The 72,089-nt window shown below is 40.7% G+C and overlaps 2 long non-coding RNA genes across 3 annotated transcripts; one reads left to right on the top strand and one right to left on the bottom strand.

The window, feature by feature from the left end:
- Nucleotides 1-3,448: 3,448 nt before the first annotated feature.
- On the top strand, nt 3,449-49,339 carry LOC146761724 (uncharacterized). Of its 2 annotated transcripts, none has more exons than XR_014942484.1 (3): nt 3,449-3,560; nt 9,592-9,681; nt 48,474-49,339. It is a non-coding gene; the product is annotated as an uncharacterized LOC146761724 (long non-coding RNA). The 2 variants fall into 2 exon arrangements; XR_014942485.1 differs by lacking the exon at nt 3,449-3,560 and adding an exon at nt 8,667-8,772.
- Nucleotides 49,340-54,584: 5,245 nt separating this feature from the next.
- On the bottom strand, nt 54,585-57,062 carry LOC146761725 (uncharacterized). Its single transcript, XR_014942486.1, has 2 exons — nt 56,157-57,062; nt 54,585-55,104 (listed from the first exon to the last, which is right to left on the bottom strand). It is a non-coding gene; the product is annotated as an uncharacterized LOC146761725 (long non-coding RNA).
- Nucleotides 57,063-72,089: the final 15,027 nt, after the last annotated feature.

Raw genomic sequence — 72,089 nt, forward strand, 5'->3', positions numbered from 1 at the left:
TTTGGCACTTAACTTCCCTGTTGGATGAAAGCCAGCCCATCTTTGTATTTTGTGCGTTATAGATTCTCCTGAGATGCTGCAAACTTCAGGTCAGGTTTTGTAATTTGTGCTAGCAGTGTAACTGAGAGTAAATCTATTAATTCATTTCAACATAGCAAATCTGCACCCTCTACTGCTACTGCTGAATCAGTAAACAGAAGTTAATAAATTGTGCCACTCTGTAGAATTTTTCTGCAGAAGGGAATCTGTAAAAAACGTACTAAAGAATTCAATGCATTTTTAAGTTTGCGGTCTTTCAGTGAGGAAGAAGACAGATACTACAGCTTTTCTAATTGCAATTCTGAAGCTGGTGACTTGAAGCCATTTTTTTTGAGTGACAAAGTTTTGTTGTGAGCACCAACAAGTAGCAAGTGCAGTTCAGGGTGTTTTTGTGAAAAACAAGTTTAGAAACCGCACAAGGGTTATATCTGCAAGACTTAAGAAAAATACTTCATCTACAGAGGACCAGAAGTGACGCATCACGGGGCTGAGAAAGACAATGAATAAGCCAGGTAGCTGGACTGAAGTAGATTTGTTCAGAGACATAGAGGTATGTTGCTGATGGGCTGAAAATCGTTTTGCTAAAGAAGGATATGGACAACAGACAATGAGTGACAGCACAGCATAGCAGACAGACTACTAGTGAGCAGGGTGTCAGTGGCAGGGTCAAAAGAATGAAGATAATTAGAACTATTTTACCAAAAACACTCCTGTCACCAAGCCAGATTTGGGAGATTTCAGCACAGGTCAGACAAGGTATTAGGTAAGAGATCTTGTCTTTCGCTAAGGGGAGCAATGCAGAATTTACCCATTTCTTGTTGTTTGAATGTAAACACCAAAAAAGTGACTCCAGTGATTTTTTATTTTTTTTTTTTTTTTTTGTCATTAGGTGGCACAGAATTTAAATCAGTGGCTCTGGTGCACACAATGTGTCTTGAGAAGTGTTTCATATATAAGAGAAGTGATGGGGCAAGCAATTGGCTACTATTTTACAATCAACCATTTTAGTATTAAAGTCAGGCTGATGTGACTGTCATCTTTATTTGACTGATGACATAATCTGAGTGTTGCAGTACATTTTGCCTCAGAGAGCAGAAAAGGAAGCAGAAGTTAAATACAATAAAAAATTACAGGGGGAGGATCATAAACAATTAAAAATGTGGCTCCTGTATTTTTACTCCAATGTAAAGCAAATGAAATGTCATTCTGGTTTTTGGAAGGGTTTCAGAGACTTCCAAAAGTTACAGAAAGACAGGGTTTTGATTAAGGAAATGGGATTCATTATGGTGTGATTGTTGGGAAGCAATGCTGACTTTGCTCAAGTGCAGAATGGATTGAGAGGATGAATGTAAGACCATAAACAGATCAGTATTCAAGAAGTGATGTAGGAAGGGTATTTGGCTATCAAAATTTGTTAGGATCATCCAGATTTTCCAAGTGCTACCTGTCATGAAAGGGGAAGCATGGAGGGAAAATGTTTTACAGCCAGAGTTCTATACAGATGCCAGACTCTTGTGAATAATATCACTGAAACTAGAAGCATATGTTTGGATTAGAAACTATGTTTGGAATGACAGAGATGTGTTTTGTTAAGACAGCAGCTAGAAGATGGAATTAGTGGGTCAGTGGGTTAGGAGGAGGAAAGGCAAAACAGAGGGAAGGAAATGCTCTACATCAATACGGTTGGACAAAGTCGCATTAGAGTTACGAAAATATCAGAATAAAAAGCACAGGGTGCATTCTAGTCTTGGTTTATTTCAGAATTTTAAAACCACATTTTGGTCTCTTCTTTGAGCTACTGTTTTACTTTTCTTAATTCCAGTCTAAAGAAAAGGAAAGAGGAATGCCTCACCCATCTAAAGCTGAATGCAACTGCAACAGCCAGCTTGAATACAGCTGAAAAGGGGATTTTGTTGTGAAAGAGCATCATTTATATTTATTTATTTGCTGTTGATAATTAAAGTACATGACAAGGCATTACTAGCAAAATCACTGAGAGAATCAGAAGATGATGGATCAGTTTCTGTGCACAGATCTCCCTTGTTAACTGTTACCATGTTTTCAGACAGTTTAGACACAGTGGAAGCCTTTTTGTTCCCAAACATTCCGTGACCTGGAAAGAAAAGTGGAGACAGAAAAGCCAAATGATTTTACACGTTAGTTTTGTGCTCCAGATCTCAGTGTCACAATGTCTTGTCTAGGGGAAAGCACCTGTGCACTTGGCCTGAGCCACAGGCTGCAGGTTGGGCTGATTATGGAGAAAAGCAGGTGCAGGTGAAGTGGAGAACATGGATAAGTTCAGGAAACTGCATGATGGGACAAAAGAAGCTTAAATTTCATGCTGAAAGTGTAATGATAGTGAACAAATATGGAGCGCTAGATACTCTGAAGACAGCTAGTGTCCTTCTGATTAGAAAAGCAACTTCTTATGAAATATTCTCACTTTAGAATAGCTGCTTATTAGTTGCGGAGTGTGCAGATTGAGAAGTACACTGAAAGAATTACTTTGCTATCTTATAAGCTTGTTCTCTTAGTGTTCATTAACCTGTTGTCATCATTACAAGTTCCAACCTGTCATTAATCACCACGAGAGAACTTTATAGCTCTCACACCAGGGGACAGCGCCAGGTTTTTAGTTCTGAACTGTCTTCTTTTGTTCTTAAATGTTTTTGTGGGGAGAAACAAAATTATCCTTCTGCTCCCCTGTCCTTGGCCAAACATGTCACTTACATCACCATCAGTGATTGTGTTCCAATCTAAACAGGCACAGAGACCGCAAGGATTGTGCTATTCAGATTTCATCTGTAAACAGAGAATAATACATGTACAAAACAAGACAAGTACAAACATGATAGAAAAGTCTTCAGAGAGAGTGAAAATGTAACTTGCAGGGCTGCGTAGATTCTGCTCTCAGCTGCTATGTAAAGGAAGAGGAAACTTGCTTCAGATTAATCTTGATTTTCACCACTGCACCGAAGAACAAAATCTAGCCCATTTTACAAATCACTTCCCTTCCTCTTGATAGCAAAATTGGAAAAGAAATATGGCTTTGTTTTCAGATCCTAGAAAATCCTCATCATGCAGAACTCTGCATATAGAGCTTGGAGCTTAGCGCATGACAGGCGCAGATTTATGTGTCTAATAATATTGGGATCTTAGACTAAGTTTTCCTTGGTGATTAAACTATTTAATAATGTTAAAAGATCGCATCATTAGCTGTATATTTTTCCTTTATTTTGTTAAGATAATGCTGTTAAAATAATTCTGTTAAAATGAGATGAACCTACCTAGTGTTTCAAAGCAACACTTTACAAATGTATTTAAGTAAAGCTTGTGTATAAACAGAGTAGAAAATAAAATCTGCAATTTTAATGAAAATTCTGCTTTATTATTAATTTTTTTTAATCTCAGATCTGAACCTTTCCCTGAAAGCCATTTCCAAAAATAGTGATGTTCTATGAGAGATTCCATGTTGAGAGATCAGTCCTTCCAATTGCCTGACTGTTCCTCCAAAAACTTTGGTAAGTTTCACAGTGATTTCAAGATGACTTTCTATTGAAATCTAATCCTTTTTGTCATGTCTTTTGCCCAGAGACTGAGGACTGGGGCATCCATTCCCCAGGGCAGGGCAGCAGAAAACATACACGTTGACTGTAAGTGGAAGTGAATGACCAGCAACTGCCCCGGCATGGGGTGGGTCGAAGGGCTCAGTGTCAGCCCCAGGCATGCTTGGAGCACTTTCTTGTTGTTCCCTGAAGTCCTCTTATGTGTCCTCTCCTCTTGTCCCTGTTTTCCTCTCCCTAATGGGAAGGAGCAAGGGCAGGGAAAGGCAGCGTGACCAGAGGCAAGGGCTGACATCACACTGTCTGCTCTTTCCTACTGGCAATTTGAGAGGGAACAAAATCCTTGCCTTGCCTCTACTTAGGAGTTGGGATGCTTTTGGGTACACCCTTGTGCACGCTGATGTGGAGAAAGATATGCTTACATACAAAGATGCCAGAGAGCACTTCTGACGTCGTCCCCCAGTCCTGTGAACGCTGCACAACCAGCAGCAATTTGTCTGCTCTCCAGGCATTGATTTATTGAGTCGAGAGTTAGACTGAGTGCTTGCAGGACAGTAAAGTAGAGAAATTAATAGGTGACTGGAGAATTAATAATGTGATATGGAACCATTCCTTATTTAGTTACCAGAAGAATTGTGGCTCAATCAAAGAGCCATAAAACTGTCCAATGGATGGCTGGCCTCTGAGAAAGGAATTTGTGTGAAATCCAGTTTTGAGTGAACAGATAAAATTCCCATTAAGATAATTTACCTAATTAGTGCTGACTGTTGTCCCTCTCAAAAGCAAACCACTGACTGAATTGCACCAAAGACCTTTCTCTGCAGGCATCACCTCACTTTTTCAGTTTCTGGGCCTACCTGAAAATTCTTGCAGATGCTTAATTTTTTAATACTGCAGGTCTATTCTGTTAATGAGGGATGGGGCATTGCTGTTGTACAGCATGTGTTTGTGTGTTAGCTAGAGACACTGGTACCACTCGTGTCAATGTAGTATAGAAAACATCTCAAGTTGGTGGAATGAAATGACCTTGGGAAGGTGCAAAGAAGACAAGGGGCAGTGGGGACAAGCTGGAGCACAGGGGCTCCCTCTGAGCACCAGGCAGCAATGATGTGCTCAGAGGTGCCAGAGCACTGGCACAGGTTGCCCAGAGGCTGTGGGGTCTCCACCTTGAGGAAGTTCAGAAGCCGCCTGGCCATGGGCCTGGGCCCCCTGCTCTGGGTGTCCCTGCTAGGGCAGAGGTGGGCCAGATGGACCCAGAAGACTCTGACAGCTTCTGCCATCCTGGGATAATGGTATTCTATGGTCTAGTGCTGTACACTGCCAATTGTGTGTGTGTGTGACTGAAGAGGGGAAGTGAAACAGAGGCAGCAGCTGCAGCTGTGCTGTTGTCACTGCTCAGTCTTTCACCTTGCACATGCTTACCTTACTGTAAAGGCAGTTGTAAAATAATCACATTTTTTTGCTCTCTCTTTCTTCCCCTGTGAAATACTGAGTGACGAAGCAGCACTTGAAGAACAAGCATTTTTGTAGTTGATGGAGAAGAAAGGAAAGTAAGAGCAGGGAGAACTCTGATGAAGGGGCATTATCCTTATTTCACCTCAGTGTTAACAAAAGCACTAACAAGCCTGGAGCGTGAGTGCGAAAAAATGTGCTGGCAAGCATGTGGCCATCCACTGCACACCTGCTGCTGATGCAGCTGGGCAGGAAGGCAGGAGCCATGTGAGGAGATGTGGGTGCAACACCAATTTACATTATGCTCCCCACCCTGCATCCCAGTGCATGCACACAGCTCCAGACTCCTCCACCATGGCTGTGTGTGAGCCTGGGATAAACCTCCCACTGGTTGTGAGATGGACAGCAGTGGGAAGAACTAATTACTGCAGTATTTATTTATTTATTTATTTATTTATTTATGGCTTTGTTAATGAGGAAATGGAATTGGGAAGCGGAGATACTGTATATGAAACACTGTGACAGTTTAAAAACTGTAAACCACATCTAGTGAGACTGCTTCATTTTTAGTACTAATAGCAAGGCCGTGCCCAGCACAGCGGTTCTCCAAGCATCAGTGGTACTCTGGGAATAAAGCTGCTGTTTGGAACAATATTACTTCTCTTCTTCTTTCCTTATTTATTTATTTATTATTATTTTATATAAAGCCTCATCATCTCCCATTTATCATGGCACTTGCTGTGTATCATAAGAATACAGGAGTGAAATAAAGTAAATAAAGATCTCTAAGATAATCCAGTCCAGCCACCCACCTACCACCAATATTGCACAGTAAACCATGTTTCTCAGTACTACATCTGCATGTTTCTTGAACACCTCCAGGGAGGGTAACTCCACACCTACTGTCTCCTTTTTCTTCCTCTGGGATAAAAAAAAATGTGTTACATGAAGTATTGTGTATGTAAGTAACCACAGAAGAAGAAAACAGAACTTTCTGTTCTCTCACATTTTCCTGCTACAACTGTTTGTCTTAAAGGGTGCTGTACTGAATGGTTTCCTCTATAACTAGGAACATTTGCACCTGCTCCACCGTGGACCGAGTTCAGAGAAGGTGTTAACTCTAGTTTGTCTGTCAGGTTATGGAAGAAGGTGATGTGATGCTTTGCTGGGAGCAGTGGATTTGCTTCTGGGTTGGAAATGTACAGTGAAAGTGATATCTCCTGGGCTGTGTATTCTGCAAGAGGTCTGAATGTGACCCAGTGTCCAAACATGATTTTCACAGTTTTGGAATGGAAAGTGAAATACTGGATTGCTGCATGCAGTCCTCTGTTCTCAGATGAATGCAGGTTATCCAGTATCTTTATCAAGCTCCTGCTTACGCAGTTGATGTGGGTTGTTTGGTTTCTTTTTTTTTTGCCCAGCTGTAATGCTTTTCAAGAACCTGCTTTTCTAAAGGCTCAAAACCTTCTAAATCCATTCTTACACATTCAGGAACAATTAATGCCTATTTGTTCCCTCGTCAGCATTTTCCTTTAGCTTAAATAGCTCTTTCCTCTCCATGTGTTTACCTCCCCCCCCAACATATTTATAGAGAGCAATCATAACCTCCATTGTTTATCACATCTCTGTTTACTATTTTAATTAGAAATAGCAGCCCTGATTTCTTTTTTCTTTTCTTTATGAAATAAAAGATTGATTATCAGATATTTGATGCTGCCAATTTTTTATTTTATTTTTTTCTTCTGGTTCTAATTTTAAATGGCATCAATTTATTTAGCTTGCTGTTCATATTGAAAAAGAATGTTATGCCTAATTGGCTGCATTTTTGTAGCTACACAAAGGGGACACTGCATAAAGGCAAAGCAATTGGATTCTCTGTCGAAACAAATTAGAAAGTATATTTTTGCTTCTTCTTAGGGTAACAGAAATCCTTGATTCCTCTGCACCCTGCATAATCATTTGACCTATTTATGATCTCAGGTGCACTCGATTCACCTCCAAAGACCAAATGAAGTGATAACTGTAGCCAGTCAATAATCCAGGACTTAGCTGGCCCAGGAGACATTAGTATTAGTGTCCTATGGGTGATGTCTAAATTAGATGGCAGTCAGGTACGTGTGCACTAGAGTGGTCATTAGAGTGGGCAGATGTGCTCAACTAATGGCTTACAGTGGGGATTGCTGCAGGGGGAATTCCTTGGGAAAAAAAAATATATAAGTGAATTAACATGAGACAATGGGCCATACAAAAGGGTGCTTTTCCATCAGCTGTGATAAATATTTTCAACAGTCTCATTGCAGTTACTTGATGGACAAAATATGTGACTTATTAATTTAATATGAAAAATGAAGCTAACATGGGTGTGTAAATGCTGGCCAGTAAAACCTTTCGAAGCCAGGTCTTTGTACTAAATACGTAAAAACACCAGGCTAGCAGAGGAATGCAATATAGAGTCCTATGCACAACAAAATAAAGCTCCACATATGTAAGCAAAAAGTGTCTGTGATCTGATTACACCACTGAGAGCTAACCAACATTACTCCCAAATCGCAGAGAAAACTAAGTGCACAAGTGACCTATGTACCAGCATCTATGCAAATCTCAGGCAGATGCAGAGATTTATACACACTTTACACACCCCTGAGGAAATACCCATTTTATACCACTGATGGAGCAGATGTATTTTCCTCTGTGAAATGTGCACGGAATCTAATCAGAACAAAGTGTTTAATGTATTCACAACAAGCGCACACCATCCTGTAACTTTGCTAGTAAACTGGTATGGAGAGCACTGTCATATCTGAACTAATTAGAGGTTTTATTGTATGCCACGAATATACATTTGCATGAGTGCATTAGCAGAATCTTGTGCCATTCCAACTGCGCTTCAAATCCTTATCCAGACAGAAATGAACTTTTTTTTTCTCTGATTGTAATTGGAAGTGTGATGAAAAAAAGCTGCCAGTGTGAGATGTCACAATCCCTCGAACATTTTGATGTAGGTTTCCAGTATTACCTTCTGCCCTCCCCAAACCTTTTAACATTATGAACCCAAAAGAAAGAAAATCAAGAAAGCTCTGGGAAAAAAAAGTCTATCTCAAACAGAGCTCTTGTGAGCAAGGCCTGCGTCTGTATGTTTTACAGTGGAAAAGTGATTATTATGCTGCAGAATTTGAACTCATGTATGTGTTTTGATGTCATAATGTTGGAATAAAAGAGCACAGTGCAGTTAATGTCCATGTAATCCTGAACAATATAAAATGAGACATATATTTGAAGCTTTGAGGCATTTGATTGTACCCTGTGGCACGGTCATGGACAATTATGTAAGGATCCATAAATAAAACATTGCTAGTGCATAAACAAAATAGAAACATAAGAAAAAAAAGAACAAAATATGCAATAACTTATCAAGAAGGAAATTCATCCTTTAATCTTTTTCTGACTTTGGATCATAGCATTCCAAATGAAGCAGAATTACTCATAGTGATGTCCAGAGAAATACATAATTTACAACCTATGCATTGCAAAGATTTTAATCCTCAGGGTTTTTTTTTTGTTTTTTTGTTTTTGTTTTTGTTTTTTTTTGTGTGTGTGTGTGTGAGCTCTGCAGATGGAGAAATTATTGTTAGCCTTCCTAAGCCTTTGATACTTCAGTGAGAAGATCCAAGAAGGGGTGCATTAGTGTCCGTCAATTTAAACATGGGATTAGCAAGATGTAAGTGTTGAATCCAGGACAATGAAAGCCAATCTCGCAAAGCAAACAAATCACTCATCCTGCTGCTGGCATCAGCTGGCAATAACGTTGCAAGGCAGACCGCTTGTTCCTTGGAACTTGTAGCTCACGTAGTGACACAGATATTTGTCAGTATAATGAAAGCCTAGGAGAATGGAAGATATAATTTGGAAATGATTTAGGTAGCTGAGTTATTGAGGGGTTAAGTATAATACAATTATTTCAACATGCCAGATGACATGGTAGCCAATTTTCAGATGTGACGTTATAATGATAAATGAGTTCCTAAGATTACTCAGGATGTTACTGCTGAATGCTAGTGAGACAGGTTTTGGTGTGCATTAGTGAAAACCCAAGCTCTGTCAGAAGCAGGGTGCTGAAGAGATCATTCATACTGACTGAAATGTAAATATATAAAAATGAAGTGTTCTGGTTCTAGCATTGATTCTTATTAATGTCATTTTGCAACAAGTGAAATGATATGAGGAATATTCGAAGTAGAAAACAGTCAGGACTTTCTCAAAGTATGGATTTCTCTGTGAATTAAAAATTAAGCATTATTTGCTGATCAGGCTTTATTTCAGTGATGACGAAGGAGCTCTGATCGTTTAAGACAGTAATTAGCAGTGAGATTTTCCACTGGTTCATAGATTGGCATCTGTCCAGTGAGTGAGCAGAGCTACAGCTGAGAGTCCTCATCCAAATCCGCATCTGAGAGAATTTAAAGGCTTTTAAAGTTTAAATGTCTCAAGCTTTTTTTTTTTTTTCTTTTAATTTTTATTTTTATTTTTTTTCCCCCAGGGATTTAATGCAGCCTTGTGAAATGTAACTCCCTGGACAAAGCACTGGTTTACTGCTGTGGAATCGTGATTGATGATCAAGAGAGTAAAGGTCAGTTGATCAGATTTGTTGAGGGGATTTGCCATCTCCAAGAAATTCCAGGGTATGGGAAAATTACCAAGTTACTTTTGGAAGTACAAAGACAGAAACTGTGTGTTTCCCGCTGAGGGGAAATCCTGAAGGGCTTTGTTGAAAAAAGAACAGAAATATTTCATTAAATAGTAATAATGAAAAATAATGGAAATTGGGGTGATCTTAAAGGTGATCTGGTTTCAACCCTCTGCCATGGGCAGGGACACCTCCCACCAGCTCATGCTGCCCAGAGCCCCATCCAACTTGGCTTTGATCAGGCTGGTTGTCGATATATGAGGGGTGATGGTGGTTCTGGTGGGATGGCTTCTTGCAGCACAGAGGAAACATCACATACATGAAGGGAAAACAGATAAATGAAAAGAGCACAGTAGGAAGCACATGGGAGCACACAAATGGAGGCAGAGCCTCCTGGCGAAGCTGGAGTTGAGAGGCACTGTCAGCAGCTTGGTCATATCTGGCCTGTAAGACCTCTGCAAATAAAAGGAGCCTTCTGTAATGTGCTGGATGTAACAGAAACTTTTCAAAGTTGTTTTCTGGTACAAATGAGGCAGACCCACGTATGTGCCTGTAGAAGCACAAACCTGCCTAGTGGAAGCCCACCTCTGTCTGCCCACAGTGCTGGGCTCCTGGCCCCCAGCCTTGGCCACTGCTGCTCCTGTGCTGGTTCACGGAGGATTTCACACTTGTGAATATCCAGCTTCCTTTAATGATATTGAAACTTCCTCAGTGAGACAGGCTGTCAGTCCCCAGGGCACTCCTGGGGCATGAAAAATTCAGCTTTATGACACTTTAAAGTGCTTCTCTTTCTTCTGAGTCAGGCACAGCATGTCTAGAAGACAGGTCTTGTGCAAACCTAGGTGTTCTGGTGATAAGCTCAGAAACGACATCTTTTTTCTCAGTTTGACCAGAAATTATATTCTGCTGCTGAGATGGCCTTGCTGGCACAAATTTTGCTGGCACACAGATAAGATCCTAGAAAAGTTATTATGTAGGTAAAGCAGTGGTTTGCTTTTTTTTTTTCATCTGCTTCGTCAGAAATCTTTCAAATAAACTCTATTTTTATTAAGCATTATTTGAAGGCTGGAGATCTCTTCCAACCTCAACTGCAACCTAAGCCAAACTCTCAACTGAAACTGAAACCAAAACTGAAACCTAAGCCAAACACATTCTGTGATAGCATAGCAATGCCTCTGTATTGGAGGTTTATGAGAAATTGTTGCAGATTCAAATGTGAAGTGATAAGACTGGATCCAAAGCCTGTTAGTCATGAGAGCTTTCCCCCCAGCCAGTCTTCTCCTTGGTGGATTGTGCAGTGTACTCATGCAGCACTAGCTTGGTGGGAACCCAGAAACTCCCAGTTGCTTTTTGAAATCTCCTTCCCACAACACACATAACTTGCTTGAAATGAGTCAATTAAATTAGTGGTTTATCTCAGCTAACTGCCTTTTAAACTCTCCAACTGTCTTTACAGTCCCTGGGGCAGCTCCGTAGATGCTGATCACAGTGGACAGCAGGCAGTGAAGCTGGGGTGATGGGCAGCCCATGCCAGAACACAGCACCTAGCTCCACTTGTCAGCATTTTCAGCCCTGAGGATGAGTATTATTGCTGCAAGCATAGCAGCTCCTGTGAGAAGAGTTTTCTTCTCACGTTATACACTGGAGGCTCTTTTAAAATTAAAATTCATTCTCCAGAGAGACTATAACAACCCAGAAGGATACTGGGGAGGAGAGAGACTATAAATAAGTGCAATTGCCCTGGGAGGAACTGTATTACTAATGCAAACTCCCCTTTCAGTTCTGTGCCCAGCTCAGCTGCTGCAGCCTGAGCTTTCAGTGCTGGTACCAGAGGATGCTGAATGTGGTGTTGCGTGGTCTGGAGCTCACATGGGCCACGTGGGGCTCAGCCAGTTGGCAGAAGCTCAGCAAACACCAGCCCTACAGCTGGCTTGCCATACAGTGGAGATTTCAGCCTCTCCGGGCACTGCAGCATGCTTTAATACCAAGCTAGATGCAAAGAGAGTATGTGGAGTGCAACCGTGATTTATAACCTGCTTAGCCCCATCTTTGCATGAGGAATAGGAACGAAGGTGTTAAGCATTCTGACCTGGGCTTGAATTCCTGATCTAAGACCAACTTCTCCTCTGTTTCTCATGTAATTAGTCTCACTGAGATGTGCTGGAACATTTGAGAAGTCTTTGAGTGGATAATAGCTTGCATATTCCTTTTGCCCACAGCATGAGCAGAAAAATCTTCATGCTGGTATTCCTGGAAATGTTATCTGAATAATTCTTTTATTCATGTTTGGATGATCTTTTGAAGGTTAGCATATGTGAGGCTATTGCTAGTTGCTTTATTTAGGGGCCATAGACAAATAAAGACTCTGTAACTAAAGACAGGACTGGAGCCAAGCGCATCTCTGGGAACTCCGGCAGCACCTTTTTGCTGGGGACCTTGTCCCACTGTGGTGCTGCAGCTCTTATCTTCTCTCAGTAACATTACGCTGGATTGGCAGGGACTTGGAAAATTTCCCTTCAGGCTTGATTTTGGGAGCCCTCTGATTATGGAATTGATTTCTGCCTTTTCAGAATTCTTGCTGATTATCCCATTACTGGTGGAGAACACAAAACTCAAAGCTACAGAAAGCTAAGGGAGTCATGTTTATTTACATGCTTCAAACATAAAACTGAGAATACTGTTTTGATCAATGATTCCACACCAATTTCATTAGACATGGAAAACAATTTGTTTTCTTAGCAGTGTCTGGAATACAGGTACTATCCACTGGGAACTGTGATAACTCAGCTCACTTTTTCATAGGGCATTTGACACGCATATGAACAGTAGTATCTTTCAGGATCAGTACCAGCCCCAAGTGGAAAAGTTGTGATAAAAGGTGCCATCACCTTTTTCATCCTGCCTTTGCCTCATGAGGAGGAATGAAGGAGCAAATATTCAGATCTCTGAATTCGACATACCCCAGAAATGTCCTGTCTTCCCCTTATGGAGGGGCTGCAAATATAATTTACCAAGACAATTTACTGAACAATTTACCAAGACAAAAGGGTATTAGGTGTAAATATATTTTCATCCTGAGTTTAATCACAAACCTGTTTCTTTGGACATGATGATTGAGTGATTCCCTTGCTTACTTCCTGTGGTGTTATTTGAGATTCTTAGCAGATGTATGTTTTTATTTGAACTACAAGTTATTTCTTGCCAATTATGCTGATGAAGTGTGAAGCTCATTCACAATTCCTTTTTCAGATTCCAGTTCAGTGCACAATAATGTTTAAACTACCTACGGCTGGATTGTCAAGGTAGAAGTAGGTTATTTGCTGCTGACATGATTTGACCTACATTAGAAGGTGGAAAGAATAATCTCTTCCCTCTTTGTGGCTTCTATAATCTGTATTTACAAAAATGTGTGAAGTCAAACTTCAAGTAGAGAATTTGGCACCCAGGCCCAACAGTATGTTGTCATAACTCTGGTTAAGAGACACTGAAGTGACTTCAGAGCAGATTTAAGGGGAAATAATTTAGCTTTAATTTTAAATTTGAGTATGCACATGTGTCCTGCAGAGCAGCTAATTGAAAGAAAAAAAAGGGGGGGGAAAGGATGAGTATCCTTGAGGATAGGAATTCCTTTGGGAGTGGTTGGAACCATGGTTTGAACACTGCATATAGGAAAAAAGATTCAAGTACAAAGCTCTTGCTATTCAAACAAATGCTTTAACCATACCTGAGGTCTGAATTATGGCAGTGCTTAGATTGTCCATGCTTGGGGATCTTGGTAGAGTTCAGAAAGTTTTTTTTTATGGTGTGGTCAGGGTTAGAGAGCACTGGAAAGCAGATCTTTTAATCACCCTTCCAGGCTTATGGCTGCCTGGAACTCAAGATTAGCTGAGATTTTTTGTCCACTGTATCTCTATTCTATGACTCAGTGTTATTATACTTGGTTGATGCAGTTGTGGTTTTGGATTGCATTGTATTTCCTTCATGACCTGTCCGAGAATAACCCTCTGATAAACCTCTCTTACTACCACCAAAGGTACTCTGGATGGACATTGGTGTGACTGATGTCAAAATTCACACCGCAGGAACTTAATATCAGACTTGTTTTGTAGGGAAAGTCTAAGTTGTTGAGCATTCAGGAAATTCTGCAGCTGATACAAAGTGTGTGCTTTCCAATCAGATTTTGTGGCTGGTACCCAGCTAGTTACCCAGCCAGCCTTAGCACTAATAAAGCCATCTGAATTTGTTTTTGTTAAAGTTCAGGTTACACTCCTCTTACTTTGAATAGTGTTTAACTCCAAAGACAGGCCCACTGCATGCAGTCAGGCTGTGTGCAGGATAAGGCACTCCTCAGCATCAGTGTGAGAAATATGACCTACACTCACACATTCAGCATAACTTGGAGACAAGAGTTCAAGAAAAAGAAAGGGAAAGGGAAAGGGAAAGGGAAAGGGAAAGGGAAAGGGAAAGGGAAAGGGAAAGGGAAAGGGAAAGGGAAAGGGAAAGGAAGAGACACAACTCCTAAAATAACAGTGCCACTTTCTCAGTCCCCTGACTGCACCTTGTATGTTTTTTGTGGGATTTCACCTGGCAAATGGAGCTACATGATCTGCTAAGGGGTTAATCAGCTCGGTTTACTTAAAAATTCTTAGCCACAATGAAAACATTTTAGCACCTAAGAGGAGAGATTGTGGGTGAAAAACTGAAGATACATGATTTATCACTCCCCTCACAAATAAAATTTATTCATTGCATCCACCAGCCATCACACAGATGGTCAGAAAATTGGCTTTGTGTAGGGATGTGGATTCAGGCATGAATATTAATATGAGACAGATGTAAACGCATATTAATATGCATTTGCTTTGCATGGACTGACATTACAATATTTTCATTAAAGAAACCGCATTTGAAATGGAAAGTATAGGTCACCTTTTAAAAACATAAAATAGTAGGGTATGGTGTATTTACACTTTCCTGAAACAATAGAAACAACTGCAGAAATGTATTTAATAAAAACGGTTGTGTGTGACGTTTCTTGTAGCAAAATGCGCTGGGTGCTACATAACAATCAATAAATCAGGAAGAGATATCTCACTTGGTGCTTAAAACCCATTTCCTGCTTTTTGCCCATCTTGTTACACTGGCGGGAACACACGCTATAACACACAGGTGAAACAAGCTGGGTTTCAGGTAGATGTATGATGAAGTAAAGCTCTACTAGGTAGACTTACTAACTCCACCTCGAAACACATCATTCAATATGTTGTTGTTTATTTTCCAGTGGCAGCAATGCATAAAGCTGCAAGATTTATGAAGTTGTGGTATTTCATGTTTTATTTTTTTGTGGGGGACAGCATTTATGTTCACAGCAACGTTCACATCTGTGCATTGCCAGTGTTTGCTCATGCTAACATTTGCGTTTGCCCAAAGTGAAAGAGTGTCGTTATATGTGGCACATTATAAAAGACTGTTTCATAGATATCAGTTAAGCATTTTTTAAAAAAGGCTCCGTAACACAAATATAATTTCAAGGTGGAAATTGTGTCAGTTTTATTTTCATATAAAACATTCTGGTGTTTTCTGGGTAGTAGCTTATAGCACTCGAGTTTTTAAGCAGATTTATAAATACACACCAAGGGGAGATGGCTGAAGTTAAGATAAAAAGTGTCAGCAGCCTGTCCAGAGTCTTGTCAGATCTTTTGCATCTTTTCATAGACTGGTGAGACTCACAGAAGAGTTTGGAAGGGACCTTACAGACCATCCAGCTCCAACCCCCTGCCATGGATGGGGCTGCCCCCACCAGCTTGGGCTGCCCAGGGCCCCATCCAACCTGGCCTTCAATGTTTCCAGGGATGGGGCACCCATGGCTTCTCTGGGCAGCTGTGCCAGGGCCTCACTGCCCATGCAGTGAAAATTTTCATCTTTTTATCCCATCTAAATCTACCACTTCAGGTTTAAAACTATTGTCCCTTGTCCTGTCAGTATGCGGCCTTTCTCATATAAGCCCCTTCTGTGTATTTAAAGGCCATGATGAGGTCTGCTTGGAGCCTACTCTTCTCCAGGTTGTACAACCCCAAATCTTTCAACCTTTCTGCATGGGCGAAAATGAATATGAATGTGGGCTCTCAGCAGAACTGGCTTCTGCTTGCTCTGAAGTCAGGAGCAAAGCAGCCCTGTGCATCCGGCATGAGCAGAGATGAGCCCAACAACCTGGTTCACTCCTCTGCAATGTTTGTCTTAAAGATGGCACAGATGCTGATGTAAGCAAGACATAACATTCTGTGGGTGTTAGAGTCTTGTGGCCAGTAATGAAAACCCTATTTACACAGTGGAAATAATTATTATGCCAACTGCTGTGTGCTGCTCTGAGTGACAGGGATCACTGTATGGCAAAGGCCAGAGCCATGCTGCTTTCTGCTAAGTGCTGGCCAAGGTGCTGTAGAACCGTGATGTCTTTGTGTCACCCATGAGTTAACTCTCCATGGAGAGAATTCTTGTCTTACTCTTACAGCAACTGTGATAGCAGGGCAGTTTCTAGCACACCAGTGTATTTTGAAAGCAAAACAGTAACTCAATAGCTCTTCAATCTGTGATGGTGTCAGATGCCAAAGGAGCCTATTTTATGTCTTGCAGCAGATGCTGGGTAAAAACACGTGGACTTTGTGACCTTTGCTCCAGCCCTCCCAGGTGCTTGAAGGACTCTGAGACACCTGCATGCATGGGTGTGTGTATCAGTTTAATGATGGAAGGGGAGAAGGAGAGTTCAGAGTTGCTTTACTTCTTTGTATTTCCTTTTCTGCTTCCTAAGTTTGAGAAAGTTTCACACAGAAGACTGCACTGCAGCTCTCAGGAGCATTCTGCCCTTGTTTTCCCGGTGGCTGATGAGCTCCAGCTCAGCTGTCAATCACATGGAGCAGCTACTGCAAGGCAATGCAGAGGGGACCTGGCGCTGGGCTCATTATACACTTCTGTCAATAGAACAGAAGAGATCTCATTCACATAACATATTTTGTATCACAGGTAACTTCCTTGAATTCCCAGTCATAAATCTTGCTAATTCAATATTCTGTGGTCTGATTCATCTGGCAAGCCAGCAGAGGATTCAGCAAATCTGGCAGCTCCCTGCAAAGCTTTTCTTTCTCCCTCCTCTCTCTCTCTTGGGTTTTCTTCCCACAGAATCCCATAGAACAAGGATCCTGATTCAGCAAGTTTCTTCAGAAATTATTTTCAGTGGAAAAACATAGATTAAAAAAGATATGGATATAGATACTAGCTAAATTAAAGTATGGGTTTGTTGAACAGTCTGTCTTATTTCTGGCTTGAATCACCTCTGCATTCAGTTGTATCTCCCTGGGACAGTTGGTGAAGCTTCAGTAAGGGAGTCCAGATGGCCACATGAACTGCCACCAAGTGAGGGCAATATTACTTGTGGGCATTGTTTGCCCTCTGAAAATGTTCATTATTCACTTTTCTCATCCAGATTCTGAATCAAGAAATACAATGGAGAGTGAGGCATAGGCATGAATAAAGACTTGTTCCAAAGGAAGAGCTCGATCTCTCATTCTTAGGGGACATGAGGTTTTGATAAGAAGTGAGGCTGCTGTTACCACTGTGAATCCCTAGATGCTTGAAGGGGGAGGGAGGAAGGATATTTATATTATGTTTTTGTTTGTTTGTCTGTTGGTTGGTTGGTTGGTTTGGGATTTGGGGATTATGGAACAACATCATTAACCTCTATCCAGGCCCTTCAGGCTCTGCTGTTGTCTCTGTCTGTACTTTCTACTGGCTGTTTGTTTCCTGCTCATATGCAGTTCTTTGGAACATTATTTAAGAGGCCAAACTCTCCTTCCCTTTCTAGAAAATAGAGGTTTTTAAGAACAGTATCACTGTGAAGTGTCCTGGAGATCTTCTGGGTTTTAAAGATTCCCAAAGCCTCTACCCTCTTGGTAGACGGGTGTCTCCCAAGCCCCGTCAGCTCTTCAGTAGAGTCAGGGTGAATTGTCTTCACCCCGAGACTAATGTCTTTCTCAGAAGACAGACAGGCCAGTCAACCGTTTTTCCTGGTGAAAGCAGACAGTGTTTCCCTTCTTAAGAGATGTCAAGACATCATTCCCATTGCTTGCTACCACTTCCTGATTCAGCAAGGATATAGCTTTCCTCCTTTGCTCTTCTGCACCCTCTATTGAGCGCTGATAGACTAAAACTTCTACTCAGCCTTACATTTTAACCCAATCTGTAGTTTTCCAGCCATGATTTTCCAAATGTCTTAAGAGGATACAGCCATTTCATGCTGAAACAGCCTTGGGATGTTGGACCCCAACGCGTTTCTCTTTTTGATGGGGACTGAAATAACTGCATATATCTGGTTGAAGTCAGTCAGAACCATTTTGTGTCTGCATTGGATTTGCAGAGACAGATGGTTTCCAACATCTAGTGCTCAATCCAAGTTAAAACTGGAGGGGAAAGTTGTTTGATTCTTTGCAGGAATTACTGTCTAAACAAAACCTGACTTCAACAGATTTCTATGCAAAACCCTTTGATTCCTATTTTCCATCTGTGAGAAATTTGAGATGTTATTGTTGGATTTGTAGCTTTCCTTTGATAAACATATTAAAACATGTTCAAAATAGATTTTAATCATTTTAAAAGATGTAATGCAAATGAAATCCCCTCAGACTCCTGCTGATTTGGAAGCAGTTTTCCTGCTTTTGTTACACTCACACCAGGTTTCTGTCATTCGTTGCTTGTGGCTCTGCTCGCGTTGCTGGTGTAGTTCAGTTTGGCTAAGGAAGCAGCCGTAAAACAGATTTTGGTACCCGAACATATTCATATTTCCCTTTCTGTGACATTTCCCCTATTTTTTGCCTTTGATTTCTATCTCCACCAGGAGTGAAATTCAGCATCTTGGCAGGCAGCTGCTGGGAGGGTTGCTGAATACCACACTTCTGAGGTCAGGCTTGAGTGCATTTTCAAGATCTCTTTGCTGTCTCAGCGTAGGACTTAGCTCCTGACAGAGCTTGCACCCTTTAATCTTCTTTATTTGTGTATTCTCTTGTCTAGCCACCTGTAGCGGCAAAAGAGACATCATCACAGCTGTCAAGATCTTGCTCTCTGTATAGTGATGGTCCATCAAAGTATTAAAGTTGCATATTTTTTTTCCTAGAATGGGTTGCTTGTCCTAAGATGGTGACAGACAAAATAAGGATTCATTCAGACTTTAGCTCTGGTCATCTCTTCCCTCTTCTTTCCCTGTGAAACTGTCTCACTTTTTAACCTTTTAATTACTGATATTACTACCAGTGAAGTGTTTCTTTATCATCTGATCATGGTGTCCAGAGGTCTTTTCTCCTCTGAAAGTGTCTACTTGTCACGGGAGTTCATTAGCCATGTTTTCCTATGGTCCCGTGTCTGTCAGTTTAAGGAAAAATGGAAGGACCGATTTGAGACCCAGATTCAAACTGAGCTCAATCTTGCTAAGCTTTTGGTCAGTTTTGACATACTGTGTGCTTTTTGCTTTGGATAATAGGTTATTTCTCTTGCACAGGGAGGATTAATTGTACCGGGCTTATTTTACAGCCAGCATGTCATGGATATTAATCAATCTTAGTCTGGAACAAGATGAGTATTGATCTGTGATACTTGAGAGAAGCACATAGCCACATTTTTGCCTGAGCTCCATTATGAAATAAAGCAGCAGTTCTTCCACTAAAATAATTAGATTGTGCAAATCCACAATGAAAATTCAGTCACTGAAAGAGCTAATTAAAATAATTACCTGTTACTATTTTAACACTGATTCACTTTTCAGCTACTCATATTGCCACATGCCTTGCTGCCATTGCTGTAGGCCTGTGCAATGGGGTAGTGCAGGTGGTATTGCAAGAGAACCCAACTTGGGGGTGTCAGAGAGTATCCAAGTAATGTAAAACTGTATCCTCCATGCACAGTCCATCTCCATAGCCCATGGTTCCCTCTTCTCACTGCCATCAGACAGCAAATCCATCTCCCAGGTCTGGAGGCATCTCATGATTGCAGACTCCTGGGCATCCCCAGATCCCAGATATGGATGGCTACATGGGATACAGGGCACTGTGCATTCCCACTGGGACTCTCCTTGACTGTCTTGCCAAAGAGAGGCAAACTCTGGGAAATGCAGACCAAAAATGTGTGTGAGGCCACCAACTGATCTCACTAAGAGAACAGCTATGAGCTTTTGAGAGCAGATCTTGGTCAGCGCCAATCTGGACTGAATTTAAAAAGAAATCAGACTCGGTGGCTTCTCTCCCTCCCTTTACATTCCTTTCTTTATAAAAAAATAAAAAATAAAAAATAAAAATAAAAATAAAAATAAAAATCAGCAAACAAAATTAAACACCAAAACAGCCCCAAAACAGCCTTAAATACTTTGGAGATGGTTTTCTGGTCCTTGGTTTTAGGCAGATAAACAGCAGGGTTTTATAAGCTGATTGTGTTCAGATGTACATCTGCAGCAATAATTGGGGTGCACAGGGAATGGTATCACTATAGCATTTCACAATAGATGTTAGAATGAAACCATAAATAGGAACCACGTTCCATTGTTAATTGTTCGATTTAAACCCACAAAAACCCAAAAACAATTCACAGTAAAACTCAAAAGATGTAAGAACAAAATAACAGCATGGTGCTGGTAAAAGGCATGTGGATCTAGGGATGAAATTCTTGTCCCCAGGTTTACATCAGGTAGCACACGGGTCTTGTGAAGCAGGTTGGGACACAAAGCCTTTCCTTTCACCTGTGGGTAGGCCAGAGCAGAGCAGCAAAGCAATCAGCAGCCTACATGTCTATGGGCTTTGAGGAAGGATGGCTGTCACACCAGCTTCCTGCAGGGCCATCCCTGCAGGGAACACCTGAATATTTCACAAGAATTGGGAATTTCTAACCTTTACTTTCCCCTTTCTTTCCCCCTGTGTCCTCTTCTATGCCATTTTTTTTTGCCTCCAGGCACCTCCTGTTACCCCTGGAAATGGCACATCCTCTTTGGCCATGCACCAATGATGGGCACTGCCCATCCCAGGGCACTGCTACTGCTTGGCATGGGCAGATATGCTGTGCAGTGCTGACTGAATGGTACCAACATAAAGTATAATTAACACAGACGGACAGTTATTGCCAACAATAGTAGGTAATAGTTTTATTCCCTTACTTACTGCCAGCTCGTGCAGGTTAAAGAGCCATTTGATCAGGACATTGTCAGGATGCAGAAAGTTCAGTGCATGCTTCTAGCATCAGTAAAAAAAAGTAATATACATGTATGTAAAAGTAAAAAGGAAGAATAGATTGATGACACTTTTGCTGTTGTGGGCTTTTTATGGGAAATGTATTTGTGTGAATTGTAGCAGGTGGTTTTCCATACACTTTCATATCACTCACATTTTGTTCACAAGTGAGCATTTTCTAGTGAGAAATCAGTGAGAGAAATTAGTGAGTTACACCACGGCAAAATGTACTGAGAACATGATGAGTTTGTCTTCCTGTATTCAAGGAACAAAATGAATATGAAAATAAATAGTAAGTCAGAAAGAAAACTATTTAAGTGACTTTCTCCTTCTCCTTAAATCTTACTTCATAGGGGGAAAATATTATTTTAAGCGTACTGTCGGCTGCCAGGAAAGATTGCTGTGTAAAAACGAGGCAACTCTGCACAGGGGCTTTTTGAGATGTGAAAAAATACCCAGATATATGCACATAGAATAACATCTAAACCCTTTCTGCTGAACTACTGTTACATTTCCAGGTTTGACACTGATGTTCGGTGAACTGCCCCAGCAGTCTCATTGAGAAGAATTTCTTTTCTTGATGCTTAGTTCAGGGTGTTCGATGCCACACAGGCTTAGTTTTACTTCCATGATGTTACCTTGCGTATGTCTGAGTTCCTCCCTATGCTTTTATCAGGGTGCCACTGACCCCAGACAGCAACACAGTGGGATCCCCCACTTGGGTTCTTCCCACTTGTCACTTTGCAGAACCTGCACGACAATATTGAAAATTAAACCCAGTTAATAGAAAAAAAATGTTAAATCAATGGCCATAAAATTTAATGGGTTTATAGCAGTCTTAACACAGTAGGACTGAATTATCATGTTAATTTAATTTCCATTTCTAAATGAACCAGAAGGCACAATAAAGGTCAATTACCCACTACCTTCCCCGTCTTCTTTTTTTCTTTTACTGCCAGATCTAAATTACAGTCACCCCCAAAGCAGTCAAACCTTCTTCTGGAAGTTCATTACTTTCTTTTAGAGACTCACTGTAAACAGAATGCAAGCTAACAACCTTCATTGTACTCAATCACTCTGATAGCTTTACCTTTCTATGTCTGTATCTGTTGTTTCATCCAAGGTAAATAAAGACTGCAGAGTTTTGTCTGCTGCTATTCCTTGCTACGTCATTGTTTTGATAAGCCACAGGACAGATTGAACAGAAGGCAAAATCACAGTAATGTTGAAGTTAATGGGAATTCTGCTGTTAATTTTAACAGGGACAAGGTTGCACTGGAGACATTTAAGTTTCCAAGAGCTCACAGCCTCCTAGTGATAAAGCTGGGATTTGGTGGGATGTCCATACTTGCTACAACGCAAGTGTTCCTCACATCTGAGGAGTTAAGTCTGTGCATCTCATACATTTCGAACAAAGAACTTGTGGATGCCCCATCCCTGGAGTCGTTCAAGACTGGGTTGGTTGAGGACCTGGGCAGCCTGATCTGGTGGGTGGCAGCCCCGCCCAAGGCAGGAGGTTGGAACTCGGTGGTCTTTGAAGGAACTTTGTGCAACCCACATATTTAGCAAATCTGCCCCAAATCTTGCTAAGGAATACAGGTTCCACTGGGCTTTAGAGGGAGGTGGCAAGGTGAATAAGGTTCTGCACAAACCTAAAATTCAGCATAGTTTCTTGAAAGTTCAAACACTTTCTTGCTTTGGGAAATGAAGTAAATGATGTCTGGTGGATTTCTTAAAGCAAAATTCAGGCTGCTGTAATGGCAGTGTAAAAGGAGAGTAAAAATAAAGATTGTGAACCAAAGTTGAAAGAGATTTCTGTAACTGTCAGTTTCAAATGCAGGAGGCCCTCAGGCAAGTGTCAGGCGAGGCTGGTAGGAAACCAAGAATAGTCTAGAAATAACTCCAAACTGCCACAGAAAAATAGAAGGAAGGAATCAATTATATGGAGCTCTTCAAACCATCCATTAGAGAAAAATAGTTCTCTGCTAAATTCCATAGAATGAGGGAAAAGATCTGCAGAAGTAACTTTATTCCTATTAAACCTTCTCATGTCTTCCATAAAGGCAGCTATGCTATCTGTTGGTCTGCTTGAAATCTTCACAATGTGTTTCCATATGGTTATTTCACTGAAATGCTTCAAACCTGTCCTGGCAGCTTTCTGCATAAGCTCATAGTAGTGAATTTTTTGCCTTTTTGGTTTTCAGTGTGTCAGGTCCGGGTACACCAATCATCACATTTGTTTGTGTGAAGGCTCATGCTGGGAATGTCTTTGTGGCTATCTTGACATCTCTTGGATTTCAATTTGTAAAGGCTTGTCGGACATCTGGAAATGATAGCTGTGGTCCGACAAGAACAATCTTGTGCTGAGCCTATCAGCCAGCAGCCAGCTAGGCAAAGGGAATAGCTTGGGGGCTGAACTCTTTGCACAAAGCATTTTTAGCTTGTCAGACAGTTTGGAATAATAATCCTATGAATTTCAAACCTGTCCTGCAATTTCCTGAGCAGAAGAAAAACATTGGGGAAGCTATTTGATATCCATAGTTTTAAGTTTTGATGCCAAGGAAGTGATGGTAAAATTGGACTAGCTGAACACTTCCAGTATGTTGGAGAAAGAGGAAAAAATGCTTCATAACAAAATGCACACAGAGAAAGTCTTCATCATAGGAGATGGCGATTAGTGTGTACCACCATTGTCTCCCATGGGTAACTGTTAATTCCAAACAAGAGTCAGCGCAGTCACTTTTAGGAATTTGTGCATTAGATAGCCCACATGCTGCAGGTCTGGATTTTCAAAGTGATTTTGGAGGTGCTAGTTTTGAGACCTTTGCTATGTTTTATTTGTCTTAAAAGCATCTTATTCTCTTGAATTGCACAGAAGAGGTGCTGACCGCCCACTTGCTTTCCCTGGCAAAGGCTTTTTCATGGAATTGCTGCTTCCCTTCTAAAATCCAAGGACTTGAGAGGAAACGCCCAAATAAAAGCCACAAGGAAGTGAACCTTGCAATCAAAAGTCAAGGCAAATTCCCCTTTGCAAGACTTTCTATTAGACCAAAATAGCTGCTGTCAGTGGAGGTCTCTGCCTAGGGCACTGCAGTGGGTCTGGGCTGGTGGTTAGAATGATTCTGCACATGTTAGGATATTTAAAATTACTTTCCTTCCATTTTGAGTTTTTCACAGTTCTGCTTCAGATGACAAGGAATTGCTTCCTTTGCTGAATTCTTTGAGTCATAACAGTTAAAAGAAAGAAGGAAATCAGATTCTTAATTCACCTGCCATTCTTCAGTCTAACTTTCAGCTTGATTTCACTGTTTTGTTGTTATTAAATTACACAGAAAAGCATATGAGTAACAGCTTTTAATTATCTTTTATTTAGTAAAAGTAGATCCTTTGATAAAAGAAGAATAGAAAGAGTTTTTCAATTTCTTTTTCTGGTTTCTTTTTATCATGCTTAGCACAAAAAAATTTTATCTTAGTTTTCTGAATAACCTATTTTCACATTTTTGTGTGAGGTAGGATCTTGTTTTGAAAAACGGACTAAAGGTTCTTGTTCTGTACTTAAGAATAAACAACTTTCAGGTTATTTTTTCCATCTTTTACGGACTCTTGGTAATTTATTCATAGGAATAAAATGACTCACTATGACCAATTAAATCTCTGTTACAGGATATGCAGTGTGAAAGCTGTATCAGTTTTTCCTGTTCTTCAGTCTGAGATAGTCATTGCAGTGAAGTGGTAGTTACTTGCGGTGCCTTTTTGGTGTGTTTCAGCCAATTAAAGGAGATATTGAATGTGGTGAGAAAATCATTGGCCACTGAAATGAAGCTGCCGGTAACGTGGTTTCTCTGGGAGGAGTGTAACCTATGTGTGCATATGTATTTGTTTTCAGCTGTGTCTGCCAGGAAAGCTGGAGAAAGATGTTACTCATTACCTACTTGGAAACATCTGTCCATTTTCAGAGCGTAGCTTTTACAAGGCATGATATTAAACATTGCATTTACACATCCTGAAAAGATTTACAAGGGGAACAAAACTGTTACAAACAGTGAAGGGAATGTGGCTAGGCTTAGCAGACAGAAATGACAGAGCATGTGTTCGTGAAGGAACGCCCTGTGAGGCTGTGCAGGGAGGGCCTGGCTGGGCCCAGCATAGCCACAAGATGCTGTCTTGCGCCATGGCTCCCTTCCTCCCTCTTTCTAACCAAATTAAATGAGCCTGTGCTGCCTACAAGGCACAGGTTGGCAGCCCAAGGCTGCTATTTTGTGCACGCAAGCTTATTTCTGCCTCAGTTTAGTGTCTGGAGCCTGGTGGGTTAACCGCTTAGAACACCAGAACTGGACCAGTCCACTAGAAGCTCCAAGAAGAGAATGATGAATAGACCCGAAATTCAGCTACCACATTTATCAAGTGCTCTCAGTATTCCTTTAATAGTTACATACTCTGGTGTTTTCTGCTCTCTGAGTCATGAAAATTAAGCTAGAATACTAACTCAGTGTCCATCTTATAAACCAGTGTTGGAAGATGCTGAGGAGGAAGCTGCCATACTATTGCCTGAAAAACAGATGGTATCATATCATAATATACTTTTGTGCAGAGAGGTGAGACAGTTCAACACATTCCTCCCTTGCCTCTCATCCCCTGCACAGACATATAGAGGAGGGACACAGATGACATCTCTGGGCCTAATGGCCCTTCTTCTATTTTTATTTCTCAGCTGGGGGTTGACTGCTTACATTTTTATAGTCACTTGTCCTTTTCAACTCATACAAGCGCTTCTTTTTCTTCTTTTCTATTTGTTCTTCTATTTTTTCTTTCCATCCTAGCTGTCTTTCCCCATAACGCTTCTCTTTTCAGAAAATCTTTAGCAGATCTGCACGCATTGTCTCTGTTGATAATGCTGCTTTTAGCACTGCACCACTGCGCTTGTCTAAAGATGTTTATTAAATGCAGATACACATGACTCAAGTATAAGTTCCATGCTATAATTTTGACCATAGCATCCTGCAATCCACAAGGGCATGATTTGGTAGAGAAATTATGACTGCTTTATGAACTTGATAAGTCCACATGTGTTACTCGGTGCATAGCTCCAATCTCCAGAGACCTCCCACAGGTTTACACAATGCCAGAATCAGATGTCTTTTTTTTTAGATATAAATTAGGCTTTAAAACAGTGAGAGCCTTTAAAATTATCCACAGCAAAAATATTTGTAAGTCTGCAAGTCTGTACATATGCAGCTTTTAGAACAGTAAGTTACAGGAAGCAATTTCTAGGGCTTTTTCCTTAATGCATCCAAATACTATGTGAGAGCATGAAATAGATGGCAGTAGTATTTACAGTTTGTAAGCTAACAGTCTTACTGCAATGTAGATTTATCATGCTTTTTGAATTACAAATTCAGTCTTTATTATAATCGGTATTAGACAAATTTAGACAAAATTGGTCTTAAAATCTCTATTAAGTTGTTGAGAAATGTAGGCATTTAATGTAGCTGATTTAAATTAATAAAATGGCACAAAGCAGTCAAATATCTTGAATGTTTGGTTTTTTTTTTACTTAAAATAATTTCTATTTGTATTCAGATCAAGATTTATTCTATAAAAATGAAATTAAAATGGCAGTGTGCTTTGGAAATGACTTATGATAAGATGGTTAACTGGGTATCTGTATCAGAGTGATGGGAAAAAACTGCTAATTGACTTTACTGTTTACTTATCACTCAATGTGGAGAATATAGCACAGGCCTTTATTGCAATCTAATCAAATCATTTATAAATTTTTGGCTCCTGTAACACCAATCATTCTAGTAAGCAAATGCTTATTACTATAGAGCTCCACAGGGCCCTGAAATAAAATCAGGCTCTCACCGAAGTTGTAAAATAATATGCTGAAATTTTTGTTTGTAGTGGGTACCAAACATCCTTGGAGCTTCAACTCAACATCTACACCTGAGTTCATACGTACATCTCAGTGTGCAGAGATTTTTGAGATTAATGGCATGTACTCAGGAGATCAGATCGTCAGAGGCGAGCTGCCCAATAGTTCCATGCCCACTTGTGTACTGTGTGTTTTGTATTTTGGATATGAATCTATTTTTTCTTTTTAGGTTCAGCTTTTGCCTAAGAGAATCTCTGCTTTACCACTGAAAGTAAAAGCTCAGCACTGCAGACAGTTAATGAAGACACAGGCTTTTAAAATTTTTTTTCAGTATTGTTGTTACCATTTGAAATGGATTCAAGTATGTGGCAAAAACCTAGATGACAAGATTGTTTCTTTTTCAGATTTCCATGCTGTTTGGTGTTTACCAGAGCTTGCTATGCACCGTGGTATCATGTATAGATATCTATGTGCACTGAAATTCAATATGAGGCCAAAAATATAACAAGCAGTCTGGTTCCTGTCTTCTTCACCTGTCAACAAACAGAATCCACCCAATGAGAAATGTACAGTTGGGAAAGTCATATTTAAGAGATCTCACTCTGCAACTCAAAGCTAGGCAGATATGGAGCTTGTGAGGTGTCAATATAAGCTTGTTCTAAAGATAAGCCTGTTAAATGTCCTCCCTGATTTCACATCCCATACATTCGTGTCTGTGAGTGAGTAAAAGAAACATATCAGTGTATTCTAACTAATGCACTGAAACAAGGAAATGCCTGGATATTAGGTGACCTAGAAATAGCTAAGCTGGACAGATGAAGTAAAAATGTGTGAGGAAAGGTGGTTTCCAAGATGCTTTCTTATGTGGTGGTCAGTATCCAAAGAGATTTTCACCCCAAAGGATCTGAGGATGCTTTACGGATGATGTACTGTCTTGAAAATCCATGCGTCTTTGTTTGTGGAGCGCACTGACTCTGGGGTGGGGCCTGGGAATGGTTTCCTTCCTCATGCTGCATTTGCACTGACATTTCTTTAGTAAAACAGAGTAAATGCCTGTCTGATCACCAACAGGCTCTGAATACCCTGCCAACCTCTGTAGACTTCACAAAGGGCCAGTTCAGGGCCAGTGGTCCAGAGCAGAAGATGGCCAGGGTCCCTCTGCTCACTTGCTGTCCCTGGACCTTGGCCAGTAACAAGCAAGAAAGGGCAAGTGCAGTTGTGTGGACTTCATGTGTGGACTGAATTGCTACTGCTTTTAACTGAGTGCAGTGTACGAGCATGTGATGGCCCCTTTTGTATGCAGCCAGTCTCTGATGAGCAGTACCCCTGGGAAATGGGATGGGCTCTGGTGTGATGAATCCAGTTGAAGTTTAAAGAATTGTAATCACCAGTCAAAGTGAATTATCCTGTTTTAGAGAAGAGACGTTACAAAAGTAGCAATTTGATTTGCAAGGTTCTACACTGACCATGTACACTAAGCTCAGAAGATTTTGAAAGGCCTATTCCCTGTTAAGCCAACAGGATTTTCATACTGCTGGGCAGTGTTCCACTCAGTCAGTCAGCTGGGAGTCTGATGAGAAATTCTCCTGTAGTATGTTGTAACAAAAAGAATGTATATTTTTTACTGGGCATGCTCTAGTCCCATCCTGTGTAGTTACGCTGGTTCTATCACTGCACACCACTGAGCAAATAAAATAATTTTCCTCTGGCAAGGTGCTGTATAAACTAAAGTTGTTAAATGGAAACAGCCATGTTAATTTTACCTTTGCAGGAAACAGAAAGGAAAAAAGAAAAATCAATGTTTGCCAAATGAAAAAGAACAAAATGGATAGGAAGAAAAATAATGTTTTCCAGAAACCGTAACAGAGTGTTGCAAAAAAAAAATAAAATAAATAAAAATGGATGGGAAATGGCCCCAGAGCAATTGTATGGCAGAACAGAAAAGCACAGACAAAATATTGTTTCTCCTCTGAAACAATGGGGTATTTTAAACATTGCAAATGCTCTCCTCTAATCTAAGATGATAATGATTTAAAAGATCTTGGATATATTAACACTGAGTGGTGTGAAACACACCTTGCTCCTTATGGAAGAAGTTGTATTCTTTTTTTATCTACTGCAAATTGCATCATAAGACAGTTAATGTTAGGCACTGCATCTGGGTAATGACTTGATAAATTACTTGACTCAGTGGCTGCTGACCCCAAATTTATAATGTGATTTCATAAAAAACTTTGTAAAAACTTAATGGAGATAGACATAGACTTTTCTAGATATAGCAGCAGACTAGACAATGGTAAAATAGGTATTTAAATTAGCAGAGACCCTGAGCTTTTCACTGCCTAGTTGTGAGAAGTTTCAGTATAGGCTTAAACGTTTAACGTCTAATTTATATTTGTGGTAACTCACATACATAGCTTAATACAAAAGGAATAGAAAACTCCATTCACAGTTTTCTGGTTCCCGTTAATGTGGGCATTTCCTGCCACTTGAGGTAATACTTTGGAGGCTTCCTTTAACTTGGCCACTCTTGCAGTGAAGCCACCTGTCTACTTTATAGAGCTTTATGAGGCTTTCTGAGCACTAGATGGGAAAGGAGAGATGTGCAGTCAGATCTGCAAGCATGGCCTGGACTTAGAAAACCCACAAGTGCGGTGGGCTCCTTGTGGAACAGTCATCCAACTTGCTGCCAAAAACAGAGTTCTTACAAAGGCAAGAGCCTTCAAGGGATATACTGTAACAGTGCAGAAATGTCAAAGTTTAATTGTGATCTCTTTTAAACTTTGTATGTTTCATCTCTAATTATAATAATTTCTAAATCCATCTCCTCATCTTTTTCATCTCAGTTTTTCAAGTATTGGGTATGTTCTTACATCACGAAAGCAGGTCAGATCTTGACATATTCATGGATATGAAGTATGAGTCTTCCTTCCATCATTAAAGTTGGCATCGAGTCTGTAGGAAGGCTGTGGATATTTGCAGAGAAAAGTCTAGCCCGTGTCCCAATGATTGGCGAAGAGGGACTTCAGTTCTGCAGTTTCTGGTGGTTTTAAAAAGAACTTGAAACACTGATGAAGTCTGAAAGTAACACCTACTGTCAAAACCCAGACCCTCTTCCATCCCTGCTGGATGCACAACAGCTATTGTACTCTGCTAACAAATTAGTGGTGAAACCAGAAGCAACTATGAGAAAACCCTTTTGAAAAACTGAATAATTTTCTATAACATAAAGACTACTTTTCATTACTGAAGTCCAATCTTTTACTGGCTTAGTTCTGACGTTGTCTCTCTTAAAGAAATAAAAATAGCTGTTCTGGTGCTGAAAATCAATTCTACTTAATAATTATTTTTTAATTACTGATGGACATTGCAGTGACATTTTTATACAGCCGTTTTTCACAGGCTTGGCACAGTGGACTTGCTCGAATGAACTCAGAACGCATGTGTTGCCTGTGCTGTCAGCTGCTTTAAACCTTCTCAGCCTTTCAAGTGCAACTACACTAAATAACAAAATTTAGTATATTTGGTTCTTTGTGGAGGGGAGAAGAAGCATTTTCTATTGGTATGGGCCCTTGGCAGAGCGACTAGTGCATTTTCACATCAGAGCACATCTGGGGGCTTGGACTGCTCCAGCATTCTGCTGAGCGAGGCCTCAAGTTCGAGTTACGAGCGGGATCTGCACCACTTTTGGAAGCTCCTTAGCAAACTTTAAACTTGATTGGGTCTTGCAGTCACCTCTCTGCAGTACCTCAATCAGTCACAAAGCCAATTAGCTTTGGCTTTCAGTCTTCCCTGGCTGTAGACTGAGGGAGGGAGCTGCAGTCCATTTTGAGCTCCACAATGCCACCTGAGTCCTGCAGCCAGCTTATGGATGTGCTCCAAGGGCGAACGCAACACAGTGCCCTTCCATTCACTTCACAGTTCCTTTTTTTCCTCGAAAACAACTGATCTGTGGGCAGGAAAACCATTAACTCAAAAATAAAGAGTAAAATGTTTTCCCTCTTCGATAATGTTCCCCATTCTTTCAGTAGGTATTATGTTCTGTAATGTGCTGTGTGCACCCATTTTGTCATCGCTTTGGGTCATCCTTGCTCACAATTGGTTATTTACTCAGGGGCTTTTGAAATTATTGAGTTGACACATCTGTCAGGCGGCGAAAGTAGAAATGCTAAAAGGTCACTTGGAGAGAAACCAGCTGCTTCAGACAAACCTTTCTGCCTTCAAATAGCACAATCATTACGGTGTAACAGATGGGGCCTCTGCTTTCATTTCTGTTTTTCTCCTTCACTTCAGGTATTTAGATACACTACCTCATTGCCAGGTCAACACAGACCTTCTTGTAATTACCCACACAATAGGCAGCTCGCTGCTTAAGAAAAAACAGCTCAATTTTCTGTAAATGGGGAACCTGTTTCCTCACAGATATGAGTTACAGAATGCTTGCCTCAAACTTTCCTATTAACAGATTAATTTTGACAGCGGTAAGTATGTTTTTATTACTCCTGCTTCAGCCATTACGCTACGAAACATGTATTTAGTACAGATCTAACGATTCAGAGAGCCTGGAGGCTTTTGGCAAAGATGGTGATAAGTAGAAGTGAGTGAATAATTCTTAACAAATAATTTATTCAACACATTTGGACTCCCTCCCTGTTTGGTGAACATTAACCAGGCAATTGTGATTTCCTCTGATTTATTCCATATCCATATTTTTGGAAGAGTGTCCATCCGGATGATTTATATCACAGACTGTGAGTAATTGCAATTCCGAGCTGAGGTGTTTGGCCACTGTGAGTCATAAATCACATGATATTACCTCTGTTCTGCGATTGGGCAAAGAGGAATTGCTTTTGACATAATTGCTCTCTTGTTTCAAAGTTCTCTTTGCGGGAAGAACTGTCAAAAACTCGACTGCACATCTGTATGTGGAAAAAGAACAATGAAGGGTTGCAGGAGTGTTCAGATGAATGGAAAAGAAACACACTCACTGAGCGCCTTTTGTTACAGACTTACTGCTCTTCAGAAACGTCGCGTGCATCTGCACTAGGTCTTGAAGGACAAAAAGCTCATTGTCAAAAGGAAGAGAACAAGAAATGCAAAAACATTACAATTAGTCATAGTTTCAAATAATCCAATTTAATTTCAAGTGAGATTGGTGCCCAAGATGAGAGGTATGTATGCTTACAGAGAGTTGAATGCTTAAACTGCTTGAAAATCCTTCATTTTTAATACTCATACTGTAGCATACTGTTTAATAAAATTCTTGCTCTGTGGACGCTAACAGAAAATTCTACTTTAGTTAGTTCATTGCTCTGTAAATTAAGTAGGTTTGTAAGTGATACATTCAAATTAAACATGCACACGTTAAGCATCTCGTCTCAAGTGGAAACCAGCAAACCAAAATTGAAAAATAATGGAATGAAACCTGCTGTAAAACTGATTTATTTATTTTTTTTAATACAGTGTGAGATGGAAGAAGATCTTTACTCTATAGCACTGATAAGCTGGCATAAAGGAAAGAACAATTCAGAAAGTATCTGTTTGTTGTGCTGGTATGTGGTTTCAGTACACTGGATTGGCTTAGTCATTTTAGGTTGGAGAGGCTAAGCTTCAAGCTGTGCTTTATAAACTTGAGGAATACCGCAAGTTGTGTGAAAATTTATTACAAGAAGAAAATGCTTTAATCAGAAGGATCAAATTGTAATGAAACCACTCATAAAAGTCTCCACAATGTGAAATCTCAAATACCAGTTATGCATGTTTAAAAAGATAACTCTCTGATGAGAAGAAACGCCAGGATTGCAGCCTATGTCAAAACATCTAGGGAACTGTGCGATATCTAGATTTTCTCTTGACTGAACATTTAAATTTGCCAAAAAGAAAGCCCTCAGTCTAGACTGAAGCTCTGAAAAGAGAAGATGCTGCTTCCAGACATGCTGAGTAATACTGAATGCTGCAAAAAACGGCATTTCATTTAGGAGGACCTGTGAAACTCAAAACTTGAGTCAAGAGAAATGTCCATGGAACTGCTGTGCATGAAGTTACAGCTAACCCAAATGTGAACAATCTCTGATGCCAAAGAGCAGTGATGCATTTTCATCCTTTTTCAAGAGTTTCTAAGAGCTGGCTGACATGACAGCATAGTGTACAACACAGTAAAGCAATACACCCTGCACAGATGGATTTCTTCTAACAAGAGTGGACACTGCTCAGTGGTAATATCTGCATTGGGAAAAGTCCATACGAGTGTGTGATAACAGCAAATTGAAATGTGCCTTACTCACCAGGTAACAACAAGTTGTAGATGTCTTAGAAAAATAAATTAGAAACAAATATCAACATTCCTTTGCTGTGAACAGGATTCAGTGTTGTTACTTCATTGTATAGTCAAAATCACTGACATGGCTTATATATAGAACACGCACTGAAACTCCATATGGTCAAAGAGAGAAGTTCTATGGGACACCAGTCTTTGGTGAAACTTGACCATGTGTCACTTACCATGGTATCTTTGCCAAAGTAGATAACGTGATGGTGAAAGAATGATTATTTCACTGAAATCTTCTGAGCAGCAAGAAAATGCAGTGGAATAATATGCTCTTGGGACTACCTGCCACCACTACAGAAGACACAGGTCCAGAGTATGTATCCTAAGCTTGGTCAGATACAGATGAAGTTTTAAGAGAGGCTGGATGATTTCTGGGGGAAGCAAAGATTGCCAGCACAGGATGGTCAAGATCCCCAGCTCCGATCTCTTGTTTCACAAGTCAAAGATTGCCTAGATCAAGTGCCAGAATGAACAAATGGTACTGAAAGTATGTTTGCATGAATATAGAAAAGTTATCTGGGGACTGAAAGGTACAAGAAAGGGCCAGTACTTGTCCCAAATGAATAGTGACACCAAGAAAGTTGTCAAGTCTTGGAACCTCTGCCAAAAACACAGGCCAAGTCAAGCAAGAGAGTCTATGTTGGCACAAGAAAACTGTTCTCCTGGAGCAAAGCATGCATAGAATTGTTTAGAATGACTGGAAAACATTATGCGCTTGTCCTAGACTATTATTCTCATGTCAGTAATATAGTTTTACTAGAAGATACTGGAGCTAAGCTGTGATTATGCTTGTCAAATGTGTTTACATTAGACATGGAATGCCTGGCATAGAAGTGCTTGGCAAAGCAGCGCAGCTTGGTAGGCATGAGTGCTGGCTGCGAGTGGCACATTTGGTGTTTGGGTCGGCAGTTCCCCATCCTTTACTTACACCAGTCCAATGAGCAAGTTGCAAACTGCTGGTGTAATTAATCTCCTTTTAAAAAGAGATTGTGCTTGCATGGTAAGGAGGCGAGGTAAGGGCATTATGTAGGTAATACTTACAGGGGTCTGATTAGGAAAACAAGTGGATATTGTGCTGTCAGACACAAGCCAGCTGCATGAAGGCTGCTGCTCACAGGTCTGTGATTCATGGCAGCCCAAGGACTGCACTTCTGAGCCCTCTTACCCCCATGGCAGCTCTGATGAAGGGTGAACTGCTGTGTACACCAGAGCAGGTAAGAGCACCTAAATTAATGTGCCACGGTGTTTCTTGTGTGAGTATCTTTAGGGCTCAGAGATACTGAGGCCTGTAATGTCTTTTGTGTTCAAGTTATTGACTTGAGTGAGGTTTATGCATGCCACTAAAAGTCATTACCAGCCTAAGGTGATTCTGTGTCTAAAGTGAAATGAATTGGTTGTGCTTGACAGCTGAGAGAGAGCTTCTTCTTAGATGCAGAGCATATTGCCATCAGGTTTTTTCACAGTATGCAGCAGAGATTCTCCCTTTTTCACCTCCCCTTCTTGCCATCAAATATTCTGAGAGGCTTGCTGGGAGCTGGATTGGCAGTGTGCAGACAGGAGACTGTTCCCTGCCCAGAGCTTCTGGTCAGGAGCAAGCCTGTGAGGTCTGATAAAAGCAGGCCACAAGCTGAGATGCTTTGAGGAGCTGTGGCAGCCTGAAATCACTAAAATGTGGAGGTTAAGGAAATTTCACTGAAGGGAGCATGGTGTACTTTGGGTTAACATTATTTCAGTAGTATCAACTGCCTCTTTTTAAAAATATCTTACATAAAAAATGCTTAAAATTTATACCACCTAGCTTGAATTCTAGGTGTTTCGTGATGTGAAGAGGTAACATTATTATCATCCATCGTTAAATCCACTGAGTGTCAAACTTATCACCTTGACACTTTAATGATCCTTAAGATGTCCTTGTAAAAGCTTGGTGCCATGGCAACCACTCAAACACAGGGCCTCGGCACTGCTGAACTTCTCTTAATAAATCAGGCATAATTGGCATCTATGTATTATAATAAATTAAAACTTATTCAACTGGAATGATTTTATATTGTACAATATTAAGTCATTAAATTTGCTGTTCTGATCTCTCCTTTGTGATATAATTCCTGCGTCTGCTTTTTAACACAGAGAACTGTATCTCTTCCTCTTGTGAGGTGCAACTGGGGGAACCATGGGTGCACAAATTAGCATACAGTCTGTCACCCTGGCTGTGTGAGTTCAGCTTCTGGTTAAACCAGGATCCCGCTGAAAGGATTTATACCAGAGGAACAAAGTAATTAAATTAAGCAGATGAAAATTACCCACTCGTGTACACAAGGCACCATGTCATCCTGCTGAGGTGATCTGTCCTTCTCTTCCCCCTGTCCTTTGCCATGTCCTCCTGTGCATTTGCAGGCCAGGGCTGTAGTGGCTTTCCCAGGGTAATGCCCAGTTCCGCTGTCCACCCCATCCTACTCATTTCTGCTCTGTCTGCTCCTGGTCACCCACTTGCATTACAAATTCCAAAAGTCTTGGGAATTACAAATCCTCAAAGGCAGGAGCCTGCTGCTGTTGGAAAGCAGAGAGCTCTGCACATGCAAAGAAAATTGCTGTATACCCAAGTTATTCCCGTCTATTCTGTCTTCTCTGGCAACACCAGCTGCAGACAACAGGATTTGAATTCATTGCCTTTGTGCTGCAAAAGGTCACCACTGCACTATCTACGTGGTGCTTTCTGGGAACAGGCTGTCTGAACAGAATATCAAATATTGGGTGCAAAACTTGCAAAGCATATTAAAAATGTTCCCATGGCACTATGATTAGGGATAATTTTGAAACATGATCTCCTTTCTTTCCTTAAGGATCTTTTTAATTTCATCGATTTTCTGAATGGTTTCTTCACAACACTGAGCTGTTGAGGTATTTCAAATATTAATTGTAGCAATAGGATGTCTGAAGTGAAATTTTCATTCATTTTCTTCATATTTGGATTGTTAAATGTCGAGATTTTAGAGTATAAACCCACTCTAATAATAAGACTGTGAAATAGAAAAACAGTTTTTGTTGTTGTACTTCATCATAGAATCATAGAATCACAGAACCACGAAGGTTGGAAAAGACCTAAAAGATTGATCATCCAGTCCAACCGTTCACCTCTTACCAATAGCTCCCACTCAACCATGTCACTCAACACAATATGAAATCATTCCTTCAATACCCCCAGGATCGATGACTCCAGCCCCTCCCTGGGCAGTCCATTCCAGTGCCTGACCACCCTTTCTGAGAAGTAATACTTATTAATGTCCAGCTTGAATCTCCCCTACCGCAGCCTGAAACCATTCCCTCTGGTCCTATCACTAATGACATGAGAGAAGAAGCCGACCATGCTTTTTAGTAGGTCTGATTTTTCACTTGATGTTGTGGTGGTGGCTTTGTGATCTTCTTCCTATTTGATACTGCAAATTAATGAAGTCAGAATAAATATAAATTTTTGGAGAACACAAACTCTTTCTGTGGATGTGAGATCTCTTTGTATACATTAACTGTGGTAGCACAGTGGACAATAACACATTTCTGGATAGGCCTGTGTTAGGCATGCCTAATAAGTTCTCAAAACAGCAGAGTATTTGTGCATATACTTAATTTGAAGCCTGTTTCAATAATCCATTGACTGAAAAAATCCTGCAAATACTTTTCCAGGTGTTTATCTGATCTGCTGAGCTGTTTAAGACTGGTCATCTAGAAAGTGAAGTTAAGCCAAAACATAAACATTTACCTGTGTCACTGTGATTTTAAATGTTGCCCTTCACATCCAGTTGTTTCTTAGACTTTTAAGTTTTGTTTATAAACTATCTATGCAAAGTGGGTGTCTCAGTTTTGGTTAACAGTTTTAGCACACAATGCTCAAAAAGAATATGAATCATCAAAGAGGTGTTATTATAGTCCCCTTCTTTCTCCTCTACAATGCAGTTATATTAGACGCCGCATTCAGGAAGTGAGTGAGGGGAAATAAGAACATATCATTGAGAACAATAATATTCTAAATGCACAGATCAGAACTTTAATGCTAAAACTTCTCAATGGTATCAACATTTTTTTATTTTTAATAGCTAAAATTAAGTTCATATAGAAGCAAAACCTAAAAGAAGTTGCATTTCATTGCTGAAATTTCAATTTAAAACTGAAAGCCTTGCTTTACCTAATAAGAAAAAGACCTCAGCTCTTCCTCAAAACATTGAATTTCCTTCCTGACTTCAGAAAGTCATAGAATTTCAAACATAACATTTACATGCAAACATTTCCCTAATTTAATACAAAATTCTGCTAAAGATGCTGATATTTTTTAAATAACCTCCTCTAAGTTGTTGCTTGCAATCACTTCATCATGATTTTTGGACATGCTGTTACAGTCCACTACTTTCACAATTCCTTTCTCTATTTGTGAACATTTCTGTGCACTTTAAAAAATTCTGTGCACTATTAAGAAAAAAAAAAAAGGCACGATAGGATGGTGATGGAGAAAGACCAAAGAGACCAAAGGAGAATCAAGACCTGCACAAAACAGGCACATTTAAAGCTTAAGTGATGGCTGGGAGCTGTAACAGTGCCACTTCAATTACTGACACTTTGACTATTAGGTGATCTCTGTTGAACCACATAGTTCTGCAAAGAAAATTCTTAATTATGGGCGTATTCATAGAATCATGGAATCCTTTGAGTTGGAAGGGACCTTTAAAGGTCATCTATTCTAACTCCCTTGCAATGAATTGGGACATGCACAGCTAAATCAGGTTGGCTGGGGCTTGATCCAGCCTTGCCTCAAAATATAATTATATTAATGTAATTGTTATAAGATCTGAGGTACCTTAGTTGGACTTGAACTGTCTCTGCTATCTTAGCAAGAGTTTCAATTAATTATCTTTTTAAAAGGTTTTTATTTTTTACTCTAAAGAGAAGCTGCTTCTTTGGGTGTGCCAGGAATTCTTATGTTTATTGATTTCCCTTGATATCTACATGAAAATGTTCAGATTGATCTAATGTATCTAATGGAAGAATGAATATCACATTGCTACATGAGATAATTTATAAGAAGTGAGTACTTTCCTGCCGTAACCATCAGTTGAGAACCCTGGCCAAGGGTTACCTGTAGGTACTTTCCACCTTGCTTTTTCCTTGCCACCGTTTTGGTTCTTTAATGTGTTGTAGACTTTGAGTTCTGAGCTGTTGCTTCCTCTCATATTTCTGTTCATAATTTCCGCTGCAAACAACATTTTCCTTTTTCTTAAAAAAAAAAACAAACAACACAAAAATCCCGATAGGCAGCTCTAGATGGGTCTGCATTTACCTGAGCTTTAATTTGGTGTGTGCCTGTGGGTGTCCAGTACTCCTTTCTCGATGTTTGTATATAATGTCTCATCCGCTGTCAGAGCTAAAAGGTGCTGGTTCCTCTCTTCAAGTTTTCAGTCCATGAAGGAAAGCAGTAGTGTGAACTGTATCTGCAGCTGCTATAGACCCATGTAACACAGCTATGATGTGGTTATTTCCAGTTTCCAGCTCCAGTTTGCAGCATTGGTTGCAGACTCCCAGTAAGGTGGAAGGCTCACGTGGAAGCAAGATGCATACTGCCTGAACTCAGCTCTGGCTTTTTCTCCCACGCTGTGGTCTTGTTGCATTAAAAGCATATGTCTGAGTAATTTTCTGAAAGCTGGATAGCCCAAATGGTTTCACATCTGGGTGTTAACAGCAACCTGAGAAAGCAGAAAATGGTTGTTGGGTGGTGGTGTGAGAATACAACATTATTTGGTGCTTATTTGTTTGTTTTCTTCCTCTGTTACAAGTTCTGCTTTGTAGATTGTCAGTATCTCTTGTGTAGTGTGTGGGCAACAGAGTGAGTGCTACAAGGATGGCTATGAATAATTTTACACCTAATCGTGTTGTGATGCATGCAGATTGTGTCTTTGATATCTGCGATTTCTGTGTCATGTGCTTATAACAAAAGGGAATTTCCTCCCCCTGAGACAGAAAGGTGACTGCTCTGTCACCCAGACCCTCAGTGCTCACCCTATGAATCCTAAGGGCAATGTAATCTTTTATGATCTTGTACTACTTTCCATATTTTGAAATCAATTATTTTATGGCAAGAATGGCTTTATTTTCTCTTCTACAAGGGAGTGTCTTGTGCATAATTAGCTGTGAACACAATTGTTCAGTGCTGGTTGGTCTCTAAATACTGTTCAGAAGAGTGACTCTTGGAGAAAATAATAGGGAAATCAGATACTCTGAGGTAAAAATACTTCTACATCAAGATTGCATGATTGCTCATGTAAGCGTATTTGTTCACCACCACTTACCTGGATATGTTGAGTTTATTGGAAATTAGTAGTTGTTGAGTAGTGATGAAAGGGCTGAAAAGGTGTCCTTCTGCTTTTACAATAAGACCAGTAGCAGATATTTAGAATATCACTGTCCCCTCATCATGCTGCAAAGCTGTTGTCACTTTCGTCATAAAAGAATTATGCATCTGTATATGAAAAATGCATTCTAGAAGTACTCTGAATTAGTTTTTAATGTACTGTGACCTTGAATTGCCCCAGGATATTAATGCTAAATGATTACTTCTGAATGCTTTTTGAATAGCTGCACAGAGCAATTAAACGCACCATACATCACACACAACACAGCTAAACGCCTCTTCTGGTCAAGGAACCTAAACAGGTCTTTCAAATAATGGTAATTTCGTATTACTGATGATGAAAAAAAAAGCCACTTGTTAATATTAAGATAAGTGCGACCTGGAAGAGATTATAACCATTGCTTGTGATTGATCAAAATAAGAGAATTTGTATCACAATCTAAAAAGGTCATCACAAAACCAACGCCTCATCTCACTGTGTTTTCTCTATGGCAATAAATCCCTCACTTTCTGACAGGTCGCCTCCCCCCCCCCCCCCCCACTTAAAATAAAAGAGTAAAGAATGTGGCTTGCAAAATAGTATGAGATGTGGGCACTACTACTATGCATGTTATGTTGCACAGCAATTGATTTTAGAATGAGGAACATCATGAATCAGATCTCTGCAGTATCTTATAGAATTAGCTGAACTTCAAATTGACCATAAGTGCAGGTGTGACTCTGGGAATGGGGTAGCAAGAAGAAAAAGGGCATGTTGCTTGGGTTATTGATTCAGATCTCACCTGGTTTGGTTTCCTCAAAATGCTGTGACTACTTGAAAGTATGTGTGATTTTAGATGCAGTGGCAATGTCAGCCTCAGTCATATCAGTTGTATCACACTCCATAATGTTCTATGGGTGTTAATGTTGAACTTGCCCATTTAATGTGTTCCCAGGAAAGCCCAGCCTAACTGTTTATATTATGTGTCAGATACTGGTGACAAAGGCCTGACAGCCTTATCCTCAGCTCTGGCCTGGCCCCATCTCTAGGCTCTGCTGAGCTTGAGACTTCTTTCTGTCAGACATTATCTAAACCACCAAAATGTTAATGGCAAATGTACATAGACCTTGGAAATATGTCCTCCATCCTCTTGTGTAATTCCAAGGAACTGATCTTTATAGAAGATTCCCAGCTTCTGCTGCTGTTCTTGCTCAGGAATTGGAGTGGGATGAATTGTCTGTGGTTGTCCACCGGATGAAAAAGAGTTAAGGAAGGGAAGCTGGGAAGCATGGCAGACAGAGGAGGTTTGTAACCTGGGCTTTGTTAGCTGCCATGCCCCAGGGTATCGCTGGGGAAAGGCAGAGGTGGGAGACAGGAAAGATGATTGCTGGAGGCAGTGGTTCATTATGGCAGTCCTGCAGCAGAGAGAAGCCCATAAAGAATATGTTAAAAAAAGAATCCCTTTCTCCCCTCAAATGCTTTAACTTTCACACATTGTCAGGAGACAACCCAACAACCTCTAAAAGCACAAGCTGAGAGAGCTGGGAGTGAGTGCTTTCCTTCTTAAGGTCATTTAACTGTAACACAGTTTTCAGTGTGTGTGTTTTCATTGTGAAGGGGCGCACTGTTAGATGACTGGATAAGAGTGTAAAGATAAAAGCTGTGTGTACTTTAGAAAAGAGGTAGAAAAGGTTTACGATGAAACACATTTGATGCTCCAGCTACCAAATCTGCTGCCCCATGTCAGCTTGTGAGGATGGAGGCATAAACATCTTTGAAAAGTCAGAGCATGAGTAAGACTAGCCCAAGGCAAGTGGGACATGCATGACTGGCATTTGCATGGCAGGTAATCCAAACTGACACTGACCTTGCCAACATTACATGACAACGTTTTACTAAAGTAAACTGTCCTTGAATCTCCCGTCAGTATTAGGTTCCAGTAGGCATGAGGACAGCACTGTCCTGTTCTGTTTATTTTAGAGTTTGGAAGTGCTTGATATGGCCCATATAATTACTTCCCTCTCCCTTACTGGGTCTTCAATTTGCCCTTGGCCTCAGAGATCATATCACAATCTCAAATGATCAGTTATCATCTCACAGTCTTCCGGCCATCAGCTAGACTGTGACCTGTCTTTGCATGCAGATGTGAAGAAGGAGGCCTGGGCAGGGGCCAGTGACTGTCATAGGCTATATTTGAAAAATATTTGTTAAATAATATTTCCCAAATCAAGGAGCCAGAGGCAGATATTCATCTTCTGCACTGGGAGGAGATAACCTGTACTGCTCAGCTTTTGTTTAGCCTCCTGTGGGTTATGCTCAGTGTGTTCTGCTAAGACTGATTGGGCCATACTCACTGTTTTATCTCATGTTCTTCACTCCCCACTTTGATGCTAAATCTTCTGCTTCATTAACCTGAACCACCTGCCTCCCTAAAAATGAAAAACAAACAAACAAACAAACAAAAGTTAAATGAAGATTATAAATGTACTGTCATTTCTTCATTGGTGGCTTCTTTGGAGAATTTAAAGCTTTATGAAATGTCATTCTTTTAGTTAGGCACAGAAAAAAAAGAGTAAAGAAAGGGTAGACATTCCTATAAGGTGATTTTGTGGGACAGAGTTTGATTGTCAGTTACTTTTGTCACCCTTCAATCGGAGTAGCAGTTTTTTGAAGGGCTAGGTTTGAGAGACATTGTAAGTTTCTGATGTGATGAAGTCCAGACACTGTGGAAAGCGGTGGTTCTTTCTCTTTTTAGAGAACGAATAAAATTATTCAGTTCTTTTTTTTTCCTCACATTTGTGTTTATTGTACTTATTCTTCTGCAAAGAGAGGTCTAAAAGATGGAGACTGTGAGAAGAATGTATGGGGCCAACTGTGAATCTGGCATAACTGACAAAATCAATTGTCTCATCTTTCGTGATTTTTTTCTTTCTCAATATCACAATTGTATATCATTAGTTAATAGGACTAATTCATTTCTCATTCACACTAATATTATTACAGGTGATACCTTGTAAGCTCAATAAAACCAAACAAACCCCCCAAAACCACTGTAATCAGAATCGCAGACAATATCTGAAAACCAGTAAATACAGTTTTTCACCCAGGAACTGTTTTAATTTTCTATACATTCTTAGCATATCTTTTTTTTTTCCTTCCCCCTCCCCCCTTTTTTTTTTCCTCTGGGTATGTGCAGCACTATTCAATGTCATTAGCTCAGTTCTGTCATTGCTCAATGACATTATCACACTGTTCAATGACATTGTCTGGTAAATGTGGCCACTTCAAAAAATGGATGGACGGTTATGATGCTTAACTGTACCACAACACCAACATCACCCAGATCAAAATGAACAAATTGAAATTGTTCCTTCTGATATTCTGGAATGAGAGTGTAACTCTGAAATACAAAGACAAGACTCAGTTTTGTATCTATGGATCGATGCCTTCTGAGATACAGTGGTTTCACCTGTAGGAACTCTGCCAAAGTAGAAGCACTCAATTATTTCATATTAAGTTTAAATTCTTTCCTATTTTAGGTTGAGTTTAAAGTAACCTTTAATTAAATTTAAACCTAACTGTCTTTAATTTAAAGTGAACAGAACTCATCTACTCTTTTTTTTTTTTTTTTTTCCTGGGCATAATACGAGCTTCAGAAAATATTCTCAGTCTCAAACATATTTTTAATGCTGGTATTGTCTTTGCTCTTTCATATCATCTTTATCTCTTAAGCTATTACAACTTTATTATTATCATTACAGTAGTGTGATGACCAGAACTGAACACAAAACTCTATGCTCCCTGCCAGAACCTTATATAATAGAAGAACAATGGATGAATGTTGTTAATTTTAAATGCAAAATTATAAATCAATTACAGTGATGGCAAAAGCCCTTTGTGACACGCCACAATTTACTTTCAAAGACATTTAAACCTATTTCACATGCTGAACAATCTGTAATAAATTATGATATATATATATATATATATTTTTCATCCTGGAATGAAGCTGTAATTATGACAGTTGAATTCTTGTTCTGAGAAATAAGGTGGCATTTAATTCCTTGAGAACAAATGACACTCACAAAAGAACAGTTAATTATTCTCAGCTGCAAAAAAAAAAAAAAAAAAAAAAAAAAAAGGAAAAAAAAGGAAAAAAAGGAGGGGGATGGAAGAGAGAAAAAAAAAATGAAAGAGAATGTGGTAGCATTTTATGTGAAGTGTTTATTAATGAATCCTTAATGAAAGCTGTACTGCAATTGAACTTTGCTTGGTGTCCATGTGATTGAGTGGCAATCTTTAAGCCCAGCCCTTCCTGTAAAATCAAAACTGCATTCAGAGAAAAAGTACAATGAAAGGACATATCTTCAGGAAATGTTACGTCTGTTGTCAAATACTCAATACTCACTAAACACAGAATAACTCTGATGCCAATCACAGGGGCTGAATGAACGTCAGTCTGAGCTTGGCAGTGTCAGGTTGTGTTGCACTGGCAGCACAGTGCAATTAGTCCTAATAGTTTTTAATTTCCATGCAAACTATTGCAATAAGATGAATCACTTCGATATATTAATGTTATAAATAGGGCAATAAACAAGAATGCTAACCAGTCAGCTCTCACACACTACAAATGCGTGGCTGTGTGTTTAACTGTTCTTACATGCACATTCTTATTGTGCTCAGCAGAACTGCGCAAGTGTTGCCAGATACAGGGCTCACTTGGTGCAGAGATTCTTCCTTGAATGTACTGATCATCCTAATGCTTGTTGTGGATGCCCCATCCCTGGAGGCATTCAAGGCCAGCCTGGATGTAGCTCTGGACAGCCTGGTCTGGTGGTTGATAACCCATAGCAGAGCAGGGGGGTTGACTCTGGATGATGATTGTGATCCTTTTCGACCCAGGCCATTCTATGCCTCCATGATTCTAATTTCCAGCTTTAGTCTTATGACAACTTGAGAATGTATTAACATGGGTCATGCTGCGCATTGCTGCTGCCAGCTCTCACATACCTGTTCTGTCTGCTTGGAGAAGAGATGCCAGCCTTACAAATATTTCCTTGGGACAGAAGGATGTTCCTTAAGGGCTGTACTGAGTGGAATACTCTCATCCTTCTTGGTTCAATTATGATCTGTGAGTTGACTAATTTGGGGCTTTCTGAAATGTAGTAGGAACAACATAGTTGCATGTAAAACAAGGCCTAATGCACTGAGTAACATTAATGTTAAATCAAAGATGATTGGATTAATTGCTGTTTCATTTTATCTTCCATGCACGTGTGGTGCTGGCAGAATTTCAGAGCTTTTCGAAAAATTAATTGAGAACTGTAAGGAAATAATACTGGCAAAAAGACATTTACATCATGTCTTTCTGCTAGTTAGTAAGAGAAATACAGTCTAAAACTGGAAGGTTACCATGTATTTCTTTATATTTCTATTTTTTATATTATTCATTAAAACGTGTAGGAAGATGAATTGATTATACAGTGTATGAGTTACTGACTATTACAACCACTGATTATAGCTCAGAAAGCACACTTTCCATAAAGCCTTCCCCATAACAAAGAATTTGAGGGGGAAAGAAAAAGCCTGTTAAATTCTAACATGGAAAAGGGAGATACTATTGAAATGTGGCATTTCACACTTTAAAGTAGTACTCGCATATTTTTCATTTGCCACCTTTATATTCAAATCTGATTAAATCTATTCACAGAATGACACAGTAGGGCAGTGTTAGACTCATGTGGAAACTCACACTATTGGGTAACTTATTTTATTTGTCCACTCTGTTCTGATAGCAAACAGTAAATTTATTAATGCAGTGTAAAATATTAGCTGGCAGGTAAAAGTAATTCTGCTAATGAATATGATTAGAACAGCAGCTGGAATATAGAAAATGCAGCGTTTGCAAGATCCGTGGATTTAATAGACCTTACAGTACTTGGGAAATCAATTAAAATACTTGGGAAATCAATTAAAATATTTTTTTTAAGGTTACAAAAGTGGATGGAGAGGCATGTATTTAACTTGAAAATGAGCAATTAAGAATAAAAGATATACTTCCTCAGCAAGAACAATTCAAAGTGCCTTTTCTTGACCAGTAGCAGAGATTGCCAAAAAGATTCGGGAAAAGGGTATTTTAAATTGACTTTTAATTGGGAAAGTACAATGCCAGTGAGAGCTTGAGGTAGTTGGAAGTTTGCACTTCCCTCTTCCTTTCCCTCAGGGTACACTCCCACTGACTACACATTTTCTCTGTCTATATGATTATTTGTATTCTTGTGTATGGAACAAACTCCCATCAGAGATGCTTTGCTGCTACTGCTGCTGGAGCCATGGTGGAGGGAAAGGGGCTGGCTGGCGGTGTGGCTGCAGAGTGATGTCCTCCCGCCTTCCCAAGGTTGGTGGCCCCATTGCAGAAAGCATTTTCCCAGACTATTATATATATGTTTTGTTTTGATTTGTATTTTTTTTTTTTTAATAAATGTAACAGCATTTATTTTTTTCTCAGTTGATTTTTAGTGTCACTTTCTCTTCTCAGGCAATATATTATGGTAGAGCTCTGTCCCCATAAAGCAGGAAACCAGGCTGCACTGTTCTTTCTCAGGTAGACAGTACAGAAAAGTTATAGATGTGATTGTGATTTCATTTTGTTTCCAGTTGTTAAACCTTTTAGCTCTTCTTAGCTCTTGCAGGAGTGAACTTGAGGCTCTGGAAAAGTCTAAGGATGCAAGACACTCTGCACAGCAACATTTCTGTTCCAGGATAAAGGGCAATGTGATTCTATGATTCTTACCTTTTTATTTGTTTATCCAAACAAGTGAAATGATCTATTGGGAAAAAAAGCCTGCAAGGTAAATACTATACATTTCATTCATCTATGCAACTAAAAATGCAATCATCTACCCCAGAGACATGCTCAGGGGGTTTTATGAACCTGAATATATCACCGATGATCTAAAGCCGGCAGACCTGGTATGCATTTAGAACATCTCTCTCCTATCGTAATATCAGATGCAATCTTGTTTTATTCACTAGAATTTAGATCTGCATTGCTGATAAAAGTATTTGATACAGTAATAGAGTTGATATAGGTCAGTGATTACAGAGGGAAAAAAAGGCTGAAAAAGTCTAGGATGAACCTTGTAATGGTGGTGTATTTGGTTATGGTATCTTAAGCGTGGCTATGGAATATGGCTCCAGTGAATAATAACTACTCTGTAGTTTTATAGTCCACCCCTTGTTAACCCAATACAAAACACAAACAGACAGTTATTAGTTCCTTTATCACTTAAGAAATTGGATTTGAGCCAGAAAGAGATGCCACTTTAAATAATACATTTATTAATAGTGCTTATCAGTATAAAATTCAATGCAATATCTACGTTTTGCCAATATCAAGACTTGGTATTGGCCAGCGGGCAACAGGATCTGAAAGACTTAATTCTGTCAAGTAGTTTGGTTAAATGAAAGCCTAGTACTCCAGATGCCAAAAATGCAGTGTTCAATCATCATTTGCCCTTCCAGGGAAATCTGTTTAAAACCAGCATCCTGTTCTTCCTTTGTGAAAGACTCCAATTAAAGGAGGTTGCTATTTTATTTTATTTTTTTCCTGTTTGGAAAAAAATCAAATTGAATAATTTTATCCTTTTTATGTTTTTATGTACAATGAACTCCTTATTTATACAAACATGATGATAAAGAGTTAAAGACACAGTGTACACCTCCTAATGGATTACACAATATATCTTGCCTTTCCCATACATGTAACATAAGGGAGGTGATATGCACACAGCACTGCCAAAGTCCTTGGATTACTCCTAAGGGAAGATTTTCCATAGGATTTCTTCCCATTTATGTTTAGTTCCTGAAGGAAGATGCAGATGGCAGAGTTGTAGTCAAACATGAATAGAAGTCCTTGATTCAATTGGAAAGGAAGCCTCGATGAGCAGAGTGGGAACCTCAATGGACTAGTGCAGGCTACATCCTTCTGGCACATACTACAGGGGATATCTTCTTTCCTTCTGAACTTTTCCCTAAGACAAAAAGGAGGCCTACAGCCTCCATCTGGGCAGCTTTGTCCTCTGTTTGACCATCTTCATGGTCAAATATTTACCCTAGTAGTAAATCAGAACTTCCAGTGTTCTACTTTCTGTCCTGTTCTGTTTGTCCTGAAGGAGTCTGTCTCCTTCTTCTCTTCACCCTCCAGTACAGAAAGAAATGAAGTATCTTCTGAGCCCTCTCCTCTTGCAAATTCTGCTCTTTAATGAAAATTCAGTAAGTGTGTGGCAGCATTGCACCAGCAGGGACAGTGGGATTTCTTTCAGTTGTCTGCAGTCCGTCCTCAATTTCTATTCTGTGCTTGCTCTGAGAAAACTTGAAATCTTGTTTGCCGCTGTAGACTACCTTTTTAAGCTGGGTTAAAAATCAGAGAATCACAGAACAGTTCAGGTTGGAAGGGATCTCCAAAGACCATCTGGTCCAACCATCCAGTTCAATCCAGATTGTTTTCTAAACGTTTCTGGTTAATATAAGTCATGAGTAGAGTGTGGCCGTAACTTCTTTTTTCTTTTTTTCTTTTCTTTTTTTCTTTTTTTTTTTCTGATTGAGTGGAAACAGGTAATACGAAGAAAAGTAATAATTTTGGCTTGGAGAGAACATTTTTACCTAACCAAAAAAGGCCTCGCTCATTTCATTAATAAGTGTTAAAAAGCCAGAAAGAGAAACCAAGAAATGAAGCAGTGATTGGTCTCACACAGCCCTGGGATATTTCTGTTGAATTTTTTCATTAAGAAGATGGCATCTAATAGTACTTCAATATTTTCCAACTTTTAAAATGAAGACTATACCATATTTGTCACACATTTACAACATGTTTTGACTGACTCTACCCTGCATTTTTTCAGCCAGTGAGTAATGTACCTCGAGGACTTCAGCCAGCTCTGTCAATAACCTTTGGGGAAGCTCCAGCTGATGTGCCGACAGAACAGCATGGGCACACGGCGCTTGGCCACTGGAGGAATCTGGCACACAAACTAAACTTTGGAGCCTTTGTTTGCCCTTGGCATGTCTGCTGTAGAGTTTTGTGCCAAGAAGGCACCACAGAGCCTCCAGAAAATTAGAAATACTACAAAATGGAATGACTTTTAGTGTAGAGGAGCAACAATAGCAAACATTTGTAAACTGTTCCAACAGCATTCTTGGCATCCAGCTGGCAATTTCATGTAATCAGGTTTCTCCTTTAGTTTCTGTTAATTTATTAGTTTGTGAAACTAAAAAAATTGCAGCTTACACTCTGTTCGGCTTCCAGATTCAGACTTATTGTTTTAAAATCTGCACGCTGCAATATGGAAATCTGTGCTTTTTAATGAAGGTTTTAAAAACTGCAGTTAAATAATTTCGGGTGGGGGGGAAGCCATATCCAAGGAAAACACCTGTTTTGATGCAATTAAAGCCCTACAGCAGTGCATGGATAAAATACTTTCAGAAAACGTTTCAAATGATTACAAGACCAAAGGGGTTGTGAGTAGTTAGTCCCCAGAAAATAGATTGGTACTGGTGGAAACAGATTGATCTGAAATAACTATTGCCCAGGTGCGGTGGAAGGTGAAAGATGGTGGCGTTTAGAATGTAGAAGAGTAATTGGAGAGACAGGTGTTGCTTATGCTGAAACTTGCCTGTTGTGATGCAAACCAAGGTAAAGCTGCTGGTGCAGTGCGGTGGCTTTAAAGCAAGATCAATTAAATTATTTAATTTTAAAAAGCCAATAAAATAAGTCATGGCTCCTCTGTCCTTCCTTGCTCTAATGTCCCTTAGCAACTGTCTCTGTGAAAGTCATAAATTTGGAATAAATCAAATACAGCACAACACTCCCCAAAGCAAACTAAGCCTCCCATTTATTTCTGATTCCATCTATTTCCAAACGCTCTCCTGCAGCAAACAAGTGTAGTTCTTAAGTCTTTACAACCCAGCCTGATGTTTTCCTACACAGAATGTGTGGGGAAAGTATAGGTCCTTTCTTACACATATTCTTCTCCTCCATCTTCTGGGCTGACTTGGCACTTATTCTGTATGTGACTGAAGACATAGTATTGAGTACTCAAGGATTTCACTTTTGTGCATCTTCTTTCTTTCCACTTTCCACATCCCACATACGTTGTGTCCTCTCTGTTTGCTTCCAATATTCTGCGTAGGTGGGTATTTGATCACCATGTTTGTTGAAATGATTTCAATAAACAGTTAAGAAAACAAACAAACAAACAAACAAAAACAGCCTGCTGAGCCACTTCCTTGTGGGGAAAGTCAGTGGTCTCAACTGGTAGATCTATTGGTAGTAGCCACTGGGTGATATATTTGCCCATGCCTGGATGGAGAGAGGTAGAAGATGTGGCTTAAAATGGAGCCACAGTCAGTGTGTGTGACAGCAAGTTGGGAAGTGAGGATGTGGGGACTCCAGGCACAGGTGATTGTGGTACCTGAGCTCTGGTCCTGGAGCTCAGTTTTGGGAGGTACAGGATCATCCTCTTTCATTGCAACCCTGGCAAAGGCCAGGGACACACCTCCCTGGCTTTATTGCATGGCTCCTTAGACCTGCCATGGCCTCCATGTGGCTGCAATTCTTTCCTATGGAGGCTGCTTGGCCTTCTCTTCCCAGAAACTTTGGGAAATCTATGTGAAAACAGCTGAGCAGTTTCCGCAGTCCCTCAGGCCTGTACCTGTAGTATGGTGTACCTCTTGTGTTTTTTTTTTTCCTCATGGACAATGGTATCGCTTAGCAATTTAATCTCAAAAATTAGTTCAGAAGCTTTAAAAAGCCATTAATAATGCTGTATTCTCCAGCCCTTAATGCTGAAATGAATTTGATTTTTTTTTTGTTGGGAAAATATAACATCAACAGAGCATTCAAGGTAACAATAGAAGCCAACTAAGAATAATTACAGACCCTACAGGAAAGGCCCGCCAAAGCCCCATTTGGATATAATTTGCACTGGCCATGTCCGGAAAGGTTCTAATCTTTGCATTATATCCAACCGGAGCAAACAATCTCTTGCACAAACTGACAGTGCAGAAGAAAGCTGGAGAAACTTGTGCTGAGAGCTACCTGCTCCTCAGTTTAATTTCAGATCATTTCATGATTCACTTGCTGTGACCCTGACTGCTCACTTGGCTTTGTTAGACTTCAGTTGCCTTAGCAGTGGGTAAAGGAAAGATTAAGATATTTTATCCCCACTTATAAAGACTCTGGATAGAAAAAAAATGCAATGACTCTGCTGTTAGCTGGGGTGGAAGGGTCACTAACTACGTAGATTAAGACAGAGTGTGCTACATTCAACTGAGATAAAACCATATGGGTTTTGCTGGAGTCAGGGCAGGGGTTGTTTTGCCACGGTATGTGTTGTTTCCTCCCACTTTTAATGAACGACAGTGATCTGTCAGGGTTTAATCCAATTACTGATGGCACTGGGAACAGCAGCAGTGGGCAGGAGAGGAGAAATGCGTTAGACAGAAAATGCTCATCCTTCCCCAAAAAAGCTTGCTGAGAACAAACGCTGGGACTTGCCAGCTATCTATCTCTCATTTTGGTTATTTGCATAATTTAAGGTTAATCAGTCCGTTTGTGATTACTTAACTGATAAGAACACAGTGAAAAAAGGAGATGGCTGCAGTTCTGAGCAGAAATTGAAAGCAATTTTTTTTTTGTTTTTTTTATTCACTTTGCATTGATTTGTAAAATAAACACAGTAAAAATAATGCTTGGGCTGCTCAAAGAGGTGTCAGGTATGAGACAAGGCTGAAGAACTGCAGGGCAATAAGGGGAACAGCAGCGCCCAGCTTGGCCCTGCTAGCAGGCTGCATGGTGGGACATAGCATTTGTGGTTCTGCTCCTTGCTGGGATGATTCTCACCTCACAGGCTTTGGGACAGCCAAAAAGCATGCAAAGTTTGAAAGGTTTCACAAATACCCATTTGAATGAATTTATCTGTTCAAAATGCATGTGTATGTATTTCCCATTTTCGCTTCTTCTATGGGGATATCTGCAGCTATAGAGTAACACACGTGGCAAAAAATAAGAACTCAGACACTCAGTGCTGCTGAGTTTCACACCACTTTGCTCACCCTGCTCCCTTCAATCAGTGTTCTTATTAGCAGCATGTGATTTATTTACTAGCTGTTTTCAGCAGCTTGTATTGCCTGAGATATGCAGATCTCTCATACCTGAGACCCAACAGAGTGCTTGCTGGAGCAGGTGGACAGCTATGAAGGAAGTATAGTCCAGGTCATGCCTAAGGACTGCATCTCACCCCATGTCATGGGCAACGGTTTGACTGTCACATCCAGAATTCACTACTGTGACTTTTGGCAGCCTCAGTTTAACTCAGTGGCATTAAGGAGGCTGGTTTGAGCCCTCAGATGAAATCTTTCTATGGCTGCGCTGCCTCTTTTAGACAGGTGATAAGAGAAGTGTTTTGTGGTGTGACTGATGTCTGTCAGGTTACTATATTTAGGTTTAATAGACTTTTAAAAATACTTCCCTAGCCAGCAGAATTGAACTTCATTAGTTTTTAAACAGGAGAGGAATGTTAGCCACTGTGCAGCCGTTGATTATACTCCTGGGAACATCTTAGGGTTAAATTAACCACAGGGGATCTCTACCCCTGATCTCTGAATGCCAAGGAAACATATTGAGAAATACAGGGTAAAGATAATTATGAAGCTGAAATACAAAAACTATAAAGTTCATCTTACGTGTAATCTCCAGTGCACAGTAAGTTCTGTACACTTGCACCATTTAATGTTAATTATGCCATTTTACAATTTGTTTTTGCTTTATTAAATAATAATAATAAAAAAGCCACACCACCATAAATAGAATTTGACCATAAGGGGAGTTTCAGAAAACCACCATCCCACCACTCCGCTCCAGTTCAGGAGGGAGATGATTTGGCCACTAAATGCCCAAAGCGTCATTGGAGAATTGTTTTCCAGCACTGCTTTCATCCCTCAGCTGTTGACAATTCAGTGGTGCTGCTCTCCTTTACTTAATCTCTTTCAGTCTATGTGTAGAAGGTCAGATTGGATGACTGTGGTAGAATGAGCTGAAAACCTTGTCCAAAAAGTGCATTTTGGAAGATGTGGTCTCATTTGTATAAGAAGTTACTTTTATCATAGTTGTTGTTTTTTTAAAAAAATCTTATTTTGGAAAATGTGGAAGATCATTTCCTAATTCAATTTTCAACAAAGATTCAATCTCCAAAAAGAGATAAATTACCATTTTTGGTCTTCTTTTCACCTGGCAATTTTCTTTTTATCTCCTCATCCCAGTCTTTTCAAATGGAAAATTAGTGGTGGAGGACAGAAGTATGGAGTTACCATTTGCAAAAGTCTCCATTTGTAAAAGTACCATTTGTAAAAATCTCTCTCTCCTTCACTGCTCACAGGAGAGCTGGAAAAGATGTATGAAAGTTTATGAATGTAATGTTTTCTCCCATTCAGATCTCTTAAAAATGCTTTTATTTTATATGGAAAAACACGTTGAGGAGAATATGCCAAATCCTACTTTTAAAATTAGTATGTTAGTTTGAATGTGAACAAAACAAAACATAATTTCATTTCTCCAAAAAAAAAAAACCCATCAGGATAGAAAACTGATAACATTTTCCTTTCTTCCCTTCCCTTCCATTCCCTTCCCTTCCATTCCCTTCCCTTTCATCCCCCTCCCCCTCCCCCTCCCCTTTCCCTTCCCCCTTCCGCCTCCCCATCCCCCTTCCTGCTCCCCTTCTGCCTCCCCTTCTCTTTCCTTCTCCTTCCCTTCTCTTTCCTTCTCCTTCCCTTCTCTTTCCTTCTCCTTCCCTTCTCTTTCCTTCTCCTTCCTTCTCCTTCCTTCTCCTTCCTTCTCCTTCCCTTCTCCTTCCCTTCTCCTTCCCTTCCCTTCCCTTCCCTTCCCTTCCCTTCCCTTCCCTTCCCTTCCCTTCCCTTCCCTTCCCTTCCCTTCCCTTCCCTTCCCTTCCCTTCCCTTCCCTTCCCTTCCCTTCCCTTCCCTGCCCTTCCCTGCCCTTCCCTGCCCTGCCCTTCCCTGCCCTGCCCTTCCCTGCCCTTTCCCTCCCCTCCCCTCCCCTCCCCTCCCCTCCCCTCCCCTCCCCTCCCCTCCCCTCCCCTCCCCTCCCCTCCCCTCCCCTCCCCTCCCCTCCCCTCCCCTCCCCTCCCCTCCCCTCCCCTCCCCTCCCCTCCCCTCCCCTCCCCTCCCCTCCCCTCCCCTCCCCTCCCCTCCCCTCCCCTCCCCTCCCCTCCCCTCCCTTCCTTCCTTCCTTCCTTCCTTCCTTCCTTCCTTCCTTCCTTCCTTCCTTCCTTCCTTCCTTCCTTCCTTCCTTCCTTCCTTCCTTCCTTCCTTCCTTCCTTCCTTCCTTCCTTCCTTCCTTCCTTCCTTCCTTTTCCCATCTTTTTATAATGTGGATGAACTGGAATTTCTGTCCAACACGTGCAGAGTCTGAAGAGGTACTGGATTCCATAAGTGCCTGGGAACGTATGGGAAAATAAGTGTTCTGTGCTCTTTTTGCACAGAATCCCCTCTGCTCTCAGATTTGACCTGCTTCTTACCCATTGACAACTGTCAAATAGTTGATATTTCCCCATTTTCCAGACTACAGGGTATGCAGAAGTTGGCTGCCATTTGCTCTCACTGGGGAAACAGGAGACGATTCTGGCAGTCTTCATCCACACCTGCACTCCTCTTTCAATTCAATATTCTTTCAACAGTGTGCAGGCTTAAGGCTACTCTTGGCTTCCCCTTTAGCTGCAAAGAGGCTAAACCACAATACCAAATGAGAAAGAGTGTGGCAATACGTTTTTTAAGATTGATTTTGAGGTTCTGGGCTTGCTGATGACTTCATAGTCATTATTTCAACCTCGCACAGTCCTGTAAAGGGGGGGTGTACAACATTACTCCTATTCTAAGAATAGGAAAACAATTAAATGATTTAATGTAAACCTGAAGAAGGATAATATGACACTTGAGCTTCACACCAGAACTTTATTACTCCTGGCTTACAATGTATCTGCGACTCAAATAACATTTCTCCCTTTAGCATCCTTATACAGAGAGCAGAAGATGATCAGGAAAAAAACAGTCAGTGACCTGAAAACCAGGAATATTTAGACAAAATCTGCAGTAGGAAGGTATTTTTAATACAGTAGATTTTCAAAACAATAACAGCCCTAAATTATTGTGGGTTCTTCAAAATAATCAACGCCAGAAGCGACAAAAAATAAAAATAAAAATAAATAAAATCCCCACAAAACCCAGAATTAAAAGATAGGGGGAAAACATCTTTCAACAGGGCACATAGAATAGATATAAGAAAGCCAAAGAAGATAAACCGTGGGAGAGAATGAAGACATATGTGACTGGGTATGTATTTTAAGATAAAATGATCCATGAGCTTGGGCTGTGTGTGCTCTTTGTAATATAAAGACAGCAGAACACGGAGGTCGGGGGCGTGACCCAGGAACACAAAGGGTCACTCGGACACAAAGCAGTGCCTGTAAGAAAGAAGATGGTTGGCATCAGGCAGTATCTGAGATGAAGTTAAGACAGCGTAACACAAAGGAGCAGCAAAAGAAGAGACTGTGAAAAGAGTACTGACTATGCTAAAATAAATATTTCTTTTTTAGATGCTGGGGAGCGACATGGTCATGTAATCTGCATATTGCCATAACAGTTGCCATAGTGAGTGTAATGTACTGTATTTATATATATATATATATATATATATATGTATTTTACCACCAGGGAGACTGTTGCAGCAGACATGGAGCTACATTAGGAAGTTGTGCTTAACAAGTCATGTGTGATTTTACTGTCAAACTGCAAAGTGCTGTTCTCCTATGGAAGAAAGCTGTGAGCACTTTCTAGGAGTTGATAAACATCACACAATGCAGCTTTCTGGGAAAAACAGAACTCTTTGAAGCATTTCCAGCAAAACCCTTAGAGAGGTGAGCATATTTTCAGATCCCTGATTCCAGGTTAAACAGCTATGTCCCCCACTTGTTTACAAAGCAGCTCGACAGCTGCTGTGAGCCACTGGCCCCCTTTGGACAGACAGGATGTGTTTGGATCTGTCACATGGAGCCAGCGTGTGCCTCGGCTGCATTACTCTGCAAAGATCTCATCTGAGATTTGCTACCGGTGGGACTGAAAGCCCCACCATCTTTAAGAGCAGCAGATGAGCAGTTTCATTCTCGCATTTGCTTCCTTGGCGCTTTTAACGCTCCAGCCAGGGGAACATTTAGTGAGAAAACTGATCCTGGGAAAGCCAAGCCTCGCTTTAGACATGAAAAATAAGACATAAAAATAACCAGCAGTAGTGGGGAGACCTGAAGGAAAGAAATGCAGTGTCCAGTCTGAAAATAAACAGTTTTGTTAAAAGATCAGGGTAAATATTGATTTTGCAGCCATATTTCAACATTTGGTAAACCAGGCTGAGATGATGCAGCCTGTAAGCCATGGCAAGCTGAAGGGAAAAGATCCAGAAAGCATTGCTGAAAACAATCCAAGCCTGTCTGTCCTGTAAATACCGATGAGATGGTCCCACCTGAGAAGGGTGAGAGGTGTGGGTGATACCTCACCCTGCAGTTGGAGACGTGTGCTTGGGTGTACCCCATCTGCTCTGGGTGCCAGGCAGGGCTGGGAGTGGGATGACCCAGTGTGGGTGGGAGGCAGGAGGTGTCCATCTGGCTGGCTGCAGTGGGCACCAGGACATACTGCACCTTTCAGAAGAATGAAAAAGAACAGCTTTGTACCGAACGAGGAGCACAGCTGGTCACAAAGCAAGCATGGAGACAGCAGGGAATTCGACAGCTTCATCCCGGACTTTCCTGTTGCATGGTTATATTCTTGCTGTTATAGTTGCACGGCTGCTGGGAAGTGGGGGGCAAACAAGACAGCAGTGATGAAGTGCCAGGACCAGCAACCCATAGTGAGTCTTCAAGCATTGGTAATAAGTTATTCAATGCGCGTAGGGTCTACACAATATCCTTCTGCAGGTGCTTCCACTTACCCAAGTACAACATATTCCTTCTTTCCTCTCCCCAGTAGCATTTTTCTTCCAACCAAGGCAAAGGAAAACAAGCGAGACAATACATGTCTCTTGGGCAGAGCTACATGTCCATCAGGGAGGGAGACAAGGGACCCTCTGTCCCCAAAGTCTGCACATCAGAGGCAGCCTGGCAGCCAGTGACAATATTGTTTCCTTTGCCCTCCTCACCAGCAAGTGGTTGTAGTAAAAATTATTGTGGATGGCATGTGACAACCCTATATCACCTTTTGACATTAGCTTTTAGCTACTTTTTCTTTTTTTTATATATATAGCTGCCAGTGTATTCAGTCAAATACCTGTCTGTCATCACAATCAGACAGACCTTAATGTGGCTGCATTATGGAAGGGCAGCTCGGCTCCTTTCCAGCACTGTATTACAGTCCCAGCTAGCTTTTTATCACAAATTCCTCATGCATAGCTATTCTTGCTCTGCCACAGAAATCTTCCAAGTTGGCAGCTCCGGTGTCTGCTGCCATTAATCTTCTCTGTGCTGCAGAGAGCGGGGGGCACAGGATGATTTATTGCAATTACCTGTTCTGACACAGGTAAGCGAGGCTGGATACTTGCTGCTGCTGTGAGCTGTGGCCCCGAGCAGCCCAAGAGTGCAAAGTATGACTCTGTGCACCTGTATTCACTTTCCTCCTTAAACAGTTAAACGAAGGTAGGGGGAAGAGGGAAGAAATATGCATTTTAAAATAGCAGTGAGGTGGTGGTGTGCCAGTAAGTGAAAGGTTAAACACTTTGACACTAATTCAGAATTAAAAGCAGTAATCAGATGTCTTTGTTAGCTTACTGAAGGCAACATTTTTGACCAGGAAGACTGCAAAATGCACATCTTCTACCTGTGATTTCTCAGGCGAGGGAACTCCTGGCTTTTATTTTAAGTGTTGTTGTCAGATTTCACTCCTGATTTTCTATTCTTTGAACTGGCAGGGACCTGGAGCAAGGTGTGGGGAGTGAAGGTTGTGCCAAGCCGAGATCAACATCGAAGCCTCGAGCCAATTAAGGAAAAACATTAATGGGCTCTCTGAGAATCCCGCTAAGCCTTCTGTGCCAGAAAGGATGATGCCCACAGCACAGGGCTGAGCTAAGCATTAAAAAACTAGAGAAATAAGAGCAGACCTTCAAGTCTTCATTATTAAGCAGCTTCCCTACTGGTCACAGTGAAAGGGAAGAGTGTTTTATAATAGGAAGAATACAAGTGATTTCTCTTTTTCTCATGGGTGCCAGGGCTTGTGTGCATGCAGGTATGTCTTACAGCACCTCTGCAGTTTATTTCACAGTTTTGCAGAGCCGGCAGCGGCTGGCATGTGGCTCTTCTGAGGTGCTGTGCTGTGCCTCCTCATCTTCAGGTGGGAAATCACAGCAGTGAATGACAGCCAGGCTGATGTGGGACACGCTCATTGGGGAATAAAGAACGGCTCCTTCTTGCTCAGCTTCAGCTACTTCCAAAATTAAGCAGGAAAAAAAAATACTCTGGAATGTGAATCTGTGAGGGCCTTGCAGGAATATAAATATAGCATCTTATCTTGCACTGCTAGAAACTCCCACACAGAGCAGCCCAGAGGCAAGTGGAAAAAATGAAGCCTGGGCTGTTCATGATAGCCTTGGCGTCAGCCGCCGTCACGTGCCTGTGTGGGCAGCTGGGGCTGACATCTGCTAGGAGCCATTAACATATGGAAGTGGAGCCTGGCCACGCGGGGCACAAAGAGCCCAATGACGCCACATTCGCCAGGGCACCCTTTGGCCATCAAACCTATTAAATGCTGTGTGTGACCCACACTGTGGCTATATGCGGGAAACACATTTTCACCTCCAGCATGCAGCCTTGGCTTCCCTTCAGGATAACTCTCTTGAGTCTCTGAGCACATCAAGGAGTTGTCAGGCTGTATGCCTCTACAGCGGGTGGTGGGATAAGAATCACAATGTGCCCTCCTAGCTATGGGACCCAGCGTTTCCAAATGTCCTCACTACTTCAGGTCTTTCAGGTCAGTTCCAGTATTTGAGCAGAATCCAAATAGCTGGGTAACTGCTCTCAGAAGAAATTCCATTTTTGAAACATTGCACTCTTTTTGCAGTCTAGGGCCATCTCCAACCCCAAGCCCTGTCATAATCTGGTGGCATGCTGGGGCTTGTTTACAAGATAAACGAACAGCTGCTTTCCTCTCATCCCCTGCCCCTGCTTAGAACTTGAAACAGGAATTATCTGTGTGTGTCAGAACCAGAAGAGTCAAAGCCTCCTTGCAGATGCCCTTTGGGCTTCTCTTTCTGCTACCTTGCAAGCATCTTTCTATTTTCAGGGGTGGCAACCCAGCACCTAATCTTCCAGAGGCACATGTATTGCTCCTAGGGAAGCATGTTAGGAATGAAGGAAGCGATTTTGTTGTTGTTGTTTTTTTTCCCATGGGTTAACCCACTTCTGCTTATCAGACTACCTCAGCACTTAGTGTTTGAAATCTGGATAGGAATTTATCAGTTTCCAGCTCCTACGTGTGTTTTTTGAAAGTGGTCTCATTTGCTTTCAAAGCAGTTGAGAGAAAATCCACCCATTTTAGTTTTTATGCGATTGTGGTTAGAATTATGCGAGGAGAGACCTTAATATATATATATTTTCTTTTTTCCTGAACTGATGTTTAGTGACTGTATTAAAAGGCCACACACAAGCTCCTCTCCTATTTGCATATCAATACTTAGCCTATTAGAAGCCAATGGAGTGAGGGTCTCGCTGTACATCCCCTCTCGCAGCATGACGCTCCGACTTCCCATGACATCCTTTCTTCAGCTTTCATGTCAGTGAATATTATATTGTGATGCCTGGAAGCCAGGATAAACTGGGGCCGTTAAATGTTCAGATGTATGCTCAATCTGTGAAGCTCACAGCTGCTCCACTCTTTTGATAATGCTAGTAAGCAAAATTAGTAAATAAAATAAATGCTCAAGGTTCATTTACTGCACACCCCAATATATGAATGAGAATAGAATCGAGGACATCAAAGGAAAATAAAAAACAGGCTAGTAATAACATGTTCCCCTTAGGCCTCCAGCTTAACCTAAATGTTATGTTAAAGGGATAAATGAGTGAACTGAATTATTCTACACAGTGAAATGCCAGGAATGAGCTTTGAGATCACACCTTTCTTAGTAAGATCAGCATTATCTCCTTAAGACCAAAAATAATAAACATTTGAACGAGAAAATGTGACGTGTTTAACACAGTCATGAATTTTGCTTGTTATTTACACAGTTCAGTGAAGTCCTGGCATAGCCCATGAGGCTGGAGCAACCCCTTCCCTTACCAGCTGGCGGTGCTGGACCTGGTGCATCCCAGGGTACAGCTGGCCCGTTTAGGCTACCAGGGCACACATCTGACTCAGGTGCAACTTGACTCATAGTCTGATGTGCAGGTGATGTGAAATGGGAAGTGTGACACAGGCAAGTGATGGCAACGCAGATAACTGGGAGCCCATGGTTCTGGTGCTGTTCATACACTGACACGGTCTTCCCCTCCTCTGTGTTTCTCTTCATCCCTCTGCAAAGAAAATTGTTGAAAACTCATGAGAGATGGTTGGGGCTTGGGAAAATTCAGAGGAGGCTGAGAGGAGTGTGGGTGGTGATGCTGGGGGTTTTCCATTGCAAAAGTGGTAAGGGTGCCATCATGAGTCATGATGGCAGTGGCTGGGGAGAAAGTGGAAAGGAAAAGAGGACGGTGTCCCTGGGAATGAGCCAGGAGGGACAGGATCACTTGCCTTGTCTGGGGAAGGGAAAGGCTTGGCACAGATCCCCAAGAGCTCCATGTCTCATGCTGCAACACCTCAAAAACATGTTCACTTCTCAGTCCTGCGGGGCTGTATACCTAGGAGATAAATTCCACATTATCTACATGCAGCACTGCTGGATTAAAATCAAAGAATCATAGAGTGGTTTGGGTTAGAAGGGACCTTTAAGATCACATAGTTCCAACCCCCTGCTATAGGCAGGGACAACTCTCTCTACTCCAGGCTGCTCACAGCCCCATCCAGCCTGGCCTTGGAATGCTTCCAGGGAGGGGGCATCCACAGCCTCACTGAGAAACCTATGCCAGTGTCTCACCAGCATCACAGTGAAGAATTTCTTCTTGATATATAGTCTACATTTACCCTCTTCCAGCTTAAAAGCATATTTCCTTGTCCTGTCACTACCTGTCTTTATAAAAACTTTCTCCCCAGCTTTCCTGTAGGCTTCCTTCCAATACTGGAAGGCCGCTATAAGGTCCCCCTGACACCTTCTCCAGGATGAAGATCCCCCTCTCACAGGGGCTGCTCCAGCCCTCTGATCATCTTTACGACCCATCTCTGGATCTGATCCAGCATATCAGTGTCTTTTCTTGTGCTGGGGACCCCAGAACTGGATGAAGTACTCCAGGTGGCATCCCATGAGAGTAGAGTAGAGGTCATGATTCTCTTGATGCAACCCAGGGTAATGTTTTAAAATAGACATCCTGGGTGTTAAATGCTTGAGAAAATATTCCTCAAGGTAGCTCAAATAACGAGACTAACAGTATAACTCCAAGAGATAGTGACCGAGGTCGTGGCCACAGGAGAAATCTATGTCAATTAAGGTCTTTGCAAGCATCACATGTGGGACAATTCAGGGACACCAATGTGCTCAAAGCACAATAGATGAAGAAGATCCTAATGAGTCTCCACCCACTCAGGTATTGTGCTGAACTTGACTTACTGCCTTTACTGTTATGAGTGAGCACGTTCGAGAAGCTCCTAAAGAATAAATAAGTTACTTTTTGTGAGAAGATATCTTAAAAAAATAAAAATTAAAAAAATCTGTTTCCACTTTCTTCAAAGCCAAAGGATCGTGTCAAGTTTGTATGCTGGGAGAAGCAGAAGTTGCATGTTTTTTAAAGAAGATCAGAAAAACAGCACTGAGATTGAATAAATCTAAAAGTGATTTTACATGCAGCATGCAGAGAGCAAGATCAATGGAATGCTGGAATTACATACCAGCTCTGACTGGGGACAGCTACATTTCTCTCCCATAGCCTGCTTTGCTTAATGTATATATTATGACTTATGCCCCTGTGAGATATTCACTTCTTTTAAAACCCAGCCATCCCCTTTTCACTATGAAGTAAATTAATTAAAAAAAAACAACCCTACACCAACAGCAGAATAAAGGATTGCCTTGGGAACAGTGATCAGATGATCTGGAATCCTACCCAAGTAAGGTGATACACTAAAATGAAGAACAGGATCTAGCAACAGACAGATTTAGGAATATGTTTTCTCAAAACAAGAATTGATTGTATGAAGTGATCGTATCCAAAAACTTCACTTAAAAACAGAAAAAATAAAGTGAGAAAGCACGGTATTACTGAAATCCCAGGGTAGAAGACTGTGTTCTAAAAAAGAAATCATCTGAAGTTTAAAGTTAATTCATCAAATTTCTCTCACCTACAGTACATATTCTTTTTTTTTTTTTCTCCCTCCAGTGTTTGAATGTACCACTTGCAGTGTTAACACTAACTCCTAATCTGATTTTCTGTATGCTTAACTTTACACTCTATGAGTTCTCATTAAAACTCAAAATGTATAAATTTAAACACATGCTTAGCTCTTTGCAGAATTAGGGTTGCATGTTGTGAAATACATAAGATATATAATACAGTTACATTAAAATTACAACAGAATTCCTGGCTGGATTTTCCTGGTCACTTTTGTTATTTTAATGCAGTTTTAAAGGCGGGTACCTTTAAAGAACGCACTACAGCTGAAAATCAGAGTTGGGATTTTATAGCAGAACACTCTATGCCTAAACCAAATCTCTCACAAATACAATCCACTTCCTCATTCCAAAGTTATGCATGAGTAACTCACAATTGTATCAATTCTATTTCAGGTTTCATCCCAAATATTCTCAGATCCTGTGCAATATACGTAAATGGCTCACCAGGAATGCTTTGTGGGTGATAATTAAGACATTCCTGAGCTCAGTCCAGACAAGTCACAACTTCCAGCAGAATTGTTTTAAAAAATGTTGGCTGATATCACTGCAAATGTCATGATTTTAATGAGTTTTTCTGACAGGTAACTCATTTCTTTTATCATCAGTGGAAATACGAGATGAGAAGGCTGCAACACGTGGATTTATTCTCTCAGTTTTTCTCTCTTTAGTGTGGGTGCTTCCATTTTCTGTGGAAGTGAATAGCCATTTTTCTAGGTCCTGCCATTTTCCTGGCCTCAGTGATAAGAATCTCCTCTGCAGTAACCTCACACAGATTCATATAACTACAGAAGTTGGAAAAGATCTCCAAGACCCTCCAGTCCAACTGTTCACCATTTCCCCACTAAACCACGTCCTACAGTACAACATGTAAGCATTTCTTGAACACCTCCAGGTGATTCATTCACATCCCTGGGCAGCCCATTCCAGTGCCTGACCACTGTCTCAAAGAAGTATTTCCTAATGTCCAGCCTGAATCTCCCCTGGCATAATTTGAGGCCATTCATTCTCATGCTATTGCTGTTAAATGGAAGAAACAGACTCCCACCTCACCACAACTTTCCTTCAGGTCGTTGTAGAGAGCAATAAGGTCTCCCCTGAGCCTCCTCTTCTCCAGAGTGAACAATCCCTGTTCCCTCAGCCCTTCCACGTAAGACTTGTGCTCCATATCCTTCACAGCAAATATCCCAAATCTGCCTCCAAGAATAAAGTCTGCTTGGAACAGAAAGAAAGGAAAGAGAAGGAAGAGGAGCAAAGTAAAATAAAAACTACAGGGAGAGTTCAAACCTGGGAGAATGTTTAGGGACCATGGCTTCTGCTCAACATCCTTGGCTAAGGAAGACAGAATTGTAAAGACTTCATCACGCTTCAGGCCAGAAAGAGACCATTATCATCAGTTGCTCAGACTTTCATGCTGCTGTTAAGGATGCTGATGCAGCCAGCTTTGCCGCGAGGCATCCCTGGAGAGGTTGCAGACTCAGTGCTAAAGCCTGTTGCCTCAGCCAGCACTGTGCTTTAAAGGCTGGGGAGCTCAACAGGCAAAGGCCCGCTCCCATTGCGTATGCATGCCTTGCTTGTGTGCTGCTCTGCATCCCAATATTTCCCCTTCATCCATGACCACAGTCAGCCAGGCTCAACCCAAACTACTGCCACCTCCAAAGCCCTACCCTGCCTCCAGCAAGGTAGGTGCTCTCTGTTGTCCACACAGTCTACAAGCACTTCCTTGGAGCACCGCATGCCTGTACCAAGGATCAAACATCTCCCTGCTTCCTTCTCTTGTCCTAATGATTTGCACATTCCTCTTAACAACTGCAGTGAAGGTTTTAATGTAGCAAAACCACCATTTTTATATGTAACAGTAATAGAGTTTGTCTTCTGTTTCACAACAAATGCTAGCAGCTGTTTACAAAGTAGTGGCGAAGGAATGCAGTCCGGTGGGTATACTGACTGTTCATTTATCCAGAGGGAGTACACTGTAGTGAACAGCATTTGGACTTCAATTTAGCATGCATCCAGCCGAATTATGCGATTAGCTGATATGCAGTAAACCAGAACAGAAACACATGCAGTCAAATGGTGCTAGAAAAAAAGCATATGATTCTTACACAGGTTCCAATAGTATGGTACAGCTAAATTCCAAATACAGTTACATGGAATTTTGCTATCTTATTAAATATCCATACTTCTGGTGCACTACCTGTATAAATGTATATGTACCTCTCTTCAAAGAGATGCACCTATTTCAGGGTCTTTATATGACCCATTAAATAATCTTCTTTTATTTTTACTTTAACTATGTGAGACTTCAAATGCTGGCACAGACGCATATTTTTTTCTGTCACTTGAAAGAGGATAAAATAGTTAAAAGAGAGTATTTTATTAAGAAAAAATTCAGAGAAAAAGCCCCATCCAGCAGAAGCAGCTCAGTGATTATTAAGAGCAAAGAAAGAAGGAGGTATTTTGTTGGTGGCGGAACTTTTTACAGTTCTGTTATTGCAGTACTCAAACTTCTAATGTTCAGATCAGGCAGCTGTAGGGAAAGGATTCCTAACTCTGACCTATGCTGACTGTGCTCCTGCTCATCTAGACTTGAGCGGTTTATTGGACTTTTTCCCTCCATACCGATGCTCTGCCACCTGCTGCCAGCACCCACATGAGAGAAGGCCCTCCAGAACTCCTCTTGCTCCCTATTCTTCATATAAGTAAGTGTGAGATGACTGCTTTTCCCTTCTCCTCCCAACATGCCCTGACTGCTCCCATAGGAAAACTCCTGCTGGCTGACAGCCTACTGCCCAGCAATGAAGAAAGCAGCTTGAATGCCACAGACCCATGCTGCCACCCCATGTGCTGCCTTGCATCCTGCTGTCTCACTGAGACAGACCATGCCTCTTGCTAGCCCATCTGGCATGCTGATTTGGATGGAGAGAGTGTGTATGACAGGAGGAAGAGCTCACAGAACCATCCTATGGACCAGGTTCAGGCAGGAGCTGGGTTTTGGCATATCGTGTTTATGAACTCAGACAAAATGAGGTCTTAAATGTAACAAATGGGGCACCTATGTCCATGGATGTCACCTAACTAATATGTATCTCACCTCCCACCTGCACACATGGGTTAGATCATCTCTGTCCTTCCAAACCCATGAGACTTACTATTGTTGTCTTTCTAGCTTTATCACTTTGATAAATATCAAAGTGATCATTGGCCTAGCAAAGCTCACAAGGAAGCAAGCTGTTCCTTGCCTTCTTGTTTTGCAAGGCAGACAGCATTGGCCACATTAAAGATGAGAAAGAGATAGAGTACAACAGTTAGTATGATGATCACTGTTCATTCCATGTGCAGTGTGAAATCTTGTGGGAAATTTCATGCACAGACATAATTAAAACTATCTTGCTGTACATGCCTAACTAGGCTGAAATATGGCTGTAGGCAACTCTTCCAAAATAGTGTGGTGGAAAAGTTCTTGGCCTTGTGATAAGGCTCAATATTGCAGGAGCAATCCCATGCAATCTAGTGCACATATAAATAGTGTTATGTAGCAAAATGCAACCTGGTTAAACACGGAAGTAAAAATGTATAAAAAGAGTTTTTCTAAACATCCTAATGCAACAGATACATTTGTAGGTATTGTAATAGTAAAAGATCATTGAATTATTTTCATGATTTGAAGTGCTCTCCTTCCTTACAGGTGAAAACAAACCAGCAGTGCTCCTTCAATTCCTTGGAAGAGCTTGGATGGAAGAAAGAAGTCTTACCAATATTTGGCCAAGTTGATTTTTAATTTGTAATGTGAATTTACATAAATCCTTCAGGACACTGGGAGGTTTGTGGGCCACTCTATATGACTGTATTTATTTCTTCATGAATTTTTGATACAGAAACATACAGAAAAAGAGAGAGAAAATGAATGCCTATGAATTACACGATATTTTAAATCTGGGTTTCCAAATGCCCATATCTGAATTCAAGCTGTGACTTAATAGCTGTAGCTGTATCTGTATCAACACTGTATCGGTTTACCACAGGAGAAAAATATATGAAATGAGACATAACCTACTAAGGTCACTTCAGGGGCTATCACGGAGCGGAAAATGAATGCTAATATTTTCAGATTTAACATGGGTAAGCTAGTCAGAACCAATAGTTTGGGGCTGAATTCTGAAATGCCCTTGGTGAAAGCAACGCAAGGGGGATGGTCGGAGAGATGGAATTATTAAAAGAAAGGGTGGAGCCAAGCCCAGCCATATGGTGAATGCCATAACCAGGGCAGACCTGTCATGGCCAAGCAAGCTGGGAAAGCAGGCGAAAAGAAATTGTCCTGAAAGAACAACATGCATCCCGCCATGAAGAAATGAGGGCAGAGGGCTGTGGGCAACGCGTTGGCCAGTGACTGACACTTGTGCTGATGAAAGACAACACTGGAAGTTGAGCCCCAGCTATGCAAAGTTGATTAGGATGGATGGGACCCTTCATCATGCCTTAAAAAATCATCACAGCTCAAAACACTCACTTCCAATATGCCTAATAACACACTCGCTCATTCGTGCAAGTCAGATGAGTAACATATCTATCAGCAAAATAGCTGCATAGCTCGGAGTATCAGGCATAGCTGTTCATAACGTACAAAACCAGAAGCCCTTTCCACCAACAAAAGATGTGATGGTCTCTGTCTAGCTACAGTTATGACAGAACTCTGAGGCTTACTGTAGACTTCACTCTTTTTTGTGGTGTTTTTTTTTCTTCTTTTTTTTTTTTTTTTCAGTTGTACTTTTTAATGAAGGAATTTCTACCAAAAAAAAAAAAAATAGTAATCTGCATTTTAGTAACAATTATAGTCAGCAGAATCATTAAGCGGATGCTTAATTAGCTATCAGACATAGGGGGCAGTCTTGAGATACTTTATTGATTGAATGACTGATGAGAAGACTACACTGTGTAAAATCTATTCAGACGCTTTCAGAACCGAGCACTCATGCAGCAAAAAATGTCTCTCCTGCAGCCTACCTCAGTGCTCCCCAGTTTGCACTGGGACACTCTCTTGATCACTGCATGGTTGATAAGAGCGGAGTTACATTGCTGGGAACACATGAGCTGGTCTCCAGGCTTCTTATTTCCACACAGTCAGTGCTGCGCCCATGTAGTCTTGCTGGCTTGGCTACTGATAGCCCCGTGTACTGACCTGAGATCTTCATTACCTGCATCTTTCTGCCAATAACCCAAATGGCATGAGGTTCATAAAATCACAGAGTAGCTCTTGCCAAATTAACCTGCTCCCTTCACATGTGTCTGCAATGACAAACCTCCCACCTGTGCCAGGAGGCCATAGAGAGAAGCACTGATTTTGATGCAGCTGGAAGCATCTTCAAACTATGAGTACAGAGTGAAGCCCACAAAGACAAGTTTCTTGTTGTCAGTAAGCAGTCATTGTCACTACAGTCTTGGGCTCAGTCTCCTGCATAGGTCACTGTAGCTACTGACTACAGACATTAGCACCTTTCAATGGTGCTATAAACCCACTACAAATTATTTCAGCTACAGTTGTTTTCTTCTTGGTCTGGTTCCTTTTCTGACATGATACAGATCAAGATGTAATAGCAAATTAAATGTACCTGGGACCATTTTTATTTTATTTTATTTTTCAGTTTGAGCAAAAAAACTGGCTCATGACAACCACACCCAGGACCTACTTGGTAAAGTACTTATGGACTTAGACCAGGACTCTGCTGGAGACATGATGATGTAGCTCCATGGCTGGAAACACTCCTTGGCATTATTTAATTTGCTGGTATGGATGTAATTAATCAGATCTTATATTGAACTTTGAATATAATCCATTTATTAAAACAAAACTGTAGAACAAAGAGAGCATTGTTTTTAATTCTGACTTCTTATAATCTGGAAGATTTTACATGGCTTTGCTTTAAATTAGTTTATTCCTAGAGAAAATATACTTCTTTTTAGATGGGGAAGAAATCATATTAAAAAGAAATATTTCTCTATTAGGTCTTAATTTTTACAGGCATATTCCATGCACTGCAGTTGAACATCTGTGAGTCTCAGGAGCAGGTTGTCATAGCTCAGACAAGCTTACAGAAGTGAAGGAATTTTCTAAGAAGCCAGGTATAATTTGATGGCAGTGAATTTGTACCCTATGAACACTGAGGAGCTGCAGCGTTTCACTTCTCATTATGTAGGCCCACAAGAGAAAAATTAATCTAGACTTTTCTTTGACTGTTGCTTTCTTTCCCTCCTCCTCTTGTACATACTTATAAAATAAAGATCAAACTTCCTCCAATCTTTTTTATCTTCTTTGAAGTCTAAGGAAAACTTTTTTGGAAATGCTATTTTCATCTCTGTGAATTTATTCTCTAATGTTTCTAACTTGTCAAATATGGACTGTGCTGTTCAAGGAGCAGTTAAGGAAAAAAAGTCCATGTTTGAATCTGCATGAGCAGACAATCGTTCTCACCACTCACAAGAGCCCTCAAAAATGTGAAGCTACAATATATTCCTCTTGTATTACAATTTCTTTTGGATCAGTTCTGAAGCAAGTCCTATAGAGTCTGCGGATGGGGAAAAATGGTGGCTTTTTGTTCTCTTCTTGCCCAGCAAATTACTTTAAGTGTGTAAAAGAAGAAAATCCTACAGCTTTGAAAATCTCTTTCAGTATTCTTCCCTTGTTCCTTCCCTGGAACTCAATTTTTGCCTAAAGAATTGTAAAGAAAAAAGATATTGTAATTTATAAGAATAAATCAAAAGTCTCCAACTCAGAGCCACTGCCCAAGGATGGGATAAAGAAATGCGTCCTTACATCCCACAGGGCTCACTTGTTAAACAAAACCAATTTTGCTGCTCTATAGAAATAAAACCAAGGCACTGAACCTGAAATGCCAAAACTTACTAGCAAGGCTAAAGTTCTGAACCATGTTGAAGGCAAAACAGTGTGCAGTTAGGCTTATTAGGGCAATGGAAATTCTCATTTGCAGAATTGTAAATTTGCTACAATAGTGTGTGCAAAGGCCCTGTACTGATGAGCTCTGTGCTGTTAACACCTTTTATAAACTCCTGAATATACATACAATACACATTTTATGAATATTTTTACCCTAGCGTGGGTAGCTAATCATAGAAAGTAGAAGCACTTTACGTGCCCTGCAATAATCCTGGGTGAGCCAATGTGAGAAAGGACCCTCTGTCCTACCCCTGTCTGCCATCAAGGTGCTGGTCCATGCCATAATTCATGACTGGCATGACCACGTGTGGTTACTCCATCTCCATTGGGAGGAGTAGTCTGTTCTCACCTTCTACATTTGTAATCGCCACCTACAAAATGGTCTTTTCCTTCATATTTACTCAAGCACCTGAGCCCAGCTCACCCTGTACAACACCATGCTTCTCAGCCCATTCCCCAGGGCCAGTGCATTAAAAAAGACCATCAAACCATCTTTCCAGATGTTCATTTTTTGCAGGTCAGCTGGATCCTTTTGAGGAAGCTCAACATATGGGTGACTAAAACCTCTTTTTGCCCGGAGAATGAAGAGGAGTCCAGTGTTCTTGGTAGAAACACAAGGGAGGTGCTGCCTCTTTGGTGAAATAATGCTGGGGGAAGCTTGTCTGGCTTCATGAGCAGCCCAAGAAGCAGTGCTTCCCTCTGAGGGTGACATCTGTCAGTCTTCCATTGCATGTGTTTGCAAAGGCAATGTTTTTCTTTCGTAACTGATTGCCAGAAAAACACTATTCATTTCTTCAAAGATGTTTGTCATGCTGTTTAAAATCTGTTTGGCTCTGAAATGTGTGCAGTTTGATCTGGGATGGTTTTAGTCTATAACATTACTACTGAAGTTTCACTGTTGTTTTGACTGTAAGAATCTCTAGAGAGGGCATATAGATATTTCTTCTTTGCAAATCTACCTCTCTAATGGTGAATGTGTATAAATGCACACACTCTGCTTAGATCTCATCAACAGACTGATGATGGCAGGGCAGTACAAGTGGCAGGTCTCACAGAATCATAGAATCACCAAGACTGGAAAAGACCTCCAAGATCATCCAGTCCAACTGTCCACCAGTCACCAGTAATTCCCACTAAGCCATGTCCCTCTGTGCAACATCTAAACATTTACTTAACACCGACAGAGACAGTGACTCAACCACCCTCCTCATCAGTCCATTCCAGTGTCTGACCACATATCAAACTCAGAGATATAAAACAATGTTCTATGGCTATGTTTTAAACAGTAAAATAATAAAATAAAATAAAATAAAATAAAATAAAATAAAATAAAATAAAATAAAATAAAATAAAATAAAATAAAATAAAATAGCCAAACCAAGGAACAAAATTACAAGCTATCAGTATTGAAGTGCTTAATGTAAGATTTCATTTCAATTCTCAACCTTGCAGATATGTTATTTCAATCTGATGCTCTAGAAGACTTTGCTGATCCTAAGCTAGTGAATGGCAAGAAGGAAATTTATTTCCTTCCCTTTAAAAGCGGGTGGTTATTGTTTTAAATTATGAGGGATCTAAACCTGGCCACCATCCAAGATATGTCATGGAGCTTAGGTCTTCAGCTCCAGCATAAGAAGCACACACCCAAATATGTGATCGGAGCATATTCTTCCAGCCTGCCTTACAGACTCAGAGGTGGCAACACAGATAACAATTCTCCATCAGAATCAAAGGGATCTATTTTTATTTTACTTTTCTTGGAAGAATTAAAACACGTTCAATCAGAAAGGTCCGGCATGTCTATGGCAAACAGAAGAATTCCTCAAGGATCCAAATTAAGAATAGAACAAGTGAAGAAGGGGGCAACTCACAGCAGTGCACAGACACTGCCTCTTGTACAGGTTTACTCTTGTGTGTTTGATTGCCCGTGTGAGTCTTGCATCTTGTGTGTTATTGTTTATCAAAGACCAATCAATGAGAAGGGAGATGAGAGGGGAAGAAGAAAGGAAAAGAAAAAATGAGAGGAGGAGAAATCTTATGCATATTTAAGGCGGAGGGATACCGCCGTTCAGGGTTTGTGCTGCGTTATCTTTTATTTTTGTGGTATTAAAATAAAGAATGGTAATGAGTATTAGAGCTAAAATGCAAGGGTTGATGATTTCAGAGAAAACACACCATCCAGAATTAGCTAAGGCAATGGTCCCCGGGGCTTTTCTGGACCAATGAACCACCTTTAACCCTCAGCTGCCATATGCCCCGTGAGGAACCTACCAGGGCATTTTTCAAAGCAGGGCCCAGAGCAATTGTGCAAATTGCACTTTGCTGAAAACTTCCTTCTGGCAAAGCAAAAAAAAAACAACAAAAACAAAAACAAAAAAACTTCATGGAAAAGAGCAGCATGGAATGCTAGTAGAAAATCTAAGTTTTTACATTTTTCTATTTATTATAGTCCATGGTCCATTTGTGATTACTTATCCTGGGCTTTCAGGCCACTGCAGAGCCATGGGCTATAGTTTGTGGGCAACTGAGCTGTGGAACCAGTCCTCATTAAAGAACACCTGTCAGGGATTATTCATGCTTCGGGGTAGCTTCCATATACTGAGCACTGTTGGTAGGAGTACACGAAATAAGAGATTTTAAAAGGGCTGAATTTCTGGGGGGTGTATCACTTTTGTCATTGGGCTTCTTCAGCCGACGATGCCAACAAAGTTTACTGTGGTTTCCTATTGCTTAAGTTGGAATCTGGAAAGCCAGTTCTCTTCTGAAAACTCTTTTATAACAAAAGTTCCCAAGAACCTTCAGCAGGGCCAAAGTTATAACTGGGTTTTATTGAGCTTGATAAAAGAAATGAACCCAGCTTGGAAGCTGGGCTGCAATTCCTTATGTCTACTGATCTTACTGGTAAATATTTTAGTCTTACTAGTTTGCTTACACATAATCATATTTGTTTCTGTGTGTTAAATAGCCACCCATAGCACAGCTAA

The sequence above is a fragment of the Coturnix japonica genome, chromosome 2 (assembly GCF_054131305.1).
Source record: "Coturnix japonica strain WE chromosome 2, WE-NBRP24, whole genome shotgun sequence".
Taxonomy (NCBI): domain Eukaryota; kingdom Metazoa; phylum Chordata; class Aves; order Galliformes; family Phasianidae; genus Coturnix; species Coturnix japonica.